The sequence below is a fragment of the Poecilia mexicana genome, unplaced genomic scaffold (assembly GCF_051168715.1).
Source record: "Poecilia mexicana isolate PSO_F unplaced genomic scaffold, ASM5116871v1 scaffold_19, whole genome shotgun sequence".
NCBI lineage: Eukaryota > Metazoa > Chordata > Actinopteri > Cyprinodontiformes > Poeciliidae > Poecilia > Poecilia mexicana.
In genome coordinates this window covers 23,155,031-23,220,799 of record NW_028263388.1, presented here as the reverse complement: position 1 = coordinate 23,220,799, position 65,769 = coordinate 23,155,031, and the positions used below count along the sequence as shown (strand labels likewise).

The following is a 65,769-nucleotide window of genomic DNA, read 5'->3' as shown; positions in this document are numbered from 1 at the left end:
TTTGAGATTTGTGACAGAAACAATATTGTTCCTCCCATATCATTATTCCTCCACCAGCAGGCCAGACTGTTGAGTCAGTGGATGGATCCATTATTTTATTGTTTTCTGTTGGTAGAAAACCCAAAAACTGAAACCAAGTAAGAATATAACTAATTCAATGTGTTTTTACTCAAGTAAAAGTAAAAAGTATTTAGTAAGAAGGTCTATTCAAGTACTGAGTAACTGATCAAATTATCAATCATTTAATATTTAAAAAATACATAAACAGATGGACCAAAATATAAAGTCCAGTGGAATTTTTTGTATTTTAAGGACAAAAATGACAATAATTCATATAAGTAACAAAATAATTTTTTTCCAGATCAGTTTATTTCAGTAAAAACGTCAGAAACTTTAACAGAAACAGCAGCTGTGTGTCCGTCTGGTGAACTTTTGGTTAAAACATGTTTGTTTTTCTCTCAGTGGGTAGAAAATCCTGAAATTTTACTCAAGTAAGAGCAGAAATACTTCAGAATAAAATTACTCAAAAGTACAGAGAAGTAAAAATTATCCTAAAAGTAAACTTTTTCTATAAAAGTTACTCAGGTAAATGTAACTGAGTAAATGTAACTAGTTACTACCCAACTCTGTTCTTTTCAACACGTCCAGATCTCTATTTTTCCCATTTGCTTCCATTTGATTGGTTGATATCCTGTGTGTGTTAACAACTTGAACAAGTTTGTAAGATAAAATGTAAATTTTATGTTTAAACATTTTCTGTCTGCGCTACGTGTTGGTTTAATCCTTTCCAACCGGATTTTAACTGTTTGGGAACCTGTCCTCTGACATTCTCTACTCTTAGTGTTAAATCAGGACTGCTGAAAACAAAAACTAATAAATGGAAATATGCAAAGCCAGTTAAAGTTAAATTGCCTCTGCTTGTGATAGTTGGAGTGAGAGACTACAACAGAAAACTAATTACTCTCACTTAGGTCCAAATGCAGAATCGTGCACATGGAGTCGGGATGATTTTGCATATTTTTCACCCTGGAAGCAACACATGATGTCTAAACTGCTTTAAAAACTTAAGTACAAGTCCAAATATCACAACAAAATCTTACTAAGTATTTTTGGTCTAGTTTCTAGTGCAAATGTCTTTGTGCACTTTAAATAAGACAAAACCAACTTGCAAGCATCTTGTTTTAAGTAAATAATTCCTTCCTTTTGGTGAAAAAGTCCTCGTTCTATTGGCAGATGAATTTACTTTTAACAAGACAATTTCCCCATGTTACAAGTGAAATAATGTGACAATAGAACTAGAACTTTTGCACCAATGTTAAGGAATTATTTCCTTAAAACAAGCTCCTATATTTTGCTGAAAAGTTACTTATAAGATAATTTTGTCTTACTTAAGGTTTACTAATACATTTGCACCAGAAATGAGACAAAAAGTTCTTGGTAAGATTTTATGTTTTTGCAGAGAATGTACAGAGAACGTAGTAAATGTTCTGATTGGCCTGATTAATCTCATTTCTTCATGAGGTTTTTTCCATCAGTGTGTGAAGTCAAAGCAGAGAGATGAAGATGTGGTCGACGTCCGATGATGCATGCTGGGCTGACATTGTTATTTTAAGAGCTCATTTAAAAACTGTTCACACCTTATATGTTGAGGTTTTGTTCTTCCCATTTACACATAGTTTCGCTTTACAGGAAAACGCCACACACCTCCTTCAAATATGTCAGACATGAGTTACAGTAACAAACGTGCAGGCAGGTCAGCTGGGAATGTCTCACAGCTGGAGGTTTCCACAGCCAAACCTGTTGGTGCACGTCTCTGTTAGTTTGGAAATAATAAACAATAAACTTATATGACATTTTTTTAATTAAACAAATGTTTTTGGTGATACTTTGGTTGAAAGGGTTTGCATAAGACTGACATGACACTGAATGAGTCGTCAGAAATGTTTACAGCTGTTGTCGTGAAGTGTTTAAATTTGGTAAAGATTGACACTTTTAATGGACTTTTAACGCAATTTTTAAGGAAAATCTAAATTGAAGTTTCATTATTTACCAAACAATGTAAAGTTGGCATTTTTAATGGACTTTCAATGCAAGTTTTAATGCAACTTTGCATTAAAATGGTCTTTGTTTTCTGAATGAAACTTCATGACGACAGTCGTAAACATTTATGAATTCATGAGTGTCATTTCAGTCTTATACACGCTGCGTTAAATAAAATGTCAAGTCTTTTCTTCTAGGAAATGTATGTGGAATTCATTATAAATCCAAAAATATAAGAGTTTTGCATGTTTTTTCTATTAAAAGAAAGGAAAATTTACTTTTTCCCAGCATTAAAACCACCAGTTGGTAACTTTTTATTTGAAAACACTTGGTGTATTTTCCAAGATTTAATAAAATAATTCTGACATTAAGTAGGGACCGCATAAAGTCAGGACACGGGCCGCAGACGGCCCCCAAGCCACACTTTGAGTCACAGCATTCTTGTGTTTATTTTGCACCTGCAGGCAGAACGAAAGCGGAGCAGCAATGATTTAGCATATTTTACACCCACGGGACATTTGACTCATTCATGCAGCAACATGTTGCAAATATAAATCTACTGTCAGCTGTTGTAGAGATTCGATCATTTAATGGTTCAATCAACAACAGATTTTATAGAAAAAATAAGATTTAACGAGCTGAAATTCTGGCAGCATCACATTTTCAATACAAGGAATCTTTAAGGAAAGACTAAACTGCATCATGTAAAGTTCAAACTGCCTTAAAAAGTTCAGTATTATTCCAGGACAAGAATCAAAACTAAATGTCATTCTGACTGATCTAAATCTGGCATGTAACATTTCTTCATGAGAAAAAATGCGTCCTCACACTCTGTGTGTGCAAAGTGAAAGCCGAGAGAAGAAGATGTCAATCTGTCACATTAAAGCTCGGCTCCCTTATCTGAAGGCGTGATTGGGAACCACATTGTTATTTTATGAGATTAGCGTTTTGTTCATCTAGTTAAAACCTACTTTTGTTTTAAAGAAAACACTACACACCTCATTCAAACATGTTCAACCAGGAAGCAAAGTTCAGGTGAATCAGGTGGGACTGTCTCTCACCTGGTGGTTTCTACATCGTCTTTGAAACATGGCGGCAAAAGGAGCACGTCTGGTAATTTGGTATTAACTCGACTGGCAGGAGTCTGACTACATCAGATCAGATGTAAAGACTCAACATATCGTTTGAGAATCGACTACAAGAGGAACAAATCTAAAATAAAATTATTTAAGTGTATTTAGTCTGAAACAAATAGTTCACACCTTCCAGCAGTCACAGATTAAACTGACGTACGTTTCAGCCGTCCTCATCTAACTTCCCTGATCTTTATTAAATATTCTCGCCCCTCCTGGGTCTGAATATCTCTCACAGACTCTTTCGCTCTGGCACCAGAACCAAAGCAGGGTCTCGAAACAACAACTTGAAAAACTGGGATGTGCAGAAACTGTTTCTTTTAAATCCAGAACAAAAACTTTCCAGTTTATCAAAGATTTCCTGTGATAAACTGGACAGTATTATTTTATCATCTTATGCCTTTATGTTTGTCTTTTTGATCTTTCATCTATTCTTTAATCTCTGATTCTTTCTGGAATGCATCTTGAATAACCTGCTGTGTGGCTGAACCTGCCTGACATTCAGGTGGTAGCCATTGTTGAGAAAATAAATTTAAAATAAGCTAGTTTTAAAACTTAACATGTCTTGATTCAAATGGCCTAATCGTAGTTTTGAAATTACTAATGTATTCTGGCCTATTGACCTTTATTTTACTTGTCGTTACAGCCGATGGTTTGCTAGGATCGTTTGAACTGCCTTTTGTCTGTGGGAAAACAATACAGTGGAAGTTCCAGCTTTTCACACTCATCTGTGAAAGGCCGTAAACACGGTAGGGGTTTAGGCTTCAGATAAGAGGTCGGAGGTAGCTCCTGGTTGGAGGAGCAAAGATACGCCTTATTTGAATAAATAAAAGAAAAGAAGATAAAACTTTCTACACAGAAGTAACAAATCAGATTTTGCTCTTGGAACTCTCCAAAGATGTCTTTGCTTTTCTTTCTTTCCTTCTTTTCCAAGTCTGTCAGGTAAATGAATGTATGTCTCCGTTGTTCTGCAGTTTCTGGTGTAAGTTTATGTATTGTCTTATATTGGATTAAACTCTGTAATTCTGTGACATCAACACGCATTGTTGTTTTCCTTGTGGCTACACGCGGCCCGCCGAGAGGACCTGGGATCCAGAGGAAGAGAGAGCCAAACTTTTTCCAAAGTTAACCAATTTAAAATTTCTTCCTTAACACCATCTTGGTTTTGGTTCTTCTGTTTAAGTTTTTATTAAGTTGGAGTGAGAAACTGTCCTGGATCCAGAGTACCACGGCTGGAACTGTGCTGGAACTGTGCAGTAATATATTACTGCATTATTGCTTAATTTTCTATTATGACAAACATATTAACCTACTTTTGTTCCTTACTGACCTACACGTTTATTTCTTAAATAAAAACGTATCTTAGTTTGTGCACATAACTCTGTATTACTGTTTAAATCCTTCTCTCTCTATTATTTCTTTGGTTTTATTGTGCTGTATTTTCCCACCAGTTTGTATCAGGAGCCTGGATGTATTTTTATCTCTACCTTCACACCACATGACAGCAAAGCTTTTCTTTTCTACCTCACAGTGGCCAACTTTCTACCTTTCCTATGTCAATTGGTACTCTCTCTTTTTACAGTTTTTTTTCTTCTTTTTTAAAATTTTTTCTCTTTTTACAGTTACAACTGTTTAATCAACGTTAACATGACATAACTAATTTTTCCAAGTCGTCTTTAAACAACACGAGCACCTAAGATGCTCCGCCCATTTTAACACCTGTAGGACCTGCTGCTGCTGCTGTTCGGAGCTGCGCAGGTGTGTGTTACAATCATGGCAACAAACCGGCAAGAGACAAAAAAATTTTGCACAGTTTCACCCCCCAAAAAAACTACCAGAGTGAGCTGATTAATGCTGTTGGATGCAGGGAAATGATGACGAGCTAATGCCAACATATCACGTTAAGCTTGCTAGCAAGAATAGGCTATAGTGTTATTCATGTAGAGAAGTGGTAGTACTCATGGTGGTACTGGTTACATTTACTTGAGTACCGTATTTATTGGACTATAAACCGCCACTCCCCCCCCCACCCACCCACGCTGTGAACCATGCGGCTTACAACCCGGTGCAGCTTTTCTGTGGATTTTTTCTTCAACCACCAGGGGGCTCTATAGCAGGAAGTGAATCATTGGAAGTCAAAAATGGAAATCAAAGAAGAAAGAACTAATTTTTATTTAGAACAAGCAGCAGGCACAACGGAGAAATGTTTTCAAACTCATATGATGCAGCTTTTAAGTTGAGGGCTGTCGATCTGGCTGAACATAGAGCCGCTGCACGTAATTTTTATTTTTTAAAAAAAATTGGCTTATAGTATGGTGTGCTCTATAGTCCAGAAAATAACTTTTTGGGAAAAAAGGTACTTAAAAGAGTTTTCCTGCATTCCTTTTGTCTTTCCTTGAGTAATATTATTTCTTCTCTTAAACTGATAGATCTTAGATTGATTTTGCATTTAAAGGAGTAGATTTCAGAGATTGAGCTGATGTTCATGCAAATGTGAGCATAATTACTCAACATTTTAAACATCTTACTGCTTACATCTTTATTGTTTATTTTGTTTTATTAAACATGGTTATTTTATTTCAAAGTTTACATGAGGAATTCTGTATGTATTTACATTAAAGTAAAAGCTCATTTAGTCAGATAGTCCTGCTAAGCTCCTCTGGGTTGGTACAAGGAAATGCAGTGACCAGTCAACCCAGTACAACTGCAAACAACATCACTGGTTTGCAAACAAAAAAATAAATACATAAATATTTTATTTTACTCCAATAAAATAAAAGAACAGCTGAACTGGACTCTGTGTGCTACCATGATGACATGGATTCATATCTCAAAGAAGTGGTGGGTTTGTTTCTTTATCCTTGTTTGCTTTGCATTTCCTCTGCAGGATTCACTGAAGAGATTCACGTCAGCACGCAGTTACCAACAGCTGAGCAGCTACAGGCTGAACTCGCTGCACAGCTTCGAAGTTTTGAGATGTTTTCAACCAAATCAAACAAACAGCAGCAACATGTTTTGCTCTCACGACACTGAAAAACTCAGGTTTGAGTTTCTCCCAGGACTGTGGAAAAAACGCAACAGAAAGTAAAACACTAAAAACAAAAACAACAAAAACAAAAACAACTGTTGTTTTTCTTGACCAAGTAGAATCTTTTTCTTTTAGTTTTACCAGGATGTTGCTGTTTACTTTTTTTATTTAATTTGTCACAAATTTGCATAATGCAAAACAGTTTTTTGATCTGAGCTAAATTTTGCTTTGATACAAATCTCTAAAGCAGCCACCTGGATATGAAGTAAACTTATCTATCATCGCGTGTTTTCTTATCTCATATTCCTGTTTTACTTTAAACTAAAACAATTAAAACATCTCATTTTAATCCTTCACAGCGCAGATAGAAATTGCAATAACTGATTCCTTATTCTTTACTAAAAACAGAATAAAAATATTCCACCTGTTCATGTGCTTCACTGACGTTGCCAGGTTTTCACGCCACTCTTTAATCTGGCATCGCATTTGAGGTGATAATCCTGCTGTCAGATTACAGTTGCATATTTAACTCTGCAGTTTCACTTTTGAAGAAACCAAAACGTTAAACGATTGGGAATCGTTTAACACATCAGGTGTGTTTCAATGAGTCTGCATGTTAATTAGAGAACGTTCTAAATCAAAGGATGAAGTTAAAGGGACTGAAGTTTAACATACCACATTCCCCCGACAGCTACAAAAGCACTGATACATTGCTGTAAAAATCCCTTTCAACTTTTGAATCTACAATAACTTTCGAGTGACTTTATTTGTGTGATTTTAGGTTGTTATTTTTGACCTGCGTCGACTTTTGAGTCTAAAATTTTAACCCATTTGGCAAAAAGTTTGGACACCCCTAGGTTAAACTTTAGAAGTGGGATTAAACTGTGAATAACCGAGGAAACGTTCAGCTTGGACAAGTATTCTGTGATCCTATCATGTCTAGTCTGACCTGAACATTCAGAGCCACATAAACACAGTTATAAAGTCGGTCTTCTATCACCTGATGAACATTTCCAGGATTAGAGGACGAATGTCTCAGCATTAGAGAAACTCATCCATGCATTTATTTATATCTGGTCGCATTGATTACTACTACAGTATCTTCACAGGCTTTCAACCAGAATAAATAAAACACAAACCAACATGTTGATGGATACATAAAAAAAACCATCTCTATTTCACAGTAAAATATCAGCAGCATTGGTTGCCAGAATTTTACCGTATAAATACAGTAAAATCCATATTTATGCCATATAAATAAGGACAAAGGATAAATGCGGTAAAATGCCAGTATTTTACTGTAAAGGTTTTTTTTTTACAGTGTATGATTTTGATGTTTGTTCAATGTTTTCCTTAAAACTTTGTGATTTTGTGTTTTTATTTTCTAAAACACCTTGAACCGCCTTGCTATACAAATAAACCTGATTGATTGGTTGATATCAGGCTCAAACATGTTTTTTGGAAACAGGAACATTTTCAAAACACTTCTGCTTCCACCTGCAATCTAACCTTTGACCTCAGCAGAAGAACCTTAAAGCCCGAAAACGTCCCAACATCTGAAGGAACCTGCTGGAAAACAGACACCAACAGCTGACCAGAAACACGCTACCTGGACTGATGTTCACTGAAAACATGACGCCTGGGCATTTCTATTGATTATCCCAAAAACAGGCGGTACTTCACCAGAACCACCTGGATCCGGTTCTCCAGAACCATCTCCACTCTGCGTATCTGATGTCTGGCATTCGCTCCACAGCTGCGTTTTGGAGTAAACATCTGTTTTATTGCTGCAGATTTAAATCACCACCTATAGTTGCAACATTGATATGTCAGTTTTTATTTAAATATTTAAAGAAAACATAAATGAAAAAACATTTCTTTTACATTAAATGACCAGTTTTAGCCAAGTCATGTTGATTTACTGTTTTGCTTGCAGAGCACTGTCCCTACAGGAAACTTTTCCAGGAAGTAGTCCGGCTTCATGTGTGGAACATTTCCCATGTTAAAATTTATCAAATTATCCAGACGAAGTACTTCGAACTTTAGGGGAGAAACTTTGTGGAGGGAAGAGTTTAAACATTTAAGAACAGTTAAATATTCACTGCATTATGTAACTTTATCTTCCAATTCAAAGTTTCTCTACAATTGTTTTTCCTAGACTTTTACCTGAACAGTTTAAATCACTGACGCATCCTTCTGGCCACGGGTGTCCAAACTTGTTGCCATGTGGCCAAAACTTTAGACTCACAAGTATCAACCTAAAATCAAACAAATATCTATATTTGTTTGATTTTACAATATTTATTGTAGATTCTGAACTTGAAAGGGATTTTTACAACAGTGTATATTAGTGTATTAGTATTACAACAGGGCTTCTGTAGATAGAAAAATAGAAAAAATAAAATTTTGTGATTAATTTCAGGAATTTTCTAAAAAACTTGGAAATTTTCAAAATGAATTTTTCAACGCTTGAAATTCTGAAATTTCCCTGTTTTTTCTGGAAGATTTCTGAGATTTTTGGCAGAATCTTTTTTTACAATGGCCCTAATACACCATAGCTGATTTTGAAAGTTTCTGCCAAAAACTCAGAAATTTTATGATTAATCAGAAATTTCCCAGAAAATGTTACTTTTTTTTTCTAAAATAAATTTTTTTTTCAATGTTTGAAATTCAGAATTTTTTTTTTTTTTTTTCATAGAAAATTTATGAGATTACTCTCAGAGATTTTCTCGGCAGCCTGATCCACTGTAGGCAGCAGATTAACTTATCCTCAGTAATAAGAAAAGTATTTGGGTCACTTTGTTTCAAAACATTTGCTATGAATGAAGTTTAGGAAAGAATAAAAGCTGATCTGGATGCAGCAAGTTGGCTTTTCAACACAAATACTTTGTTTTGTATTTTCCTGTCTAAGAAAATTATGTTGGTAATAATTTTTGCCCCGATTACAAATTAAACGTCTCAGGCAAGATTTGTGCCATTTTTAAATTCCAGTTGGGGGCCGCACAGAATCAGTGCAAGGGCCAGAAATGGCCCCCGGGCCGCAGTTTGGACACCCCTGCTTTAGGTGATTACAATAAATATTGGGCAAAATCTTATTTAACCAAACAAAACATGTTGATCTGTTTAGCATGACAGGTTACTTTTTCTGGTCACATGATTAGCCTGTTTAGCTTAGCGTAGCTTAACCATCTTTACTTTTAGCACCGTGACATTAACTCTAGTCAACCTACTTACAAATTGCAAACAACCTTTTTTCTCCTTTCTGTAGATATAACTTACATTATGCTACTATGCATGGTATGTTTGCACACCTTAATATGAGCTTAATTTTCAGCTGTAAACTCTAAGATACTTTGTGATAATTTAGTTTCTAATAGCAGAGATCACAGATAAACAGGAATAAAAGACCCAGTAATAAACAGGTTCATATTAATGTTTAACCTGAAAGCCATGATGTAATCATGATGACCATATTGTGCTAAAATATGAGGAAGCAGCTTTGTTTCATTCTTTCTTACTGGAAAAGAAAGAATACTTGGGCTTGTGCCAGCTGTCAGTATATAAAGCATTGTTACAGTGCAGATCTGTCACTCGAGATGTTTTTACACCAGAGAGGCACTTAGACAGGTAAAAGCTTCAAATTGATGTTTTTATTTAAGTCTGAGTGAAAAAAAACTGTTTTGACTGGAAATGTTGATCAACATGTATTCAGATGCTGTAATAATCTTTTATTTTTGTATTTTTAAAACAGGTTTGACAAATTTAGAAAAATGGCAGGTAAATTCATCCTGCCTTTACTGCTGCTGTCAGCTACAGGTAAGTAACTACACTGTAAAACTTAAATCAGTTTAATTTACTCAGAGATGTGAAAGATGAGAACTCTAAGAAAAGCTAATTTTTATAAAATGGCTTTATCTTTAAAAGTGACATTTATAATGGTATAAAATATACAACTGAAGTATTATAGCCTGAACAGCTATAAATATATTATATTCTCTTTCTTAAAACAACAAAATGAAAAAACATACTAAATACATGAGAGAAAAAAACTAAATGAAAGCTTGTATTAATAGGTAATAAATTATAGAACAATCATATCCTAATTTTATATTATGCTTTAACTGATAATTAAGTTCACCTGTAATTATATTCCAATCCTGCCTCACAAACCCAAAAGATTTTTATTTATTGACATTTTTAATTTTATGTTAAATGATATTTGTTTTACAGCTGCAGTGACAACGCAAACGACGACAGGTAAGCTGAAAGTTTGTCTATCTGTGCATAAATATATATAATATCTGACTTTACCACTAGATATTATTACATAATTAGGTTTCCAAACTAAGCAGGGATTTTTATTGCTATTACACAGATTTTTCCTTATCTGAACAGCCGTTAAAAAAAATAACAAAAACTCCTAAATACATCAGAGAAAAACAAAAAGAGAGTTTGTATTAATAAGTCTAAAGTCATAAATTGTAGAACAATCATGTCCTAATATTCATAAAGTTTTATGTTATACTTTGTTAACTGATAATTAAGTTAACCTGTAATTACATTCCAATCCTGCCACACAAACCAAGAAGGTTTTATTTATTGACATTTTTAATTTTATGTTAAATTATATTTGTTTTACAGCTGCAGTGACATCGCAAACAACTACAGGTAAGCTGAAAGTTTCTATCTGTTCATAAATACATATATAATCTGACTTTACCTCCAGATATTGTTGCATAATGAGCAGCAATTCTTATTGCAATTACACAGATTTTTCCTTATTTCAGCAGCTGTTAAAAAACAACAAAAACTCCTAAATACATGAGGAAAAACAAAAAGAGAGCTTGTGTTAATAAGAGTCTAAAGTCATAAATGATAGAGCAGTCATGTCCTAATATAAAATGTTTAAATTACACTTTGTTAATTCATAATTAAGTGCACCTGTAATTAATTGCATTAGAAAAATATTTGTCATTCCAATATAAGTAATGGTCTAAACCAGGGGTCCCCAAGCTACGGCCCGCGGGCCGGATCTGGCCCGCCTCCTCATTTGGTCCGGCCCCCTGAACAATACCAGAGAGCATTCAGTGTTTTTTTTCATATATATGTGGATTTTTCTTCAACCACCAGGGGGCTCTTGAGCAGATACAAAACTTAGTTTCCCTCAGTGGAATATATACTAGTCAGTACCAGTCACCGTTTCGCTCACGTTTTTTTTCCATTTGCATTCTGGGTAAAAATCTATCTACATATGCGAATATGTCGTCGGCAGTAATCCAATACCCCCCCCCCTCCCCCGTCCAAGGTTTCGCTCTCCCTGCACCCCCCCCCCCACCCCAGTCAACAAAACTTTTCTAAGGTTTCTTTCTCTTAAGACCGGCCCCCGACCAGAAAAAGTAACAGTCATGTGACCCTCGCAGGAAAAAGTTTGGGGACCCCTGGTCTAAACTTTGCCACACATATCAATAAGGTTTTTACTGACATTTTCAATTTTATGTTAAATATTTGTTGTTGTTTTTTAGCTGCAGTGACAACACAAACAACTACAGGTAAGCTGAAAGTTTCTATCTGTTCATAAATACATATATAATCTGACTTTACCTCCAGATATTGTTGCATAATGAGCAGCAATTCTTATTGCAATTACACAGATTTTTCCTTATTTCAGCAGCTGTTAAAAAACAACAAAAACTCCTAAATACATGAGGAAAAACAAAAAGAGAGCTTGTGTTAATAAGAGTCTAAAGTCATAAATGATAGAGCAGTCATGTCGTAATATAAAATGTTTAAATTACACTTTGTTAATTCATAATTAAGTGCACCTGTAATTAATTGCATTAGAAACATATTTGTCATTCCAATATAAGTAATGGTCTAAACTTTGCCACACAAAAAGGTTTTTAATTTTATGTTAAATATTTGTTGTTTTTTTTAGCTGGAGTGACAACGCAAACAACTACAGGTAAGCTGAACATTTCTGTCTGTCTGTATATAAATATATATAATATTTGACTTTATCTCTAGATATTATTATATGATTACATCTCCAAGCAGAGCAGAGACTCCTGTTGTAATTATACAGATTTTTCTGTTTTTGTTAACAACTCTGTAGAAGCAATGCAGTGGAGCAGAAACTCTGTTGTAATTTATTTAACCAGATAACCCTAACCTAGAATTAGGCTAATTTTATGAGTTTAGATAGCAGTTTTCCAGGGTGTTATTTTAAATTCACTTAATGTGGATTTTTATACGTCCATCTGTGTCTGATTTAAGTCTAGAAACCGTCCAGGTGCTTAAAAAACAAAAACAAAGCAGTTTTCTGGCAGTTAGTTAAAGGGTTTTTTGTGTCTGGAAAACAAGCCGGAATTATTTGAACTTTCAGAATTCTTCGCCGGAGTGTTATCTCAGAATCAAAATAGGTTAAATATTTTAGACAATCTGTCTGTGTTGTCCATCCATCTGATCTTTTAATTGTCTCAGAATACTGCAGGAATGTTTTAACAGAAAGCAAAAGATTGTCTAAACATAACAATATTTTACTCTAATATTCTATTTTCCGAAACACAAAGTAATAAAATAACCTCCGACATCGTTTTTGCATCAGTTTTTAATCAAGCTGTGACCGGGGACCATTAGTGGTCCATGCGCGCCCTCTGGTGGTCGGCGCGGTACTCCATGTAAACGACGGTTTATTTGCTGTGTCTTGAGCTCAAAGTGCGACGCTACAGTTAGCAAACCATAGGATTGTGGTTAAAAATAATAATGGATAAGATAACACCTGGTCACTAAAAAGAAAACTCTCAGGAGGAGTTGCAGAACTTGTGTTTGTCAACATTATTATGATACATAACATGCAGGAGGCTTACAGATCTAGTTTGCTCTGCTGGATGCCAGTGAGCAGCGCTGCACCCCACGCTGACTAACTGCATCTTAACACCTAAAATAGATCCTCAGCCTGAAAATGTTTGAGAAACACTGATGTACATATTATTATTATTATACATATTATTTTTTAGTTATTTTTATTAGTTAGTTGAGGAATAAGTATACCTGAATATTACATTCGAAACATAAGAAAAAGTAAGCAATGGTTTACATCTTCCCACACAAGACACATTCCTTTTTTTTACTGACACAAGTTATCCTAATTTAATGTTCAATGTTATCTGTGTTTTTACAGCTGCAGAGACAACTCAGCATCAAGGTAATATGAAAGCTTAGACCTATCCTCTTATTTCTAGATATTTATTGCTTTAATTAAATAACTAATTAATTAATCCATTAGTAGACTTGTATATTGGAATAACATGTTAGTCATTCTAATAAAAGTAATGGCTTAAATCTTAGACCTGAGGTTGCTAGACTGACATTAGTTATCCTAATTAATGTTCATCTGTGTGTATACAGCTGCAGAGACAACTCAGCATGCAGGTGACATGAAAGCTCAGACCTATCCTCTTACTTTTAGATCATTTTTTTCTTTATAACTTTAATTAAGTAACTAGTTTAATTAAACTAATTAGTTATATATAGACTTGTATACTGGAATAACATGTTAGTCCTTCTAATAAAAGTAATGGCTTAAACCTTAGACCTGAGGTTGCTAGACAAAAGTTACTTTTACTGACATTAATTTAATGTTCAATGATATCTCTGTGTTTTTACAGCTGCAGAGACAACTCAGCATCAAGGTAACTCCATCCATCCATAACAATTATATGTTACACTGTTTTAATTTCTAAAACACAAAGTAATAAAATAACCTTCAAATTTACCTCTAATTATTATTATTAATTAAATAATAAATTCTGTCTTAATCAATCATATCTGTATATTACGCTGGATCATTTTAATTAAGATGCCACCCACATTTTTTTTTATTTACTTAAATTATCTTAATTTTATCTTTGTGTTTCTATAGCCGGAGTGACCGCTCATAATCAAAGTAAGCTCAATGTTTCTTTCAAAAGTTTGTTTTAATACAATAGTATGTTTTAATTTCTAAAACACATTACAAAATAACATTAGACTTTACTTTTAAATATTTTTTATTACGCTTTTTCTCAGTCGCTTTCATGCATTTCTAGGACAGAAGTGAAATCCTCAAACCTGCTTGTTCAATATTCAAATCATTGTCACTTCTGCACTTCAAAAAGCAGCAAATGCTTTTGTACATCATGCAAGAGAGAGAATGTACATTTTCTACATTTTAACTGGTTTTATCATGTTGATCAAAGCATGAATAAGTTGTCATATGTCGAGCATACTTTTAAACATTAGACGTTTTATCTAAATCTGTGCTCAACTGGTGAATTTTGCCCAGATAAATGCTAAGTTTCTCCAGAGTACATATATTTGTGAACCAGTTTTCTTTGAGAAGTAAACTGGCTTTTGCAGATAACTCATGGTGTTTTGCTCTTTGCATGAATTGCTTTGAGAAATGCATTTACCGTTTTGCAAATGTCAGGGAGGATTGGAGAAATGCACCAAAACAACTTAGCAAAATGTCTGTTTCATTAAAAAAATTGAAGTTAGTCCAATAAAACTAATGATTTAAAACTGTCAGATCCTATAAATTGATATTATTAATCTTAATTTAATATTAAATGATATCTATGTGTTTTTATAGCTGGAATGTCAACTCAGCATCAAGGTGAGCTGAAGGTTTAGACCTATCTTTCAAGAAATTATTCTATTTTCATTATTATTATTACATATATAATGGTAGATAATCATAAATTCATATTTTACTTGAAAAATGTTAGCCATATCAATGAAGGTAGTGGTTTAAGCTTTGCTACATAAAATAAGTCATTTTTAATTGGTAGTAACATTAAAATTAATTTAATGTAAAATGCTATCTGTGTTTTAAAAGGTGGAATAACAACTCAACACCAAGGTGAGCTGAAAATTTAGACCTATCTTTAAAGAACTTATTCTATTTTTATATTTCCTATTAATATATAATGATAAATACATATTAATGTAATACTGTATATTACAATGAAAATTTTTTTTGTCATACCAATGAATGTAGTGGCTTCCTACACAAAAAAATTGTCCTTTTTATTATTGACATTAATTAATTTAACATTCAATGCTATATCTTCTTACTTCAAGATATTATTATTATTATTATTATTATTATTATCATTTATTCATTATTCTTATGACACACATAATGATAAATAATCATAACTGCATATTACATTTAAAAATGAGAGCCATTCCAGTAGTGGTTTAAATGTTATTTACAGAAAACAGGTCATTTTTTTTTATTTACTTATTTTTTTTCTGGGTAAAAGTAGAAAGTGGCTCCATATGTTTATTCTTTCACAATACATGCTGAAGTAAAGCCTTTGAATGAGACAATCTGCACTAAAAATATAGTGTAAACACACTGATAATAACCGAGGGCTCCAATAAAGATCAACAACAAAACACTAAATCCAGGTCCAGATTACCATCTGCTTAAAAGAAACAAACCCTTCTGACTTATACTGAGTGTGCCTGAGTGGAGCACAGCTCAGACTTGAAGAGGGAAGATAATGTAGCACATGAAATCAATTAAGATCCAGTAAACTCTTTTACTGGATCTTTTACTCAGTCCTACTCTGATCAATTTAAATATTAGTTTCTGTACACAAACTGAGGCAGAAAAAGAATCTTTTTGGTTGAAGCTACTTTTACAGAAAGCAGCATGTTTCCACTTTTATGCCAAAAGGTTTTCTGATGAAGAACAATCTGCCCTTTCACCTTGGTGGCTCGCCTGCTGTACAACACATAGTGACGAGTTTTACCAGGTATCCCTTCCAAAGAGAAACTTAAGTACAATTTTAATCAACAGACACAAATAAACTCAGTGCTAGAATTTATATCTTCTAAATATCCAGCATAACGTTTTAGTACCTGTACTCTTTTTTTTTTTTTCCAATTTTTAACAAAACAATGAGCACCATACATAGATATTCAAGTTATACTTGAGACAATACTTTGGAGAATAAGCATAAACTAATAAATAACAAGACAAGAACCAAAAATAAAACAAGACATACACAAACAAAAATCCAGCAGTTAATTTCATAAACACATGGATAAAAAGTAGATAATTCAAAAATAAACAAGCAGAAAATAAAATATAAATTCAACAGAAAACAACTAAAATGGGGCACTTAAAGGGCTTAATGTATTCTGTGCTACTAAAATTGTTATAAAACTTGGATACAGGGTGTATGTCATTACAACTGGTAAGTAAGGGGAGCACCACTCATGGGGTCACATCGAGTGTCAAAGACCTAACATGGTCCAGAAACGGTGACCAGATTCTTGAAAATGTGATTTCAGAGCCTTTGACAGTATGTCTAATTTTTTCCAGTTTCATGAACGAAAGGGCATCTTTTATCCAATGAGAATGTGAGGGTGGGAGAGGATTCTTCCAGTGCATCAGTATGATACGTCTAGCCAGTAGCGTGAGGAAGGCCACAAGGTCAGCATGATGCGGTGGCAGTGACTGGTTTTTGGGGAGAACCCCGAATAAAGCAGTGAGTGGAGCAGGCTGTAGTGTGGTCGAGGTGATTACAGAAAGTGAGTCAAAAGCAGATTCCCAAAATTGAAATAGGGAGGAACAGCTCCAAAACATATGACTGAGAGTGGCTGGGCCCACACCACACTTCACACAGCTTGAATCCACATCTGGAAAGATTTGAGCCAGTTTGCTTTTGGACCAGTGTGCTCTGTGGACAACTTTACACTGAATAATTCTATGTCGGGCAAAAATTGATGAAGTGTGAATGCGTTCTAGAATAGTTTGCCACATTTCATTATCAATCTCTGTGTTAAGATCATCAGACCAAGTAGCTTGAAGTTGGCCAGGCCCAGGAGTCACATTGGACGTTAAGAGGTTGTATATTTTCGATATAGTACCCTTTGGAGAGGGACTAATTTCTAGTAGTTGATCAACCATATTGGGGGCAGGAATTATTGGAAAACCTGGGAAACGATGACGAATAAAGTCCCTAACTTGTAGAAATCTAAAAAAATGGACAGTTGGCAAGTTAAAATTTGAAGATAATTGAGCAAATGAGGCAAAAGTACCGTCCAAGTATAGATCTTTCAGAGAAGAAAGCCCATGGCTTTTCCAAACTGAAAAAGTTTTATCAATGAGTGAAGGTGGAAATAGAGGATTAGAGTTTAGTGGTGATAAAAGAGGTATTCTCTGGATCCCAAGATGTTGCCTAATCTGAGCCCATATTCTAAGGCAGTTCCTAACAATTATATTGTTAGTGTAAGTTATGGGAGATGTTGCACAGGGAAGGCATAAAAGAGAGTACAAGGAAGCAGAGCTACATGAGGCCTCTTCTATTGGTAACCATTTGGGAGTCTCGCAGTTCGCATTGCACCAAAATAACATTGTACGAATATTAACAGACCAATAATAGCATAAGAAATTTGGTGTGGCAAGCCCTCCCATTTCCTTACTTTTCTGTAGGATACTCTTTCGTATTCTAGGAGGTTTTCTGTTCCATATGAACTGAAAAACTGAAGCATCAAGTGTCCTAAAAAATTTTTTGGGGATAAATACTGGTAAACACTGGAAGAGGTACAAGAATTTCGGCAAAACATTCATCTTGATACAGCTGATCCTGCCTGCTAAAGAAAGTGGCAGCATGGACCAGCGCTGAAAGTCCTGGGTCAGCTGGTCAAGTAAGGGAGTAGAATTAACTTTAAAAAGTTGTGAATAATTCTTAGTTACGTGGATTCCCAGGTACTTGAATGCTTGCAGAGAGATCTTGAATGGTAAGCTAGTGAGTGGGTAGGCCGTAGCTGCATCATTAATTGGAAATAGTTCACTTTTATTAAAGTTCAATTTATATCCAGATATTCTTCCAAACTTTTCAAGCAGGTCTAATACTGGAGGCATTGAGGTCTCTGGGTCTGAGAGAAAGAGTAACAAGTCATCAGCATATAAAGAGACTTGATGGTTCAGACCACCTCTTGTGATGCCGTGCATTGGACTGGATCTAATGGCTGCAGCTAGAGGCTCTATAGCAATTGGAAACAAAAGAGGGGAGAGTGGACAGCCCTGACGGGTTCCACAGCCAAGGTGAAAATATTCTGAGTGGTCATTGTTTGTGCGAACTCTGGCTAACGGAGAAGTATATAACAGTTTGATCCAGGAAACAAAGGAACAGCCAAAACCAAAACGTCGTAAGGTGTAAAACAAATAGGGCCACTCTACTCGATCAAAAGCTTTTTCGGCATCCATTGAGATAATCACTTCTGGGGTATCAGCTGATGTAGGTGAATATATTATATTTAGCAACCGCCTAATATTATGAAAGGAGTGTCTGTTTTTAATAAAGCCTGTCTGGTCAGGGTTGATGATTTTGGTCATGATTACCTCCAGACGTTTTGCCAACATTTTTGCCAAAATCTTGACATCTGTACAGAGCAATGAAATTGGCCGGTAGTTGTTGCAGACTCGTGGATCTTTATCTTTCTTTAGGATAAGGGAGATAGTAGCTTGTCGCATTGTGAGAGGGAGAACACCAAATTCATATGCTTCTTTAAGCATGTTAAGCAGAAGGGGAGATAGTTTGTCTGAGAAGACCTTATAGAATTCCGATGGAAAGCCATCAGGTCCAGGGCATTTTCCACTCTGCAATGATAATATAGCACTCTTGACCTCAGCGAGCGTAAAGGGTTTGTCTAAGTCAGAGGCTGTTTCTGGATCAATTGTAGGGATAGAAAAATTATCAAAGAAACTTTCATAGTGAGCTTGATCGGGTGAACACTCTGAAGTGTATAAAGTGGAGTAGAAGTCTCTAAACTGATTGTTAATAGTTTGTGGATTAATAGAGGTCCCGTTGGGGATGTTAATTTCAGCGATGTGCTGGTTTGAAGCTCTCTGCCGAATCTGATGAGCAAGAATTTTGCTGGGCTTCTCACCAAACTCATAATAACTGTAACGGTTTTTTAGTAATAGTGCTGCAGCTGCGTCAGAGGCTAGAGTGTCAAATTCAGCCTTTTTTATCAACAAACTTTTTATAAGGTCTGGAGCAGGGGACTCTGCACATTTTGTTTGCAGGTCAGATATATCACTAGATAGAATAAGACTTTTTTGTGTGGTTGTTTTTCTAAGATATGCTGAGTAAGCTATTATCTCCCCCCGTAAATATGCCTTACATGTCTCCCAAACTGTTGCTGCAGATACCTCTGGAGTAACATTAGAGGAGACAAACAGGTCTAAACGGTCATTCAAAGTTTTGACAAAAACAGGATCACTGAGTAAGACTGAATTAAAACGCCACGGAGGCCGCGAAGCAGGTCTACCCGGGAGAGAGAGATCCAAGATGACAGGAGAATGGTCTGAGATTACGATGGGATTATAGCAACATGACCTAACTGAGGAGAGCAGTTTGTTATCCAGAAGAAAGAAGTCAATTCTAGAGAAAGTAGAATGCACTGGGGAGAAAAAGGAAAATTTTCTGGTGTTAGGGTTGAAATAACGCCAAACGTCTGAGACGGCATATTGCTGCATAAATGTATGTAAAACTTTGGAAGACTTAGAGACTGAATATGACTTGCTTGAGGAACGGTCAAGCAAAGGGTCAAGGCAGCAGTTAAAGTCACCTCCAAGAATGAGCTGGCTACTATTTAGATCAGGAAGTGAGAAGAAAATGTTTCTGAAAAAATCCTCATCATCCCAATTCGGACCATATATGTTTACTAATGCCAAATTGCTACTGCTAATTCTTCCCAGGACAATAATATAACGGCCGTTAGGGTCGGATATGACTTTGGTCACAGAGAGTGGAACAGATTTATGTATTAGAATAGCAACCCCACGTGCCTTGCTATTAAATGATGAATGATGCACCTGGCCAACCCACCCACCACGAAGCCTCAGCTGGTCTGACAGTTTTAAATGTGTTTCCTGTAGGAACGCAATTCTTGTGTTTAAGTGTTTTAGATGATTAAATACTTTTTTACGCTTTATAGGAGAGTTCAACCCTTTAACATTCCAACTGACAAATCTTAACGAATCCCCTGGTGCCAATGGGGCGTCAGTAGTTGGCATAGTACCCTAAGTGTGATAGGTATGAAAATGACAGTGAGCTTTGAACTGTAGCACGTATGTAATGAGTAGCACTAATACATGCAAATAAGGAAGACCCGCAAAACACACATATAAAAAGAGGAAAGAAAAAACAATGAAAATAAAAATGGGAAAAAAATGGTGTCGCAAAAGGCAGGCACCAGGACTCTGATAAACCTATCAGCATATTTTAAAACTTCCTTTTTCCTAAATCCCAACTCCCTGCAACTGCATTGTGGAAAAACGGATAGATTAGAACCCCACTCCTTATAACTTAGAGTGATCAAGCTGTGTATATGTAACGTAAATACAGTATTATTCACTAACAAATGGGCCGAACAAGCCGCACTGAATTAGGGAAATAATTCAACGCAATTGAATAAAGAAACCAATATTAGATTTTCAAGGCAACAAAGAATGTGGATTTTTTTTTTTTTTTTTTTTTAATCCTGACCCAAATCCTGGACGAATTTAGCCGCATCAGCGGCCGACGGGAGCCACTTCTTATCTCCGTTCGGGAGTGTGATGCGCAACTTCGCAGGAAATAGCAACGCCGGCTTATATCCTCGCTTGTACAGTTCAGTCATGGCACCACTGTATTCGCCGCGCTGTTTCACAACCTCTGGACTATAGTCATCATAGAAGCGGATCCCATGCCCCTGATAAGACAGTGCGCCCCTCTTGCGGGCTTCACGGATAATCAGGTCTTTCTCTTGGAACCTATGGAAGCGCAGGATGACAGGGCGAGGACGGGATCCCGGGGCGGGCTTGGGGGCGAGGGTGCGGTGCGCTCGATCTATCTCAGGAAGGGAAGGGAGCGTATCTTTACCGAAGACTTCAGTCAAAAGCTTTGAGAAGAACGAGGATGGCCGGGGACGTTCTATATCTTCTGGTAAGCCGACAATGCGAATGTTTTGGCGCCTGCTGCGCCCCTCCAGATCCGCCACCTTAGCTCTCAGTGTCTCATTTTCTTTTTGAAGATTAGCATACACCTTCTCCACCTGCAGTAAGCGCGCGTCAGAGGCAGTTGCATTATCTTCCAAAGAGCAAATACGCTGACCGTGATCTGTCATAGTAGAGTTGATGCTGTCCAGTGTGGAGTTCAGAGACTCAAAAGACAACTTGAACTCCGCAGACAGGGCCTCTTTATGACTGCTAAGGAGCGAGCTAATGTCCGCGAATGTTATGCTAGCAGTAGCCGGCGGCGCATCTCTTTCTCATTCAGAGGATTTTCCTTTGGCCTTCGACATGACGAGGTAAGTTTGAAAGAAATGTTAACAACAGCAACAAAAGATAATTTAATCTTTACAAAGGAGATGGGGTTCTGAAGAGGTATAAAAAGCACAGATGTAGCAGCAGTCCAAGTGTCCGTCTACTCCTCACGCATTCCACCCGGAAGTCCCAGGTCATTTTTAATTGACAATAATTACCGTATTTTCCGGACTATAAGGCACATGCTAAAACATACGTCAAAAAAAAAGGTAACGGAAACAAAACGGTAAGTTTAGTTTAACTTTATTTGACTACGTAACAATACACTCACGTTAGTTTTTATTCTTCTTCCACAAATCCAAGTCCTCCTCTTCTGTATCTGAATTGAACAGCAGGGCAATTTCGCCATCAAACATGCCAGGTTCCCTCTCATCATTATCGGAGTCAGTCTCGTTGCCATGTGGCGGTTCAGCAATGATGCCGGCTCGGACAACAGTTAAGGCAGATAGATCAGCCCAGGCATCCACAATCCATCCACACATGGCGGCGTAACTCGCCCGGCGCTGCCTCCCCGTCTTAGTAAACGTGTTTGCCATCTGTCATCCATTGTTCCCATGCCGCTAGCAGCTTCTTTTTGAACGCCCTGTTTACATCAATGTCCAGCGGTTGGAGTTATTTTGTTAATCCTCCCGGAATGACAGCAAACTCCGAAATAGTTTGCTTCACTTCCTTTTTCACAGTAACAGTGAGATGGGCGCGCATGGAGTCGCAGATGAACAGGGACGATAATGCGTACCGGAGGCGTATTCTACAGAACTAGAACAATTCTCTGATTGGTTTATTGCTGCTGGCGTATTACGTAATGTCCTCTGATTGGTTTATCACTGCCAGCATACGTACTTTACGTATTACGTAATGTCCTCCGATTGGTTTATCGATGCCAGCATATGTACAGTACACTTTACATCTCTGTGTCAGGGACAGATTTTGGAATCCGGTGCACACATAAGGCGCACCGGATCATAAGGCGCACTGCTGATTTTTGAGAAAATTTAAGGCTTTTAGGTGCGCCTTATAGTCCGGAAAATATGGTATCTTAATTTAATGTTCAATGATTCTCTGTTGTTATAGCTGCAGTGACAACTCAACATCAAGGTGAGCTGAAAGTTTATATCTGCCCTCTTACTTCAAGATATTATTGTTATTCATTTTTCATTATTATTACTATGGGATAATAATCATAACTGCATATCATATTTGAAAATGTTAGCCATTCCAGTCGTGGTTTAAATCTTCTACACGGGTATTCTTTTATTGACTCGAATTATCATCATTTAATTATATCTGTGTGTTTTTATAGCTGGAATAACAACTCAACATCAAGGTGAGGTGAAAGTTTACACCTATCTTATTTTTATGTTAGCAATTCCAATGAAAGTAGTGGTTTAAGCCTCACTACACAAAATAAGTCATTTTTAATTGGTATTATAAATAGTTAATTTAATGTTTAATGCTATGTGTGTGTTTTTAAAGGTGGATTGACAACTCAACACCAAGGTGAACTGAAAATTTAGACCTATCTTTAAAGAACTTATTCTATTTTTATGATTCTTATTAATAGATAACGGTAAATAACAATTACTGTATATTGCAGTGGAAAAATGTTAGTCATACCAATGAATGTAGTGGTTAAAATCTTCCTACACCAAAAACAAGTCTTTTGTTACATAATTAATTTAATGTTCAATGATGTCTCTGTTTTATAGCTGGAATGACAACTCAACACCAAGGTGAGTTGAAAGTTTAGACCTATCCACTTTTCCCAAGATATTTTTATTTTCAAAATTATTATTAATAAATAATGGAAAACAATCAAAATTGCATGTTACATTGAAAAAATATCAATAATACCAATGAATGTAGTGGTTTAAATCTATACAAAAAAACATATTTTATTGTTGACAAATTAATGTGAATAAAATTAATGTTAAATGATATCTGTGTGTTTTTATAGCTGGAATGACAACTCAACGTCAAGGTGAGCTGAAAGTTATGGACTAAGCTCTTTTTCAAGAAATTATTATATTAAAATTTTGTCCACTTTCACTTGGGTTTTTCTTTCATTAACCGAGTGGAACCAACAAATTTTTAATCAATCTGCCTTTCGGCCGGTCTGTTGTGGAGAATTATCCTTTCTCCATGCCAAGTTCTTGTTGTTTGAGGTTAAAGAAGAGTCAGTGAGTTGAATTCATTTATTAATACCAAAATACAGCTGGTCCATTTCTCATGCTATCTTTAGGAGCTTAGCAGGACAAAATGGCATCAAGCAAAAGTTTGTCGTTGTTAGCCTCTATCTAAGCAATGACCTAAAGAGGGCGTTCCCCAATGCCTCATTTACTTTAACCTTAGCTTTGAAGGTGTTTCCTAACAGGTGATTTAGCTAGCAACTAGCTAAAAGATATAAAGAAAACAGAATTACTTATTCTCAACACTGTCTGTCTAGAAATGATATAATGATGCTTTCTGCATGATGTTGTTATCCAGAAAAAGAGTCTAATTTAATCAAATGATGTCTCTTGTATTTTCTAGGACCCCTCTACCCAATTTCTGGAACAATAAGCTCTCGATCAGACGATGGAAGCTCACCTGCAATTTCACTCCTACGATCCTTTAACTATTTCGGACACTCGTACTCTCAGATTTACGTATGTTACCTGACGTCTTGTACTTCCAGTCATTTCCCTTTTTACTGTAATCATGAAGACAAAATGAAAACATTTACAAAAAGTGTATTAATAGTCATACCTAACTTAGAGATCTTTTTCTTAGGTGAACCACAACGGACATCTGACCTTTGATTATCCATGGTCAAGTTTTTCTCCTCAACAATTTCCGATGTATGGAACCAGAGACATCATTGCTCCATTCTGGACTGATTTAGACAACAGAGGCAATGGTGATATCTACTATGTTCAGTACACCAGTGGCTCTCTTCTCCAACAAGTTACACAGGACATCAACACGTACTTCCCAGCACTTAACTTTCAGGCCAACTGGATCTTTATAGCAACATGGCATGAGGTTGCTTATTTTCCAACAACTGGAACAGTAAGTGATCTGTTTTTAACTGATTAAGTCTATTAAAGCAGTGTGCTGATAAAATAAACTTTGTTTAATCTTTAACTTAATTCTCAATAATTACACTTATTTTTCCCAGCGAACAACCTTTCAGGCAGTCTTGACTACCAATGGCCAATATTCATTTGTGCTGATGAATTATGGATCAATAGCCTCCACATCAAGATCTATACAGGTTAGATATTCAAATAAATGCTTGCTATAAATATATGTTTTATTTGCCTTGTCTTGGTCACAGCAAATGATCTGAATTATCTGAAAAATAAACAAATTGTATTTATATGTGCACATTTAATTTCTAGGCTGGATATGATACAATCAGTTCCTCTCACCACTTCACCATCCCTGGATCATTCTCTAGTAACGCCACTGGACCTAACTCAGCCTTTAGTCTTGGCAGTAATGCCAACATACCCGGTCGCTGGGCCTTCCGTGTCGATCATGGATCATTAGTCTGTCATTTTAATGGTAAGAGAACAGTCACTGAGATTATTTTTTTGTAAAACTGAGCCCATGTATCATGGAAATAGGTGAAAAACTTCAATCTGTCTCCTGGTCGAACAATAAGGTTATTCACTTTACTTCTTTCTCTAACCTCTTTGTTTTCATCCATTTTCTTTACACCCTTGTCCCAAGTGGGATCGGGAGGGGTGCTGGTGCATATCTCCAGTGAACAGGCAAGAGTCGGGGTACAACCTGGACAGGTCGCCAGTCTGTCGCAGGGCAACACAGAGACAGACAGGACACACAACCATGCACACACACACCTAGGGAGAAATTAGAGAAACCAATTAACATAACAGTCATGTTTTTGGACTGTGAGAGGAAGCCGGAGAGAACCCACCATGCACAGGGAGAACATGCAAACTCCGTGGAGAAAGACCCCAGGCCGGGATTCAAACCCAGGACCTTCATGCTGCAAAGCACCAGTGCTAACTACTGCGCCACTGTGCAGCCCTCTTTGTTTGAAACACTGCAAACTAATTTATCATTGAAGTAGCCTTAAAATGACCTACTCTTTGTTTTGTTTTTTTGCTTAAAGGTCAGCCTGTTCAACTTGGTGACTCTTTCTGGAGTGACAGCACATGTGCACAGAAGTGCACCTGCACCAGAGCAGGGCTGCAATGCTCCAGCAATCCCTGCTCCTTTTCCCAAATCTGTCGGCCAGCTGCCTTTCAGTACTCCTGCCAGACAGTGCAAAGACAAACCTGCACCATCAGCGGAGATCCACATTACTACACCTTTGACAACTCAGTGTTTCACTTTCAAGGCACATGCACTTACGTTTTGTCAGAGCAGTGTCAGAACGGACTGCCGTATTACAGAGTGGAGGGGAAGAACGAGCATCGCGGCAGCACTCATGTTTCATGGACGCGGCTAGTCAAAGTCTTTGTTCATGATGAAACTATTGAGCTTGTTAAAGGACGTTATGGAGAGGCCAAGGTAACAAGAGTCTCTTAGTTACATAACATATACCATGTCTTTTTTTCCTTTGTTCATATTTGTAATTACTTTATTGTTGTCATGCCTACAGGTCAATGGAAGCTTTGCAACAGCTCCGTTTTCCCTCAGAAACGGTTCTATCCAGGTTTATCAGTCAGGTTTCTCTGTGATCGTCAGCACTGACTTTGGCCTGATGGTGTCTTATGACATGTATTCATATGTCCGGATCAGTGTGCCCTACACTTACCAAAATAGCACATGTGGACTCTGTGGAAACTTCGATAATCACCCGGGAAATGACTTTCGAACCCGCCAAGGTCAAGTGGTAAGCTCTGATGTGGATTTTGCCAACAGCTGGAAAGCACCTGGTGATGATGAGCCTGGCTGTGAGGTTCAGTGTTCAGGTCTGGCCTGTGCCGGCTGCACAGCAGCTCAGACAGCACTGTACAGAAACTCTGCTCACTGTGGTATTCTGGAGAACAGCACAGGACCATTTGCTGGATGCCATCAACAACTCGCTCCAGGATCTTTTGTAGATAGCTGTGTGTATGATCTCTGTGTCGGCGGAGGGTATCAGCCCATTCTGTGCCAAGCCCTAAATGTCTACTCAAGTCAGTGTCAACAAAATGGGATCCAGCCACAAAGCTGGAGGCGTCCTGGCTTCTGTGGTATGTCTGCCAGTCAGTTGCAATAATTTTACAATGTAAGTGTTGTCAGATATTTAAATTTGAGAATAAATGTTTCTTGTGTTTAGAAATCCCCTGCCCAGCCAATAGCCACTATGAGGCCCAGGGTACAGGATGTCCATCTACATGTGTCAACCCCAATGCCACCTACAACTGCCCCCTGCCTAATCAAGAGAGCTGTGTCTGCAATTCAGGCTACCTCCTGAGTGGAGGGGTCTGTGTCCCTCATGCTGACTGTGGCTGCAGCTTTGAGGGTCACTACTACCGCTCAGGAGAAACTGTCATACTGGATGCAGACTGTGGGAGGCGCTGTACATGCAGCTATGGCTCCATGACTTGCAGCTCTCACAGCTGTGGTCAACATGAGTCCTGCAGGGTGGAGGATGGAGTAAGAGGGTGCACACCAAACAGCTTTGCAACATGTTGGATCAGAGGCCCAGGATCGTATCATACATTTGATGGAGTGATGTACCAGTACCCAGGAGCATGTCGCTTGACCCTTGCCAAAGTTATGGGATCCTCTGATCACTCACACTTCATGATTACTGTGGAAAAGGTTCCACAGGGGCCACAGGGTTTCTCCAATGTGCTAAAGTTTGAGGCAGAGGGAACACAAGTTGCTATTGAGATGGCAAGTACTAGCACTGTTAAGGTGAGTGATAGAAATCATTTTCTACAAATTAAACAAATATATCACATACAATGAAGTGTAACAACAGATTTGTTTGAAGACTATTACAACAAACTAATGTTTCATAAAATTTCAAATGAACAAATGTCATAAAAAAATATAACGTTTAGAGTTAGTCTGCAATGCATTATAACCAGGACTTGGGGTTATTACAATTATCATAATTTCCACAACTTTTATGCATAATTGAGATCAATTGTATTCTACTTCATTCAGATTCAAAATTTTGCTTCATAGTTCAAGTTTCAGATATTGGTACCAATATTTAGAGAAAGCATTTGATCCTGACTGGAATATACGCAGACAGAGATGATGGTCAGCCTGTGCAAGAGGAGTGTATGAAAAGACAAACTAATAAAGAAGAGTGAATTAGATCCTTGATGTAACTATGTTAACAAGACCTCTTGATCAAACTTAGTGTACATATTGCATATTGCGAGGTGACCCTTAGTGGACTGATCTTGAGCCTCTGTTTAATCAAAACAACCCAAATATGTGTTAAAAGTAAGAAGGACAATTAGCAAAAATTTTATCAGCTCTGCTACCCTTTAACTGTTGTTGAAAATGAGCTACAAATAATGAATACATTGAAAAAAAATGTTATGACTAAGAATTATTTTTGGAAGCTTTGTCTAATGAGAAACAATGCAAAATTTGATTTCTCCATGGATTTGTAATATTTTGAACATCTACCCTAAAAACTTTTCAAAAGTTTTTTTTTAATGTGTTATAGGTTGATGGACAGCTGATCAGACTGCCGTTTAGCTCTGGATCCAACAGAATCCGCATCTTCCAAAGCAGCACTCACAGTGTCATCCTTCGCACAGACTTTGGTGTAACTCTGCAGACTGTCTGGCCTCACTTTGTCCGTGTCACTGCACCAGGTGTCTATAGTGGTTTATTAGGTGGACTTTGTGGAAACTACAATGCTGACCAGCATGATGATTTCCGTACACCCAATGGCACTCTGGTCAGTGACTCCCAGGTGTTTGGGGACAGTTGGAGAGATGGCTCCCTGGCAGATCACTGTGTGGAAAACAGACCTCGCTCCTCTGCAACCAATTTCAGTTCCACTGAGTACTGTGGAGTTCTTACTTCACCCACTGGACCATTTACATCATGCTGGGCTGCAGTGAACCCATGGCAGCAGGTAGATGCATGTGTAGGAATCCTCCAGAGCTCCAGAGATCCAGCATCAACACTATGTGAGGTCCTACGAGATTATGCACTGATGTGTCAATATAACAGTGTATCCCTGGGACAGTGGAGGAATGCAACAGGCTGTGGTAAGTTCTAGAACTACATTTGATAGAGATGCCTTTGAAATGAGCACATTCATAATTTCTTTTTATTGAATTTCTTTCATTCCCCAACAGAACTAACCTGTCCATCAAACAGTCATTATGAACTCTGTGGAAGTTCATGTCCGTCTTCCTGCCCCAGTCTCTCCTTCCCCTTCACCTGTGACACTCAATGCCAGGAGGGGTGCCAGTGTAATGATGGGTTTGTCCTCAATGGTAACCAGTGTGTGCCTCCAACATCCTGTGGATGCTTTCATGATGGACGCTATCGACAAGCTGGTGAACAGTTCTGGGATGGGGAAGAATGTCAGAGCTTTTGCACCTGTAATGGTGTAACTGGTATAGCCCAGTGTTCCCCAAATGCATGTGGACCTCAGGAGTCCTGCCATGTTGTAGGGGGTGAGTTTGGCTGCCATCCCAACCCACATGGCACCTGCTCTGCCTCTGGAGACCCTCACTACCTGACCTTTGATGGCAAGGCCTACGACTTCCAGGGAACCTGCCGCTATGTTCTGGCAACAGTTTGCAATGACACTGTGGACCTTCACCAGTTTTCTGTGAAAGCAAAGAATGAACCGTGGTTTGGATTGCCAGTTTCCATCACGGCTGAAGTTTATGTTGATGTCTTGGGCTATGAAGTGCGTATGTCAAGAGGAAACTGGGGTACCGTGGAGGTAAGTCAAGCTGTCTCTGATGGAAGATTGTAGAATATATTTAAAGTTGTCTAAAGTAGATTGGAAATTAGTTTTAAAAGCCAAAACATTTCTTCTTGGTATATTACCAAAGTACTGTTCGTTCTTACATCAGTAACAGTCCAGACATTTCAGTTGTGCATCCTCCATCCTTTCTTCTTTCTTATCAGGTGAATGGAATCACAAGAAACCTGCCCATTGTATTCAATGGAAGCCTGTCAATTTTTGGAAGTGGATCTCAAACATTTGTCAATGCAGAGTTTGGACTGAGTGTCATGTACGATGGAAGTAGCACAGTGTCCATTTCTGTCCCCCCAAGCTACAGGTAACCTATATACTCTTCAACACAGCTTTAATTTAAATATAATTTTTCTTCAATTCTATAGTTATCGAATTAATGCCTTTTTAGAACTTTAAAAACAGCATATCATCATTGTCTGTTTCATTGTCATTAAGTGTTCAAAATGATCTTATCTTCATCAGAGAAAACATGTGTGGACTTTGTGGAAACTTCAATGGAAATCCAAATGATGACTTCCACACTCCAAGTGGAGCATTGTCCAACTCAGCAGATGCTTTTGGAGCAGCTTGGAAGGTTCCTGGGAACTACACTTGTAGTGACGGCTGTGGCTCTTCATGTGCACAATGCAATGATGACCGATCGGCCAGGGCTCAGTGTGAGGTGATTCAGGCAGCTGACGGCCCCTTCAGCTTCTGCCACGAGGAGGTGGATCCAGCACCGTATTTCAGTGACTGTGTCTTTGATGTCTGCGTGTCGGGAAATCGAGGCAGTGATCTTCTGTGCAGGGCTCTAGAGACGTACGTCAGTGCCTGTCAGTCTGCTAATGTCCGAGTCTACCCTTGGAGGCAAAACACCACTTGCAGTGAGTATGGAAGGCAGTGTGCTATTAAAGTAATCAATCAAACAAGCATCTTCCTCAAAAGTCTCAAAGTATGGTTGAACTTCTTGTAACCACCTTGTCACCCTTTTTTCCTCAGGAATTGAGTGCCCAGCCAACAGTCATTATGAGCTGTGTGGAACAGACTGTGGCCACACCTGTGCCAGCAGCATCGATGCTGCCTGTGACCATGTTTGCTCTGAGGGATGTTTCTGTGATGAAGGTTATTCCAGGAGTGGAACCAGCTGTGTCCCTGTGGAAAGCTGTGGCTGCCAATATGATGGCTTCTATTTCAACGTAGGTCATTTTGATTCACTTTATTCTTGATTATTTAGCTGAGAATCAAGACATTGCTGAATGGCTTTAAAGAATGAAACATCATTGAGGTGTTGCATTTCAAGAAAACAACTCACAAATAATGCCTCCTTGGGTGCGTTCACACTGCAGCCTGAAGTAACCCAATTACGATTTTTTTGACGTAATGCAACCTGTATCCAACCTTTTCATGGCAGTGTGAACAGCACAGGTCGGATTCTTTTTCGAATGTGACCCATATCCGATACGTATCCGATTCAAATGTGACCTAACGTCCAGGTCGCCTTCATCCGAACTATATGTCACTGTTTCTCAACAAATCTCACTATTCTGCGTCCTGATACGTGCAAGCGGGAAGAAAAACAACAACCATGATGGACAATATGAGGATTAAGTTGTTAATATGCTGCTCCGGCCGGCCAACAGCTTCAAATATGTAAGCTATGCTCCACCGTTAACCTCCATGTTTACTTCCACAAATACTGAGCACTTCTTCTTTTATGGCGGTTGGCAGAACACTGAGAACGCTGACGCTATTGCGCCCTCTGCTGTGCATGCGGGACACTTTCAGGTCGTTTGCCCGTTCACACTGCAGAACACATACAGGTCGCTTTTACTGGCAGTGTGAACGGCCCCGGCAAAAAAGCGGAATTGCTAAAAAATCGGAATTGGGTCACTTCAGGCTGCAGTGTGAACGCACCCCTTATGTGACATTACAGCAAAACCAAAAGACAACATTTCAAAAGGAGAGATTAGTGGACCTTCACAAATCTCCTTGGGTGTGCTTTAAGGCACACAGATAAAAAGCAGCCATGAGTCCAAAATTAGCCTTACGGACAGAATAGTTTTCAAATGCAACCCAACACAGGAAAGCAAATGAGAAATGACAAGTGCCCTTCACCAAATAAAATGGTGTGGTGTGGAATTAACATATATTTTCAGACATCGACCAGAAGATTTTAAGGTTGTGGGTTCAATTCTAGCTTCCATCTTTTACATGTCAATGCTCTCCTGGATCGTTAGTTGTTTACCAATCTTCGAATTGGTGCATGAATGTATGCACATTAGTGTGATTGGGTGAATGTAGCTATAGCGCAAAGTTTTTTGAGTGTTCCCTATGACCAGAAAAACACTAAAATTCAGTCCTTTTCTATATACCTTTTGAACTATTCATAGATTTGCAGAAATTAGCATTAGAACACTTACTTTAATTGCCCTGTAGCTATATTGGGTGGTACATGCTTTCAAGTCAAAACTCAAGTATGAGGACAGGCTATATATATATCGTCTCAATCTTCTGTTTGGCATCCACTTTGGAAATTCTTCCAGTGATTAACAAAAGCCTTAACTGACAGGAAGGAGTGGAAACTTGGCAAAGGTAAATTGGGAATCAGGTTCTGCATGTTGCAGTTTTCCAACTATGATTTCAGATGGAGAAGAAGCATTGCTGTAGAGCATTCCTTATTACCTCAAGGTTCATATATTCTTAATGTCGTCACACAACCTAATATTTTCACTTGTTTCTCATCTTGCAGGCTGGTGAGTCCTTCTGGACAAACGGTTGCTCCCAACGGTGTGAATGTCAAGCGCCCAATGTCCTGATCTGCAGTCCCTCATCATGCACTCCTGCACAAGAGTGCACCATCAGAGATGGCCATCTAGGCTGTTACGACGCCATGTCTACCTGTACTGTATGGGGTGACCCACATTACGTCACCTTTGATGGAGCCCTGACTCATTTTCAGGGATCATGTTCTTACGTCATCACTGAAACCTTGAGACACAGCAACAACGAAACTCAGTATAAAGTCGTGGCCACCAACAAACACAGAGGAAACAACCTTGTGTCTTTCGTGTCATCAGCTGATATATACCTCTCAAATCCTCCAGAGAGTGTTCATGTCAGGCTTGGACCTAACAAGAGAGTGAAGGTGAACTTTATTTTAAATTCAGGATAAAAAAACCAAGTTTTTAGTTTTAAAACCTTTGGTCTTACTCTCTCAACTCTCATCATAACAGGTAAACGGAGCTGAGGTTTCTCTTCCCACCACGGCAGGAACGTTTGGTCAGGTGATGAGGCAGGGAAGTTACATAGTGTTTGATGCTGTTAATGTCGTAGTCCAGTTTGATGGCTCCAGTACTTTACTGGTCAGGATGGGCCGCAACTATCAGAACAGAGTCAGTGGAATGTGTGGGAACTTCAATGGTGATCCCACTGATGACAAAGTTTTGCCCAATGGTACTTTAGCCCAAAACGACAACCAGTTTGGCCACAGCTGGAAATCAGAGACAAGCCAAGCAGGGTGAGCTCATGCTCCACTTATTTGCCTTTACCTGATAAAATTTCAACTTTTGATAACATTTGTGCATATATCTGCTGTCTCTAAAATCTTTTAAATGTCTAATGACTTTTCTAGATGTGGATCCACTGATGAGAGAAGTGGTGACGGACTAAGTGACTGCCGCTTCATAGAAGAATACACAGAACTGTGCAGAGTCATCACCAACACCAGCGGCCCATTCAGTTCTTGTCACCTGCATTCTGACCCTCAACCATTTTTCACTTCCTGTGTTTACGATCTCTGTCTCTATACGCCAGCCAATGGCATGCTATGTTCAGCCATCTCTGCTTATGAGAAAACCTGCACCAATTTGGGTCTAAACATCCCTGACTGGCGTTCTCCTTTGCGTTGTGGTATGTTTGCTTGGCTCAATACATTGTCAGAACAATGAGTTACTGATTGATTTTATGCAATGTTTGTTTTGAAACTTTCTTGGCCTTTTCTGATATATTTAATTCAGCTGAGACGGACCCTTGTGAGCAGCTGAACTGTGCAGAGCATGAGTGGTGTGGTAAGAAAAATGGTGTGTACGGCTGCTTCTGTGACGAGCACCATCATCGACCCAACAATCAGAGCTATGGTAAGTGAAACACCTTTTAAATCTTCTGTTTTTCAAATGAAGAACTGTAGTTATAGTCATGTTCCATGATTTGTTTGTTGGTGCTTTATTGTCGATGTTCAAGTTTGAAGCATCATCTTTGCTTTTCTGCATCAGTTTGTGTAGTTTATCACGAAATCTCAAAGCGTTTTTCTCCCTCTGGTGAGCAGACTCAAACATTGAATGCTCCAGCAGTTCTGGTACCATGTCAGTATCTCGCTGCCAGCTGTTTGAAGCGGGCTTCCACTCCAGTGCTCTCCATCTCCAAGACAGCTCCTGCAACGGGACTCTTCAGGACGGACGACTCGTCTTCCACTTTGACAATGATGACCATCTGTGTGGGACAGCTCTTAGGGTAAAGTTCATGAACTGGAACATCTTCTTTAAAGCTTCCAATATGTTACTTAACTTAATTGATAGCATTCTGTCATTTCACTGTTTAGAGCAATGGAACTCACTTCATGTATGAGAACACTATTCAGGGGAATGTGGATCCTCACGGAGGTTTGATCAGCCGTCAGAGGAATCTTCATCTGCGTTTCTGCTGTGTTTACCCTCTGGCTCAAGCTCTCTCAATGGCTGTGGGCATCAACCCTGTGGAGAGGTGATGATACCAATTTCTCCCTGTGGTTCCTTTGACCATTATGTCTATAACCAGTTATTGGTTGTGTTTTCTTTACAATGGAATCCTCTAGAGATTATCAGATGCATTCAAGTAGTTGGTCACATAAATGTTTATTTTGCAGTGTTCTGAGGAAGAAGCTTCCTGCTGGCACTGGATCGTATCGTGTGAGGATGATCCCCTATGAGGATGAAGGCTTCCACTTCCCCTTCAGCACTAATGGAAACATAGAACTGGAAGTTGATCAGATGTTTTACGTGGAGGTGCGAACAGAAGGGGTGGATCAGCGCCAATTTGCCACAGTTCTGGACTCTTGCTGGGCCACACCAGTCAACCAAGCAAGCTACCCTGTCCGCTGGGATCTCATTACTGCACAGTAAATGAGACCATCTTGTCATTCTTTATAATTTATTTCAGTGTCTTCTTGTTGACAGTCTAACTGATGCGTCTGCTTCTGCTTCACAGGTGTCCTAATCCAGAAGATGGAACTGTAGAGGTGATTCAGAACGGTGCCTCCACTGTGTCTCGTTTCTCCTTCAGGATGTTCACCTTCACCAACCACACAGAGATTTACTTGCACTGCAATGTCCACTTGTGTCTGTTGAGCAGCAACAACTGCAGAGCTGTAAGTTTTATTGTGTGCTTTTTGTGGCTATATTGTATGTACTGAAGTTGCACACCTTTAATGTTGCTGTTTTCCCTTTTTTTTTTTCCCCAGCATTGCTACCCGGGTCACCACACTCTATTCAAGAGGGACGTATCTTACCATGACTCTGCAGCTCTGTCAATTGGACCACTGGTACTCGGGGCACAACCAAACACTGGTAAATTTCTATCACATCTTTATTATTTTTGTAATTACTAAGATTATATTCCAATTAATTGACAAAATCTATGCATCTCTTTTTTTCATAGGTGGACTAATCCAAAGAAATGGGGTTAATCCAAAGATGTTGACGTCAGATGGTACAGGCCATCTGGCATCAATTGTTACCCTGATTGTCAGTTTGCTGATGACCAGAATTCTGGTCAATTGAGATCAAAGAATAATCACAGTTTAAAATCCAATAAATTTTGTTACTTATGATTCATGTTAGTAAGAGGTGTTTTCGGGGTTTTGGTTTGTACTCGTAATTAGGCGAGAAACAAAAGTAATTTTGTTTTTCTAACATCTGGCACTTTTGTGTTTTAGATCATTTGTGGAATTAATATGTTCTGTTTTTTAGTGGTATGTTTTTTAATAGTTTATTTTTGGTAATATCACAGGATATGAAATATTAACTCTGTTGGACATAAGGTTACATATAAGTATATAAAGCTATTGTTTGAAGGAATGATCTTGAAGTGTCAAACTGAATGAAATGAAGTATGATTTTTGTCATTGTCTAATTTTTGTTTTTATGTGGAGGGAGATATATGTACTCTGTTATGAAAGGGATTAATAAAAAAATTCAAATGAATTTTATTGTGTAGTTTTCATGTTTTTTTCTGATAATATTCTTAAGTTGTCCATTTTGTGTATGACATGTTCTGTATTAGATGTTCCCCAGTTTAGGATCTTAACAGTTTGTTTTTATGGTATGGCTTTCAACCTCAGCAGTTGTAAAAGTGGGTAAATAAATACCAATAATATCCTTGGAGCTTTTTAAAAGATCGGTAATCAGCCAGAAAACTGCAATCGGTGCACCCCTAGTGTGCGACCAATGTGAGTTTGGTCCGATCTCTATGCTGCTCAATGCTCCAGTCAGTGCTGGTTGGTTGCGATAGCAGTTCACTATTCACACAAAACACCACTGCAATTCAGTTGTGGATAGAGATCTCGTAGACGTTAGCATGAGCTCTATTTTGCCTTGTCTTGAGTCATCCTATTCTAAATTAAAACAGTATTTTTTTTCATTAATGATATTGACATATTAGTACAATGGTAATATTGACAAATTCTTGTGATTGTATGGTTGATGGTTGTTCCTGCTACCATGAATAATATCTGTAAATGGAAATCTGTGACACTTTTATGTTATTAATTTGATGCTGACCTGGTTGTTTTGTTTAGAGAATGTGTGTGTGTGTGTGTGTGTGGGGGTGTGTGTGTGTGTGTGTGTGTGTGTGTGTGTGTGTGTGAGGGGGGGGTTCTGTATGTGTTCTGAAAAAATATCTTTAATAACAAAACAAAATACAAAAGTCTACAAAATTATTTTAAAAAATAAACCAAAAAATTCTATTTTTGTCATTTTTATAGTTTTTTTACATTTCAAATTATGTGCAGCAAACATGTGAACAAAAGAATAAAACTTTATAAAAATGACCACATTACATTTGCATAACATCCCAAATTGTACACAGTAACATATCTGCACAAAATACCAGCAATTCAGTCGTTTTGATACAGATAGAGATCAAAATGGAGCAAATAGCATGCGCTCCATTTTGATCTGAATCAGTACTACAGTTAGCTGCTAGCTTAGCCGAATGCTTGGATATAAAATTGCGCCATATTCAATAAAATACAACAGTTAAGTAACAGCAAAGCATGACTAAAACAGACCAAGAAGATAATATAAGAAGACCAACAACATAATATAACTGGCTTTTGGTCCTGAAGTACTCTGACATGATTCAAATATTATATTTTACCTGGTTTCTAGCGTCCTGTGCAACAGAACAGACCCACAGTTCCCATGACTGCTATACGGTACCAGCGACAGCAGATGGCGCCGTTTCACTCCCAATTTAAACACGAGCATCGGGAGAGTTTGAAAGAGATTCTTTACATCTAGCAAAACACAGGCCAGTGTTGCAGCCGACAGAAATTAGACTTACAATTTCTCATTTCTGTGTTGAAATATCGACAACAGATTTTAACATCAACCTCTGTTTCACCTTAAAGTAATGCCAAATGTGTTAACTACACATTTGGCATTACTTTATTATTACAAACACATTTTGCATTGTGTTTGTAATAAACAGTTTGTAACTGTATTAAAAATCTACTTAATATATTTACATTTAAAATGAGGAGGAGACCAACAACAAGTAATAAAATTGTGCCATCTTGTGGCCATAAGAAAAAATGCGAGCTGAGTTCAGACTGCACAGTTGTACCCACTGCTTTACTGCTTTAAATAAAGTCTCACCAGTTTTTTATTTAATATTTTTTGTTTGTAGGAAAGGGATGTGTTCGTCATTACAAATCCAAAACTATAGGAGTTTTGCATGGTTTCCCTAACAAAAAAAGGCTTTGAAAGAAGACTGAAAGCAATATTTAGTCTTTTCCCAGCATTAAAAACAGCTATTTGGTAATTTTTTATTTGAAAACACTTGCTGTATTTTCCTGATATCAGCCCTGTGACAAACTGGCGACTTGTCCAGTTCGCTGGAGATAGACACCCGCACACCTCCTGACTCCACTAGAGACAAGGGTGTTAGAAAATGGATGGATGGATTCTGATATCAAGTAGAGTTGCAGCCAGGGACCGCACAAAGTCAGGACACGGGCCACAGACGGCCCCCAAGCCACACTTTGAGTCACAGCATTCTTGTGTTAATTTTTCACCTGCAGGCAGAACAAAAACAGAGCAGCAATGATTTAGCATATTTTACACCCACGGGACATTTGACTCATTTGTCAAAAGTCAAATGTCAAATGTATATTTAGATGTCAAATATACATCTAAATATACATATATTTAGATCTAAATATACATATATTTAGATCTAAATATACATATATTTAGATGTATATTTGCATCTAAATACAAATAGATGCATGTATATTTGCATCTATTTGCATGTAGATGCAACTATAAATCTATTGTCAGCTGTTGTAGAGATTTGATCATTTAATAATGGTTCAATCAACAACAAATCTTTAGATTAGAAGAATAAGATTTGAAGTTTCAATGCAAACACAATGAGAAACCTTAAAGTACACCATGTAAGGTCCAAACTGCATTGAAAAGTTCAGTATTATTCACAAAGACGAGTCAATTCTGATCAATATCAAATGGTAAAAAAAATCTAAACTTCATTCTGACTGATCTATGACTGAAACTGTGTGAGTGCAAAGAGAAAGAGAGATGTCAGTCTGTCACATTGAGACATCTGGATACTGTATGCGTGATTGAAAATCACATTGTTATTTTAAATGGAATTTACGTTTTGTTCATCTGGTTAACACATACTTTCGCTTTAAAGGGAACACTACACACCTTGTTCAAATATGTTCAACCAGGAAGCAAAGTTCAGGTGAATCAGGTGGGGCCTGATGGTAAGAGACAGTCTTTGAAACATGGCGGCAAATGGAGCATGTCTCTGTTATTTTGGTATTAAATGTTTTTCCTTAACTCTGATTGGCAGGAGTCTGTCTACATGAAATCAGATGTGGTGGCTCTAAAGTCTGAACATATAGTTTGAGAATCAACTATAAAGCAAAAACTATTAAATCACAACAAAAGTCAACAACAACTTGGTAGTATAAGTGCATTTATTTTAAAACAAATAGTGCGTTCAATCAGCCTTAGATTGATTTGAGTAACTAGTGGAGGGTACTGTACTGCTTAAAAACAGAGTTGGGAAGTAACTAGTTACATTTACTCAGTTACATCAACTTGAGTAAGTTTTTTGAAATTTTAAGAGTATTTTTATTATGCTTTTATTTGACTTTACTATGATGTATTGCTGCTTTTACTTGAGTAAAATTTCTGGATTGAAAAACAAAAATGTTTTAACAAAAAAATCACCAGACACAGACACAGACCTGCAGTTTTTGTTAAAGTTTTATAAACTTTATATTGAAAGAAACTGATTTGGAAACATTTTCTTCTGCCTGATTTTATTATTTTTTGTTACTTATATGAATTATTGTAATTTTTGTCCTTAAAATACCAAATTTCCACCTGACTTTATATTTCCGTCTGTCACATGATGTATTTTTTATAATTAAATGATTGATGACTTGATCAGTTACTTGGTACTTGAGTAAACGTTTTACCAAACACTTTCGTAGTCTTGAGTAATTTCTACTACTTTTTACTTTTACTTGAGTACAATTTTTGGGTACTCTACCCACCTCTGGTTGAGAAATAAGATTGATTGTAATGAACTTATCTTACCTTCTGTTGTTAGCTAACTTGTTTTTTTTAATTTTTTTTTGTCTGAGGTCTGCCTTGTTTGTGTGACTCTAAAAGTCTCCATCTGCATCTGCATTCAAGATATATATGTATAGCTTTGCATTGCCTCTGCAGGATTAATTGAAGAGATTCATGTCAGCACGTAGTTACCAACAGCTGGTTGAACTCGCTGCACAGCTTTGAAGTTTTGAGATTTGAACCAAATAAAACAGCAGCAACATTTTTTGCTCTCACGACACTGAAAAACTCATGTTTGAGTTTCTCCCATGACTGTAGAAAAATACAACCGAAAGCATAACTTTTTAAAAAATGTTCCTCTCATCTCTCCGATAAGTTAAGCTTATCTGATGAATTTCAAAGTTTTTAGTTTTAACAGGATGTTGTGTATTTTTGACTTTCTTTGTCACAAATTTGCATGCATGTACCAATTTTTTAAAATTTGAACTAATTATTATTTTATGATACAAATCTTTAAAGTAGCTACCCAGTGTAGCAGAAATAGTTTTTTGCTTAAGTAAAAAACTAACATGCTCTAAGATTTATCTCTTATCACATCTTTTCTTATTTCCCATTTCTTATTTTTCTTCACAGCAGAGTTATATTATTTTAAACTAAAACAAATAAAATATTGTATTTTAATTCTTGTAAACATAGATTGAAACTGCAATAACAGATTCCTTATTCTTTATGGCACAAACAAAGTATTTCTACCTGGTTATGTGTTTTGCCGCCAGAGCTGTAAAGTCTGACACTGTCAGGTTGTCACGGCACCCAGGTGACAAGGCCGCTTGGATGGTTCAGCCTGTTTACTTCATGATGAACCTACTTTCTTTTTTAAAGAAACAAAAGACTAAATGCCTTTCCAATGAGTCGGCATATTAATTAGAGGACGTTATGAACCAAAAGTTGAACTTAAAGGGAAACAGGTTTATGATTTCAAGGTTTCCCCCAGAAAACTTGCTAAGCCTGGTGGTTGGGTGCCAGGCCATCCATCCAGCGCCCCGTCGTGTTTTTGAGTTAAAAAGTATTTAAAGTTGACATGAAATTTGAAAATATCACTTGATAATTATGATTTATTGAAAATTTGGAAGAATAATACTTGAGCAACAACTATAAAGTTTTAAAAAATGCAAACATTTTAAAAAGACTTAAATAAATAAGAAATGCTAAGTCTGGTGGGGGCACAAGTAAAGCCTGGTGGCCCGCCAGGCTTATAATACACAGGGGAAAACCCTGGATTTGAATCTGGAAGTTTAATATATCACACTTTTATACAGCAATATAAATTTATTTCATGTACACTTTCTGCTGCCTTTGCACCTGTTATTCTTATGTAAACTCTTCCTTGTGAGAAAATCGAAACTTTTAAAATGCTTTCCCACGTGAAAAGTTTAAAATCTTTATTTCTGCTATGTTGGTGCAGATTTGTTCATTAATATTTAGTAGCATGACGACTGTTTCACTCAGGCACACCTTTGTTTCTGTTTATAAAGAGACAAGAACTGGGGAGTGGTTTAAAGAAATGTTCCAGCTGTGTGTCACGTTATCACCACCCTGCTTCCACTGAACTTTAAAATCTGAACATTACCAAAACTAACAAAGCAACCTCAAATTGAAGAATTATCTTCCACCAAGTCACTTAAACTGTCTCTGCCAAATATAAGATCATTAACATCAGAAGGACTTTTAGTTTTTGACTTAATCACTGAAAATTATATTGATGTTATGTTTCCAACAGAAACATGGCTGGATGAAAACAATGAAGCACCTGCACTAATTGAATCAGTGCCTCCTAATAGAATTGAAAACATAAGAGAGGGAAGGAGTTGCTACAATATCACATGATTCATTAAACTGTAAACAGATTTTCTGGGAAAATTTGGATCTTTTGAATATTTGGAATTTGAGGCGAAAGGCAATTACTGAGCTGACATTAACTTTATGTGAGAATTTTTTTAATGACTTCAAAATGCATTGATTATAACTGTTTAATAATTGTGAGAGACTTAAACACCCATGTTGATGAATCCCAAAACATAGTGATCAGAAAACTGTGTGATGATTCAACATGGTAAACAGACAATCAAATATACTGTGGACTTCATTAAGCAAAGGTGTAAATATTTCCAAGTTCTCTGTAACTCATGTCACCCTGTCTGATCATTTCTCTGTTATCTGTGAAAGGAGACTCTGTTAACTCACTTAGCAAAACAAATAGTACAAACCGTTAATTTACAGACAACACAGCTGAAACATTTAACTAAATGTACTTTCAACCTCACCTAAAGCAAAGATCGTGTCTGGTAAGAAGGAATTTCTGCGTAAAAATGCCCCAGTAGAAAGAAGTGAAAGAAGCCTCTGTCAAATAGCTGAATGCAAATTGAATAAAATTTGATGTTGACCCTGCAAAGCTACTGTCCAACATTAAAACACCCAAGGGAAATATTCTCACGGAAATCATAAACAAGAACATCAACAATGCTTGTGCTTTGTTTGGCACAGTTGACAGGTTGACAAATCCTCCAGTGACCGTAGCAACAGATCGTCACTCAACAAGGACCTGCAATGAATGTGCCAACTTTTTAAAAGAGAGAGAAAAAAAAAAAGAAAAACAATAGAGGGTTAATCTGCACATCAACACCTTTTGATATTGTTGACTACAATGTATGGTTCACTACTAAACTGATTTGAACTATACCTTGACTGACGTTTTGGTGCCAACAGAGAATTTCTCACCAGAACAGGGAGAATCATATGTGGGGTACCACAAGGTTCAGTCCTGGGACTCCTCACTCCTAATATCTACACTATTCTGCTAACTCAAGTTTTAACAGGAAAAGCAATTAGCTACCAGAACCACCCTGTCACGATGTCACCAGGTGTTGCCAGGTAACTGTCAGAAACTCTTGAACCATAATATATAACACAGAATACAACACACGTCCTCAGACATTACAGAGAAACAGACAAGTCTAATTAACTTGAACTTGACCTTGCAGATGTATTGTGATGATATATGTATGTGATTTCAGTACCACAAACCAGAAAAACGAGAATATTGGACTTGTGCCAGCTGTTGCAGTACAAAGCCTTGTTGCCGCCCAGTTCTGTCACTCGAGATGTTTCCAAAACAGAGAGGCAACTAGACAAGGTAGGTCTGTTTATTGCCAATAAGAACAATACTATTTAAACTTTTGGTTGAGCAAAAAGGAGATAAATTGCTATCAGTAATATTTTACTTTATATAAATCTGTGGGTAAGAAAAAACATTGTTTTGACTGGAAATTTTGATGCATATCTTGATCTATATGTTTTCAAATGTTGTAATAGTTTATTCTTACATTTTTAAACCAGGTTTGACATTTGAAAAATGGCAGGCCAAGTCATACTGCCAGTCCTGCTGCTGTCAGCTATCGGTAAGTAACTACTTCTATTGAATGAAAGGAAGAAAAAAAAACATTTATTTGGACTATTGAACGTAAATTAGACTTAATTTTTCAGTTTTATGGTTACTCTGAATTTTGGATGTGACATTTTCTTTGTTTTTTAAAAGAATAATAATTATAATAATAGTGGTTTGTTTATATTAACTTCTGGATAAATTGTTGCCACTTCTTTCTTAGGATTTCTTTTGGATTTAACTTCTTCCAGTTTCTTTTTAAAGTCTATTTGGCTGTGAACACAACAGTTTGACCTCAATCATGCGAAATAAATCTAGATTTTGCTATAATTGGTCTTTTTTTGGGGGGGGGGAGGGATTTGGTCAAACTCAAATCAATGCATCTATGTTAATTTATCCAGAGATGTGAAACACAAAACCTCTGAGCATAAATACCAGCATTGCAGTGTTTGGATATTGTTATTACTTTTACATTTAAGGAGTAAACATAAAAATATACATTTGAACTATTATCGTCTCAGCAGCAATAAATATATCATTTTCGTTCTGTTAGAGCATTTTCCTCACTAAGACTAATTATGTATGTTTTTAGAAAGACCACAAAATTCCCCCAAAAAGTTGCTTGATGTTATGTCTACATATACAGCAGAAAAAAAGTAAGGAAAATACATAATAAAAATCTACTAAATACAGTAGAGAACAACAAGGAGCAAACATGTATTAATGAAAAACATCTAAGGAAGCAATTTTTAGAACAATCATATCCTAATACTCATAAAAAGTGAAACAGTCGAAATAAATCTCTTAGATGTTTTTAAACATTTAAAATAATATAATACATTGTTATTTGTATTATTATGAAAATAAAACACATAGTTAATTGATAAATGTTTGCGTATATTATATTTCAAAAATGTTATTTACTCCAATGCAAGTAGTCGTCTGAACATTGCCACACAAAGGGAAAAAAAGTCTTATTTATTGATATTAGTTATTTTAATTTTCAAAGCCAGTTTAAGTAAAACTTCATTTGGTATTTTAAAAAGAGGTATTTTAGTGACGTTATGTATCTTAAATTTATGTCCAACTATGTCTGTGTGTTTTTATAGCTGGAGTGGCAGCTCAGAACCAAAGTGAGTTAACAGTCTGTCCGTCTGTCTATCTTTTTTTAAAAAGGCAGGTTTTCTGTTGCCTTAATAACTTTTTTATCATTAATAATGAGTAAATTATTTGTTAAACAGTTATAATGCTGAAAAATTGCTCAAAATTTAAATTTAAATGATACCTTATAAGGTAAGGTGTTGTTAACCGGTCTTGTTATTGACATTCATTATTTTAGGTAAAGTTTAATGATACCTGTGTTTTTACAGCTGGAGGGACAACAACTCAGAACCTGGGTAAGATGAACCTATCCGTACTTCACGTATTATACTATATGTACTTCGTGCTATATATATATATATATATATATATATATATATATATATATATATATACACACACACATTTGTTTTTTTACATCTTGGCACATGTAAAAACATTGGTTTTGGTAAAAAGTTATCTTAATTTGGTGTTCACTGATGTCTGTGTATTATAGCTGGGACAACAACTCAGAATTTGGGTAAGATGAAAGTTAATATTTATTTATATCTCCGTGTGTATGCTCTTTTAATCGTCTCATAACACTATGAATTTTAACAGAAGGCAAAAAATTGTTTAAACACAACATGTTGCCCATATATAACACAACGTAATACAATAACCTCTGACTTTACCTCCAGATTACATTTTTTTTCTTCTTTTCTTTTAAATTATTTCATTGATGAATAAGTATGTCTGTATATTACATTAGAAACATCTGAGTCAGTAATGGCACACAAATGAATAACTAATGTCTAATTTATTGACATTAGTTAATTTTAAGTTAATGATTATTTTTATTTCTGTGTTTTTATAGCTGGAGTGACAACTCAGAGTCAATGTAAGCTACAGGTCTACACTCATCTACCAATCTATACATCTATATATCTGCTCAAAGGATTGTTTAAAGACTACAATATATTATATTAATGCTTTCAAGTTTAAAATATAAAGTGGTCAAATAACCTCTGACTTAATCTTTAAATATTATTATACTTGTTATTGTTATTATTAATTAATTCATTCATTGTTAGAAGACACCTGTGTATTACATTAGAAAAAATACTGATTGATAAATATTGTTTATTTATTGCTTTTATTAATATACAGAGGTATACTTGTATATTATAATGTAATTCCTACAGTCTACTTATATTTTAACAGAAAAGATTGTTTATACCAATGTTTTAATAAGGTGATAAAATAACCGCTGAATTTACATCTGAATATTATTTTCTTATTCTTACTTACAATTAATTCCTTAATTGTAAAAATGATACCTGTATATTAGACTGTAAAACACAAAGGCTAAGTCACTTCACTGAAAGTAATGGTTTCAACCTTGTCACACAAAAAACCTTGTCACACAAAAAAACATAATAAATTATGTCATAATTTATTGACATAAATTATGTCAATAAATTATTGACATAATTTATCTTAATTTAATGTTCAAGTTGTCTTAATTATACTTCAATGATGTCTGTTTGTTCTTATAGTTGAAGTAACCACTCAGAATCAAGGTAAGCTGAAGGTTTAGACCAACACTTTGCCTCTAGATATTATTGTTTTTTCTTTATTGCTTTTATTAATTAATTAATGGATACATAAATACACTTGTATATTACAATGGACAATGAACATTATCTAAGCATTGCCTCACAAAACTATGGATTTTTTATTTATTTACAATAATTATTAAATTAATTGATTTCTGTGTGTTTTCACAGTTTGGGCGACAGCTCTGGGTGAGTTAGATTCACCTTTCTGTCTATTTGTTCTGTAGGAATCTTTTAATTAGGTAAACCTCTATTTTACATTAGAAGCATAGTTATTGCAATGAGAGTAATACATTAAACTTTGTCACAAAAACCGGTCTTTTTTTACTGATATTAGTGTCTTAATTTAATGTCCAATGGTATTTGTGTATTTTTACAGCTGGAGAGGCAACTCAGCCTTAACAGTTTAGACTCATTTATCTGTCTACTAATTGTTTAAAAACACGGTGCAAATTGTTTAACAGAAGATTATTTAAACATAAAGTTATTACTATAATGTTTTCATTTCTAAAACACAAAGTAACCAAATAACATCTGACTTTACCTCTAGATTTAGTTTTTTCCCCTTTGCTTTCTTTATGTAATTAATTGATATACAAGTATACCTGTACTTCACAATAGAAACATGTGAGTCATTATAGTGAATGTAATGTTTTAAACCACACCAAAAACACAGGCCTTTTTTTATTGACAATCATCTAAATTTTGTGTGTTTTTATAGCTGGAGAGACAACTCAGAACCAAGGTCATTTAGACCGACACTCTGACTTTTCCTCTGGATATTGTCTTTTTTCTTTATTGCTTTGATACATAAGTATAGTTATAGACTACAGTGGAAAAATTTTAGTGATTCCAATGAAAGTAATGATTTAAACATTGCCACATAAAAAAAACTATTTATTGATACTAATTATGTAAATTTTATGTTCATTCATATCTGTGTTTTCACAGCTGACATGACAACCCAGAATCTGAGTGAGTTGGATTTGTCTTTCTAAAGTTGAGGGTAGGCTACCAAGACAGCAGGAGGATGAGTCTGACTGATATATAATGTTTCCTTTCATCTTTCATAGTTGTGTTGTTTAAATTTAACCTTTTTCTCTGCATTTATTATGCTTGGGCATGACATTTGGGAATTAGATTTTGTGTTGATGTTCAGTTTAACCATCTTATTATTATTTTTTTTCTCTGCAAAGAAGTTGGAAAATTTATTGCAGGCCTTGGTAGAGTGGAGTTCACATGGTACAGTCAGGATTGTTATTATCTCAATTAATTTAATCAGGTGCTCTCTCTTGTATTTTGCAGGACCCCTCTACCCACTTGAAGGAACAATAAGCTCTCGATCAGACGATGGAAGCTCACCTATAATTTCACTCCTACGAACCTTCAAATTTTTTGGGCAGTCTTACTCTCAGATTTATGTATGTTACAAGATTGCATGTACTTTCATTCACTGTTCATTTTATTGTAATCCTCAAGACAAAATGTAAACATTTACAAAAAGTATAAATAACGATACCTAACTTATAGCTCTTATTCTTAGGTGAACCACAACGGACATCTGACCTTTGATTATCCATGGTCAAGTTTTTCTCCTCAGCAATTTCCGATGTATGGAAGCACAGACATCATTGCTCCGTTCTGGACTGATTTAGACAACACACGCAATGGTGATATCTACTATGTTCAATACACCAATGGCTCTCTTCTCCAGAAAGTTACACAAGACATCAATGCGTACTTCCCAGATCTTAACTTTCAGGCCAACTGGATCTTTATAGCAACATGGCATGAAGTTGCCTATTTTCCAACAACTGGAACAGTAAGTGATCTATATTTAACTTCTGAAATGTATTAGATGTACAAATACAAAAAGATAGCCTTTGGTTAATCTGCAAATTAATTCTCAATAAATACATGTATTTTTCCCAGCAAACAACCTTTCAGGCAGTCTTGACTACTGATGGCCATTATTCATTTGTGCTGATGAATTATGGGTCAATAGCCTCCACACCAATGTCTGTACAGGTTAGACACATTCTAATGAATACATATATATGTTTTATTTTCCTTCTCTTTGTCCCAGTAAATATGCATTTCTATGAAACATGAAAAAAATTACTTAAGCATATGTATTTTGCAGGCTGGATATGATACGATCAATTCCACTCACCACTTCACCATCCCTGGATCATTCTCTAGTAACGCCACTGGACCTAATTCAGCCTTTAGTCTCAACAGCAACGTCAACGTACCCGGTCGCTGGGCATTTCGAGTAGATCATGGTTCAAGAGGCTGCACTTTTAATGGTAGGAGCACAAATTCACCAAGAGTACTGCTTCATAACAATAAGCACATGTATCATGGAAATAAGGGAAAACTCCAATCCGTGCCTCTTGGTAGAACAACATTGCTATTAAAATAAGAGTACTGAACCCAAAACAGTTCTTAAGTTAGTTTAATTCTTCCTCTATAAATACAGAGGTCAAACTTCAGGCCTCGAGGGCTGGTGTCCTGCAACTTTTAGATGTGTCTTGACACAATTCAATAAAATAATTAGATAATTAGCAGGACTCTGGAGAACTTTTGGCACCTATGTTTTAGGTCACAGGTGTCAAACTCCAGTCCTCGAGGGCCGCTGTCCTGCAACTTTTAGATGTGCCTCTGCTGCACCACACCTGAATAGAATAATTAGGTCATTAGCAGGACTCTGGTGAACTTACCTACACAAGGAGGAGGTAATTAAGCCATTTCATTCCAGTGTTTTGTACCTGTGGTACATCTAAAAACTGCAGGACACCGGCCCTCGAGGACTGGAGTTTGACACCCCTGTTTTAGGTCATTCTAACTGTGATGTCAGAAACACCACAAACTAATTCGCCATTAAAGCAGCCTTGAAATGACTTTTGTTCTTTCCTTGTTTAAAGGTCAGCCTGTTCAACTTGGTGACTTTTTCTGGAGTGACAGCACCTGTGCACAGAAGTGCACCTGCACCAGAGCAGGGCTGCAATGCTCCAGCAATCCCTGCTCCTTCTCCCAAATCTGTCGGCCAGCTGCCTTTCAGTACTCCTGCCAGACAGTGCAAAGACGAACCTGCACCGTCAGTGGAGATCCACATTACTACACCTTTGACAACTCAGTGTTTCACTTTCAAGGCACATGCACTTACGTTCTGTCAGAGCAGTGTCAGAACGGACTGCCCTATTACAGAGTGGAGGGGAAGAACGGGCATCAGGGCAGCAGGCATGTTTCATGGACACAACTGGTCAAAGTCTTTGTCCATGATGAAACTATTGAGCTTGTTAAAAGAGATCAGAGTCAGGCCAAGGTAACAGGACACTTTTATGTTCTGTAATATAGACCCTGCATTTTGTGTTTTGTCTATATTTGTAACTATTTTTGTTGTCATCCCTACAGGTCAATGGAAGCTTTGTAACAGTTCCGTTTTCCCTCAGAAACGGCTCTATCCAGGTTTATCAGTCAGGTTTCTCTGTGATCGTCAGCACTGACTTTGGCCTGATGGTGTCATATGACAGAAGTTTATATGTCCGGATCAGTTTGCCCTACACTTACCAAAATAGCACATGTGGGTTCTGTGGAAACTTCAACAATCGCCCTGAAGATGACTTTAGAACCCCTCAAGGTGAAGTGGTGAGCTCTGATGTGGTTTTTGCCAACAGCTGGAAAGCATCTGGTGATGATGAGCCTGGTTGTGACCCTCAGTGTGAAGGTCTGGCCTGTGCCGGCTGCACAGAATCTGAGGCAACACTATACAGAAATTCTGCCCACTGTGGTATTCTGGAGAACAGCACAGGACCATTTGCTGCATGCCATCAACAACTCCCTCCAGGATTTTTTGTGGATAGCTGTGTGTATGATCTCTGCGTTGGCAGAGGGTATCAGCCCATTCTGTGCCAAGCCCTAAATGTCTACTCAAGTCAGTGTCAACAAAATAGGATCCAGCCACAAAGCTGGCGGCGTCCTGGCTTCTGTGGTATGTCTGCCAGTCTCAATTTTAAAATTAAGGCTGTTAAATATTCAAAGTTTGAGAATAAATGTTTCTTGTGTTTAGAAATCCCCTGCCCAGCCAATAGCCACTATGAGGCCCAGGGTACAGGATGTCCATCTACATGTGTCAACCCCAATTCCACTGACAACTGCCCCCTGCCTAATCAAGAGAGCTGTGTCTGCAATTCAGGCTACCTCCTGAGTGGAGGGGTCTGTGTCCCTCATGCTGACTGTGGCTGCAGCTTTGAGGGTCACTACTACCGCTCAGGAGAAACTGTCATACTGGATGCAGACTGTGGGAGGCGCTGTACATGCAGCTATGGCTCCATGACTTGCAGCTCTCACAGCTGTGGTCAACATGAGTCCTGCAGGGTGGAGAATGGAGAAAGAGGATGCACGCCAAACAGCTTTGCAACATGTTGGATCAGAGGCCCAGGATCATATCATACATTTGATGGAGTGATGTACCAGTACCCAGGAGCATGTCGCTTGACCCTTGCCAAAGTTATGGGATCCTCTGATCACTCACACTTCATGATTACTGTGGAAAAGGTTCCACAGGGGCCACAGGGTTTCTCCAATGTGCTAAAGTTTGAGGCAGAGGGAAGACAAGTTGCTATTGAGATGGCAAGTAGTAGCACTGTTAAGGTGAGTGATAGAAATCATTTTCTACAAATTAAACAAATATATAACATACAATGAAGTATAATAACAGATTTGTTTAAAGACTATTACAACAAACTAATGTTTCATAAAATTTCAAACACTAAGCAAATGTCATAAAAAATATAACATTTAGAGTTAGTCTGCAATGCATTATAACCAGGACTTCGGGTTATTATAATTATCATAATTTCCACAACTTTTATGCATAATTAAGATCAATTGTATTCTACTTCAGCCAGATTCAAAATTTTGCTTCATAGTGTAAGTTTCAGATTTTGCTACCAATTTTTAGAGAAAGCATTTGATCCTGACTGGAATATTCACAGACAATGATGATGGTCAGCCTGTACAAGAGGAATATCTGAAAAGAAAAACTAATAAAGAAGAGTGAATAATATCCTTGATGTAACTATGCTAACAAAACCACTTGATCAAACTTAGTGTACATATTGCATATCCTGTGTTGACCCTTAGTGGACTGATCTTGAGCCTCTGTTTAATCAAAACAACCCAAATATGTGTTAAAAGTAAGAAGTAAAATTAGCAAGATTTTATCAGCTCTGCTACCCTTTTACTGTTGTGCAAAATGAGCTACATACAATTAATACATTGAAAACATTTTTTTTATGAGTAAGAATTATTTTTGGAAGCTTTGTCTAATGAGAAAATGCAAAATTTGATTTCTTCACGCATTTGTAATATTTTGAACATCTACCCCAAAAACTTTTCTAAAGTTTTTTTTAATGTGTTATAGGTTGATGGACAGCTGATCAGACTGCCATTCAGCACTGGGTCCAACAGAATCCGCATCTTCCAAAGCAGCACTCACAGTGTCATCCTTCGCACAGACTTTGGTGTAACTCTGCAGACTGTCTGGCCTCACTTTGTCCGTGTCACTGCACCAGGTGTCTACAGTGGTTTACTAGGTGGACTTTGTGGAAACTACAATGGTGACCAGAATGATGATTTCCGTACACCCAACGGCACTCTGGTCAGTGACTCCCAGGTGTTTGGGGACAGTTGGCGAGATGGCTCCCTGGCAGATCACTGCGTGGAAAACAGACCTCGTAACGCTGCAACCAATTTCAGTTCCACTGAGTACTGTGGAGTTCTTACTTCACCCACTGGACCATTTACATCATGCTGGGCTGCAGTGAACCCATGGCAGCAGGTAGATGCATGTGTAGAAATCCTCCAGGGCTCCAGTGATCCAACATCAACACTATGTGAGGTCCTAAGAGATTATGCATTGATGTGTCAACATAACGGCGTATCCCTGGGACAGTGGAGGAATGCAACTGGCTGTGGTAAGTTCTAGAACTACATTTGATAGAGATGCCTTTGAAATGTACATATTCATCACTTTTTACTTCTTTCACTTTGTGCCCCCCAACAGAACTAACCTGTCCATCAAACAGCCATTATGAACTCTGTGGAAGTTCATGTCCGTCTTCCTGCCCCAGCCTCTCTTTCCCCTTCACTTGTGACACTCAGTGCCAAGAGGGATGCCAGTGTAATGATGGGTTTGTCCTCAATGGTAACCAGTGTGTGCCTCCAACATCCTGTGGATGCTTTCATGATGGACGCTATCGGCAAGCTGGTGAACAGTTCTGGGATGGGGAAGAATGTCAGAGCTTTTGCACTTGTAATGGTGTAACTGGTATAGCCCAGTGTTCCCCAAATGCATGTGGACCTCAGGAGTCTTGCAGTGTTGTGGATGGTGAGTTTGGCTGCCATCCCAACCCTCATGGTACCTGCTCTGCCTCTGGAGACCCTCACTACCTGACCTTTGATGGCAAGGCCTACGACTTCCAGGGAACCTGCCGCTATGTTCTGGCAACAGTTTGCAATGACACTGTGGACCTTCATCAATTTTCTGTGAAAGCAAAGAATGAACCGTGGTTTGGACTGCCAGTTTCTATCACGGCGGAAGTTTATGTAGATATCTTGGGCTATGAAGTGCACATGTCAAGAGGCAACAGGGGTACTGTGGAGGTAAGTCAGGCTGTCTCTGATGGAAGATATTTAAAGATAGTTAAAGTAGATTGGAAATTAGTTTTTCAAAGTCAAAAACATTTTTTCTTAGTACATTACCAAAGAACTGTTCAGTTCTTTATTATGCACATCAGTAATAGTCCAGAAATATCAGTTGTGTGTCTGCCATAACATTTTTTTCTTCACAGGTGAATGGAATCACAAGAAACCTGCCCATTGTCTTCAATGGAAGCCTGTCAATTTTTGGAAGTGGATCTCAAACATTTGTCAACACAGAGTTTGGACTGAGCGTCATGTACGATGGAAGTAGCACGGTGTCCATTTCTGTACCCCCAAGCTACAGGTAGCCTATGTACTCTTCAGCACAGCTTTAATTTAAGTTTCATTTTCTTCAATCCTATAGTTATTGAATTAATACCTTTTTAGGAATGTAAAAAGAGTAAATCATCATTGTCTGTTTCATTGTCATTTAAGTGTTCAACATTTTGATTCAGTCTTTCTTATCTTGATCAGAGGAAACATGTGTGGACTTTGTGGAAACTTTAATGGAAATCCAAATGATGACTTCCACACCCCAAGTGGAGCATTGTCCAACTCAGCAGATGCTTTTGGAGCAGCTTGGAAGGTTCCTGGGAACTACACCTGTAGTGATGGCTGTGGCTCTTCATGTGCACAATGCAATGATGATCGATTCGCCAGGGCTCAGTGTGAGGTGATTCAGGCAGCTGACGGCCCCTTCAGCTTCTGCCACGAGGAGGTGGATCCAGCACCATATTTCAGTGACTGCGTCTTTGATGTCTGCGTGTCGGGAAATCGAGGCAGTGATCTTCTGTGCAGGGCTCTAGAGACGTACGTCAGTGCCTGTCAGTCTGCTAATGTCCGAGTCTACCCTTGGAGGCAAAACACCACTTGCAGTGAGTATGGAAGGCTGTGTGCTACTAAAGTATTCAATAAAACAGGCATCTTCCTCAAAAGTCTCTCAAAATATGCCATCTCCTATGTTTGAACTTGTTTGAAACACCACTTGCAGTGAGTATGGAAGGCTGTGTGCTACTAAAGTATTCAATAAAACAGGCATCTTCCTCAAAAGTCTCTCAAAATATGCCATCTCCTATGTTTGAACTTGTTTTGAGCAACTTGCCGCCCTTTTTTTCCTCAGGAATTGAGTGCCCAGCCAACAGCCATTATGAGCTGTGTGGAACAGACTGTGGCCACACCTGTGCCAGCAGCATCAATGCTGCCTGTGACCATGTTTGCTCTGAGGGATGTTTCTGTGATGAAGGTTTTTCCAGGAGTGGATCAAGCTGTGTCCCTGTGGAAAGTTGTGGCTGCCAATATGATGGATTCTACTTCAATGTAGGTCATTTCAGTTCACTTTATTCTTGATAAACTAGCTGAGAATCTGCACGTAAGACCTAAAGTAATACTTGCTCAATGGCTTTGAAAAACTAAACATCATGGAGGTGTTGCATTTCAAGGCAACAAATCAAACATAATGCCTCCTTGTGTGACATCACAGCAAAATCAATAAGACATTATTTCAAAAAGGTTGATTAGCGGCCATTCAGAAATCTCTTTGGGTAAAATTTCTTGGTATGTGAAAGTGTCATTTTCACCTGTTCTGACAATTACAAGCAAGGATGGTTCTGTCTCACAAAGACAAAAGAAGAGGCTGGCTGACACTGGGCTTAAAGGCACATAGATAAGAAGCAGCCATTAGTCCAAAATTAGCCAAAAGGACAGAATAGTTTTCAAATGCAAACCAAAAAAATACAACAAACGAGAATAAACAGGTATCTTTCACCAAATAAAATGGTCTCGTGTGGAATTAACTTATATATTCAGACATCAGCCAGAAGGTTTTAATGCTGATTCTAGCTGTCTACCAATCTGCAAATTGATTTATGAATGTATGTTTGTAAGTGAGTGTGATTGGGTGAATGTGGCAATAGTGTGAAATTCTTTGAGTGCTCCTATGACTACAAAAGCACTAAAATTCTGTCCATGTCTTATTACCTTTTTAAGATTTTATAAATCTGCCAATATTAGCATTAGCACATTTATTTTAATTACCATGTAATTATTTGGGTGGTACGTGCTTTCAAGTCAAAACTCAAGTATGAGGATAGGCTATATACATCATCTCAGACTTTTGTTTGACACTCACTTTGAAAACTTTTCCATTAAGTGGGAACTTGACAAGGGTGAATAATGAATCAGGTTCTGCATGATGCAGTTTTACAACTATGATTTCAGTCAGAGAAGCATTGCAATGGTGCATTCCTTATTACCTCAAGGCTCATATATTCTTAATGTTGTCACACAACCTAGTATTTTCACTTGTTTCTCATCTTGCAGGCCGGTGAGTCCTTCTGGACAGACGGTTGCTCCCAACGATGTGAATGTCGTGCACCCAATGTCCTGATCTGCAGTCCCTCATCATGCACTCCTGCACAAGAGTGCACCATCAGAGATGGCCATCTGGGCTGTTATGATGCCATGTCTACCTGTACTGTATGGGGTGATCCACATTACATCACCTTTGATGGAGCCTTGGCTCATTTTCAGGGATCATGCTCTTACATCATCACTGAAAGTTTGAGACACAGCAGCAATGAAACTCAGTACAAAGTCGTGGCCACCAACAAGCACAGAGGAAACAACCTTGTGTCTTTCGTGTCAACAGTTGATATATACCTCTCAAATCCTCCAGAGAGTGTTCATGTCAGGCTCGGATCTAACAAGAGAGTCAAGGTAAACTTTATTTTAAGTTCAGAAAAAAAAAAAGTTTTTGTTTTAGAACCTTTGGTCTTACTCTCTGAACTCTCATCATAACAGGTAAATGGGACAGAGGTTTCTCTTCCCACGACTGCAGGAACGTTTGGTCAGGTGACGAGGCAGGGAAGTTACATAGTGTTTGATGCTGTCGATGTTGTAGTCCAGTTTGATGGCTCCAGTACTTTACTGGTCAGGATGGGCCGCAACTATCAGAACAGAGTCAGTGGAATGTGTGGGAACTTCAATGGTGATCCCACTGATGACAAAGCTTTGCCCAACGGTACTTTGGCGGAAAACGACAACCAGTTTGGCCACAGCTGGAGATCAGAGACAAGCCAAGCAGGGTGAGCTCATGCTCCACTTATTTGCCTTTACCTGATAAAATGTCAACAATTGCAAACATTTGTGCATATGTCTGCTGTCTCTAAAATCTTTTAAATGTCTAACGACTTTTCTAGATGTGGATCCACTGATGAGAGAAGTGGTGATGGACTAAGTGACTGCCGCTTCATAGAAGAATACACAGATCTCTGCAGAGTCATCACCAACACCAGCGGCCCATTCAGTTCTTGTCACCTGCATTCTGACCCCCAACCATTTTTCACTTCCTGTGTTTACGATCTCTGTCTCTATACGCCAGCCAATGGCATGCTATGTTCAGCTGTCTCTGCTTATGAGAAAACTTGCACCAATTTGGGTCTAAGCATTCCTGACTGGCGCTCTCCTTTGCGTTGTGGTATGCTAGTTTTGCTCAATAAATTATCACAACAATGCGTTATTGATTGCTTTTATGCAATGTTTGTTTTGAAACTTTCTTGGCCTTTTCTGCTATATTTGACTCAGCTGAGACGGACCCCTGTGAACAGCTGGACTGCGCAGAGTATGAGTGGTGTGGTAAGAAAAATGGTGTGTACGGCTGCTTCTGTGACGAGCACCATCATCGACCCAACAATGAGAGCTACGGTAAGTGCAACACCTTTTAAACCTTCTGTTTTTCATGTGAAGAACTGTAATTATAGTCATGTTCCAAACATGATTTGTTCACCGGTGCTTTACTGTCGACGTTCAAGTTTGAAGCATAATCTTTGCTTCTCTGCATCAGTTTGTGTAGTTGGTCTCTAAACTTCAATATGTTTCTCCCTCTGGTGAGCAGACTCAAACATAGAATGCACCAGCAGTTCTGGTACCATGTCAGTATCTCGCTGCCAGCTGTTTGAAGCGGGCTTCCACTCCAGTGCTCTCCATCTCCAAGACATCTCCTGCAACGGGACTCTCCAGGACGGACGACTCGTCTTCCACTTTGACAATGACAACCATCTGTGTGGGACAGCTCTTAGGGTAAAGTTCATGAACTGGAACATCTCCTTTAAATCTTCAGTTATGTTACTTAACTTGACTGATAGCATTCTGTCATTTCACTGTTTAGAGCAATGGAACTCACTTCATGTATGAGAACACTATTCAGGGGAATGTGGATCCTCATGGAGGTTTGATCAGCCGTCAGAGGAATCTTCATCTGCGTTTCTGCTGTGTTTACCCTCTGGCTCAAGCTCTCTCAATGGCTGTGGGCATCAACCCTGTGGAGAGGTGATCATACCAGTTTCTCCCTGTGGTTCCTTTGACCATTATGTCTATAACCAGTTATTGGTTTTGTTTTCTTTACAATGGAATCCTCTAGAGATTATCAGATGCATTCAAGTGGTCGGTCACATAAATGTTTATTTTGCAGCGTTCTGAGGAAGAAGCTTCCTGGCACTGGATCGTATCGTGTGAGGATGATCCCCTATGAGGATGAAGGCTTCCACTTCCCCTTCAGCACTAACAGAAACATAGAACTGGAAGTTGATCAGATGTTTTACGTGGAGGTGCGAACAGAAGGGGTGGATCAGCGCCAATTTGCCACAGTTCTGGACTCTTGCTGGGCCACACCAGTCAACCAAGCAAGCTACCCTGTCCGCTGGGATCTCATTACTTCACAGTAATTGAGACTATCTTGTCATTCTTTATAATTTATTTCAGTGTCTTCTTGTTGGCAGTCTAACTGATGCATCTGCTTCTGCTTCACAGGTGTCCTAATCCAGAAGATGGAACCGTGGAGGTGATTCAGAACGGTGTCTCCACTGTGTCTCGTTTCTCCTTCAGGATGTTCACCTTCACCAACCACACACAGATTTACTTGCACTGCAGTGTCCACTTGTGTCTGTTGAGCAGCAACAACTGCAGGGCTGTAAGTTTTATTGTGTGCTTTTTGTGGCTATATTGTATGTACTGAAGTTGCACACCTTTAATGTTGCTGTTTTTCTTTTTTTCCCCCCCCAGCATTGCTACCCGGGTCATCACACTCTATTCAAGAGGGACATATCTTACCATGACTCTGCAGCTCTGTCAATTGGACCACTGGTACTCGGGGCACAACCAAATACTGGTGAAGTTCTATCATATCTTTATTATTTTGTAATTACAAAAATTATATTCCAATTAATTGACAAAATCTATGCATCTCTTTTTTCATAGGTGGACTAATCCAAAGAAATGGTGTTAATCCAAAGATGATGACGTCAGATGGTACAGGCCATTTGGCATCAGTTGTTACCCTGACTGTCAGTTTGCTGATGACCAGAATTCTGGTCAATTGAGATCAAAGAATAATCACAGTTTAAAATCCAATAAATTGTGTTACTTATGATTCATGTTAGTAAGAGGTGTTTTCTGGGTTTTGGTTTGTACTCATAATTAGGCAAGAAATAGAAGTAATTTTGCTTTTTTAACATCTGGTGCACCATTGTGTTTATGACATTTATGGGATTAATACAATGTTCAGTTATTTTGTGGGATTCTTAAAAATAATTTGTTTTTTGGTAATATCACAGGATATGAAATATTAACTCTGTTGGATATAAGGTTACATATATGTATATAAAGTTAATATTTGAAGGAATGATCTTGAAACTGAATTAAATGAAGTATAATTTTGTCATAAATTTTTGTTTTACATGGTGGGAGAGGTGGTGTTATGAAAGGGATTAATAAAAAAAATTCTAATGAATTTTATTGTGTAGTTTTTATGCTTTTTTTCCCCCTGATGATAAAAGCCTTAATTTGTCCATTTTATGCATCTGTATTATATTTTCCTCAGTTTAGGATCTTAACTTTTTTTTATGGTACAGCATTCAACCTCAGCAGTTGTAAAAATGGGTTAGTAAATATTCACTAATATCCTAATAATAATAAAAAAAATAATAATAATCACTAATAATAATATCCGTGGAAAATAAAATTTACTTTGAAGGTCAAGGATCAGGAATCATGACCAGACAGGTAGCTATACTTGGGCCGTTCTCAATACTCAAGAACGCAAGTACGTTCTTGTGTTCTTAGCAAGTACGTTCTTGTGTTCTTAGCAAGTACGTTCTTGGCAAGTACGGCTGGAAGACCGTCCTACCAAGTACGGGAGTACGAGGACGGCAATTGGAACAGATACGAACTCCGTTACGTCATAGCAGCAAGAAACTATTTATTTTAAAATGACCTAATAAATAAAATAAATAAAAATAAAAAGCACTTTCCCCTTAATAATTACACACTATTTCATTTTTATAGTTATATATGAAACAATGTAATTTTTTTTTTTTTTAATGAATAAAGGTTTAAAATGTTTTACGGTTAATAAACCGTTTGTTTACAAATTTCGGTTGTAAGCAAACGGCTTAAAACTGGCTTTGTAAGGGTAAATCATTATCAGTACTCAAAATGGACCGAGTAATCTTAGCTACACTGGCTGGAATGATGTGCTATGAAGCTGAAGAAAGAGTCGCGGAGATTAGGCGGCGGATACGAGCAAGAGAAGCCAAAATACAGAGGAAGAGGAGGCGTTACCTCTTGGCTTGCCTTACCGTGTTGGTACGTCCTACTCTAAACTAATAACGCATAATGCAACCAACAGAAAAGTGTTTTTTTTTTTTTCAGACACTAAAACAAGAAATGTTTTTGTTCTCCAGCTTCCAGTTTATAAAGCTGATTTATGTATACATTATAAATTTTTGAACATTAATCTGTTTAGTCAATATATGTTTCACTTAATATCTTGAAATGTGTCTATACATTCATATCTTTATAAGAGGCGTTACTTCTTGGTTTGCCTTACATCGTTTATATATGTATATACACAGAGAACAACGTGACAGATTTTTTTTAATGAATCATAAAAATGACATGACTGTACTTTATCAATCCTCACCATCACCATCTTAAACATTTTGGTAACACTTTATTTGAAGGGGTGTGAATAGGACTGACATGACACTGTCACAAACAACATCTGTCATGAACATGAAGTCTTTATGAATGTTTATGACAGTTGTCATGAAGTGTCATTCTAATGACACTTGTAATGCAAAGTCGCTCTAAAATTTGCTTTAAAAGTTCATTAAAAATGCCAACTTTGCATGATTTTGTAAGTTATGATAATTTAATGCAAAGTTGGCATTTTTAATGAACTTTTAATGCAACTTTTAGAGCAACTTTGCATTAAAAGTGTCATTATTTACCGAGTGACAACTGTCATGAACATTTATAAAGACTTCATGTTTTTATAAAAACATGAAGTTTTTATAAAAACTTCATGTTTTTATAGGGGTGTGCATGTCATTCTTATGCACACCCCTTCAAATAAAGTGTTACCAACATTTTATTACAATTTCTCTGGATTTAGATTAAAAAGTTGTGGTAGTAAGAAAAAAAAGACAATTTTGAAATCAAAACCAATTATATTTGTGAGATTTTCATCATATAAATGAACTTTCTTGAAAATATAATATGATGTTGGTCATACATGCTCTTATTTTTTTTTTTCACAGGGACAAAGAAAAGCCCATCAGTATGCCGTGGTAAATAATACGCCGGCATTAGAATTATTTTTTTTTGATGCCGATTTAAAACCAGCATTCAGGCTGTCTAGGACCAGCATTAACCATCTTATTAATCTATTACCCCGTAAAAAAGATCACGGATGGAGCCATGAAATAGAAATACTTTTTACATTTATTGGCTAGCCTGTGGAGCATCATACAGGGTGACTGCCAGCATCTTCTCGATGCCAACATCAACTGTTTGCACAACTGTGCACAATGTAGATGAGGAAATGATGACCATCCTCCACCAGATCATTCATTTCCCAAAAGAGGAAGAATTAGAAAACATTGGAGCCGGTTTTGCAGGCCTTGGTGGACATGAGGTGTTCCGTTTAGCTGCTGGTGCAATCGATGGATGCCACATCAGGATCCTTCCTCCTGCCGAACCACAGAAAAAGTCCTATATAAATAGGAAACTTTTTCCATCCATTGTCTTGCAAGGAATCTGTGATGGAAAGGGTAACTTTCTTGATGTGTACATAGGCAACAGTGGTTCAGTACATGATGCAATGGTCCTGCGAAGGTCCCCAATGTTCAAGCAAGCGCTTTACCCACCAGCTGGTTTCTTTCTTTTGGGAGATGGAGGATACCCCTGTCTGCAGCATCCAGTCTGCATTATGACTCCATATCGACAGCCTGTGGACAGTAAGTATATGTTGTTTGTTTTCCGTTTTTAAAATCAAAAACCTCACAGCTAACTGAATTATAAAGTCCTGTGGCTTTGGTCTTTTTATTTCTGTTTCTATTCAGGCAGAGTGGAACAGCGATATAACAGGCACCATGCAAAGGCCAGAACCATCATAGAACGTACCTTTGGAATGCTGAAGACACGGTGGCACTCCATCTTTCTTCGGGCACTTGAGATCCGGCCTCTCTTTGCTCCCAAAGTTGTTGCTGCATGCTGCATTCTACACAACATTTGTGTAGCAGCAGATGACATTCTGGCTGAAAATGATGTGGAAGAAGGTTCAGAAGATGATGGTGGAGAGGAAGTCATTCATACAAATGCAGAAGAATTGTCTGGAAGCCGCTTTCGAGCCAGACTTGCAGCTCAACTCTCTGCTCCTGCAGCACAGCCTGCTTTTCTCAATGAACATGATTACATTTAAGCCTTTTCTGTTTCACAACACTGTATGATACTGTATATAGTTCAAATATTAAATCTATCCGATTTTGATTGTCAGAGGAATTTAAAGACAAGCTTTATGAAAAATTTAACATAAACAAATGTACCAAATACAAATCCTGTGTGTAGTGATTTTTATTTAAAATTTGTTAATTAGCTTCTCAAACAATGCAAGATATTTCTCAGCCCTTGCTGTAGCTGCCCTCTGTCTTTCTTCTTCTCTTGCGACTGCCTCTTTATGTTTCTCCTCGTCTCTCTCTGCCTGCTCTTTCAAAAATTCAAGGACAGCCTCAGGGGACCTGGTTCTTTTCTTTCCCTCCACTTTTCCTGCACTACTGTGACCAGGGTCAGAGGCCTGGTTAGTAACTGTGCCACCTGAAGTGGGAGTCAGGTTTGCAGCCACTGTTAGAGGTGGACTGACTGAGTGCTGCCCCAGCAGTGCTGCATCCATAAGACTGTACCACTGCCAGGTGGCAGCAGTTGCAGTACCAGACTCTACCCCTTTTCCAGTAGGGGGGTCTCTAAGATCCTAAAAAACATAAGAACAAAATCAAAGTAATAAAGTATTTTGTGTTTGTAAAACACATGCAAACATGCTTACATGTTGGGAGATAAATCCCAAAAGAATATAAAGAATTATTAAAATGTAGATTTTTTCAACATCTCAAACTAGGCAAAAGGTCAGATTAAATTAAGTTTGAAACAAGATGTATTTTTTTTAAATAACAAAAAATATCAAACACAGAACAAAGTGCAGCAAATTGCACAAAAAATAAAACTCAGGAAGATATTTCACAGCCTACTAGGTACCCTACCTTGTATTTCTCCTTCAAATTATTCCATTTTTTTTTTCGCTTGCTTTGGGGATATATTAAATCCCAGTTTTGCGACACAAACTCTGCGTAAAACAAAACCATAAAACACAACATAGAGAAATCAGTTGTTTTTATTTTTTCCCCTTAATATTTAAAAATAAAAGCTACGAAAACTCACTCCCATCCACTTTTTGAGGCATTTCTTTTCCCAGTAAAAAGGGACTCGTTGGCCGCACGCCACTCAATTAGTGCCTGGGTTTCCTCGTTTGTCCCTTACATAATAATAAAAAAGAATACATTTTAATTGTATATATTGTTATACATTTTCCAACGTTTCAGCGTTGAAACTCAATGAGGTATTTGTTTTTTCCTAACACACTAATACAATATCAACAGTCCCGAAATGGACTGAAGAAGTAACGGCTGAGGAAACGGTAGGTTTAGCATTTTGCTAAAGTGAAAAGTCGCTCAAGCACTGTAAACACTAAAGACACTCAAGAAAGACAAATACAAATACACACAGCAAATTCTCACGAGTTACGCACAATTTTAAACAACCGTATTGAGAATTATTATTTTAATTTTAAATACAAAAACACTTACAGTTATGCACTTTCTCCTCTGCCATTCCGTCGTTTGTGGCGCAATGCATTCTGGGATATCTTGCTGGCTCAAGTCCACAGAAGAATGCATCGATGCATCCTTGATGAAATGGGCGGAGCAAGAACACATCCGGGTACTTTGAGCGTTCTTGCCTGGATGTGTACTTTGAATTGGAACAGTACTTGGGCTGCTGTCGATGACGTTTCATGAGGACGCGAGAACACAAGTACAGACAAGAACGCATATTGAGAAACGGCCTTGGACATTCCCTCATAAGTTTTCCACTTGGTGGAATATGAGTAGATCTTAACTGGGGTCTGTCATAACCAGTGATGAAAATTAGCACCTGCTAATGGCCAAATGTGGGTAAAAATACGAAATGGCGTGTTAATTTGAGCAATGCACCCGCTACCATGGCAGGTTGGCAATTTGAACACAAAAAATGAATTCAGAATGAATTCCTGTCCAGGGGAGGAGTGGCCTACTGGTGCATATATACGGGGCGACCCAAAGCTATCATAATTTAACTAAAAAGTAATAGCAAAAATTTATTTTTATAATTTTTACAGCCCATTGGTTGATTTTATTGATAGATATTGGGCTTATTCAATGAAATCCCTCCGTCCACATTGGCCCGCCCCTGGCTGTTAATGCAGTGGGAGCAGACATGTCCGAAAATGTGCGAGCAATATTGCAATTAGGTGATGTATTGATGAGCCAAGCAGATATTTGAGACTTACACAGCCACATTCTCGCCTAAAAACATTGGGGGAAAAAATCATGTTGTTGCACTTAAAGTATTTTTTGTTTGTAGTTAAGGGATGTGTAAGTAATTATAAATAAAAAAGAGTTTTGCATGTTTTCTCTATTAAAAGACAGACTTTGAGAAAAAACTTTTCTCAGCATTAAAAATTCGGTAACTTTTTATTTAAAAACGCTTGCTGTATTTTTCCAATATTTAATAAAATAATTCTGATATTAAGTAGAGTTGCAGCCAGGGACTGCACAAAGTCAGGCCACGGGCTGCAAACGGCCCTCCTGCCACACTTTGAATCACAGCATTCTTGTGTTTAATTTTCTCAGATGCACCTGCAGGCAGAATGAAGGTGGAGCAGCAATAATTTAGCATATTTTAAATGCTAAATGAAAGCACAGAGATGAGATGTCACTCTGTCACAGCATCTGGGTAAGGTTGGTCTAATTACGAATCACATTGGTATTTTAAGTGGGATAGTTTTGGATTTGCATTTTGTTCGTCTGGTTACATACTTTCGCATCAAAGGAAACATAACACGCCTTGTTCTAAGTTCCAGGAACAAAAGTCCAGGTGAATCAGCTGGGACAGTCCCTTTCCTGGAGGTTTCTAAATCTTCTTAGAAATCAAACATGGCGCCAAATGGAGCATGTCTCTGTTATTTTGGCATTACTGCAAATGTTTTTCCTTTAGTCTTATTGGCATGGAGTGTGACTAAATCAGATCACATGGTATGTGATTTCTCTAAAGACTGAAAATATAGCTTGAGAATCAATTATAAAGCAAAACAATATTAAATGAAAATTAAAAAGTCAGCAAAAACATGGCTCTGTAGGTGTATTTAGTCTAAAAAATGTACTTTTAAGGGTATTTTTTTCTATGCTGTCCTTTTTACTTTTACTTGAGTGATTTTATTATGAAGTATTTCTACTCTTACTTGAGTAAAATTTCTGGATTCTCTACCCACCGAGTGAAAAACAAACATGTTTTAACCAAAAACTCACCAGACACAGACACACATCAACAGTTTTTGTTAAAGTTTCATGCATTTTTTTATTGAAAAACTGATTTGGAAACATTTTGTTTTGCCTGATTTTGTTATTTTTTGTTACTCATATGAATTATTATCTTTTCCCCCTTCTAAAATGCCAACATTTCCACTAAACTTTCTACTTTGGTTCGACTGACTATGTAGTTATCAATTATTAAATGACTGATAATTTGATCAGTTACTCAGTACTTGAGTAGACTTTTTACCAAATACTTTTTTACTCTTACTTGAGAAATTTCTAGGACGGCTACTTTTTACTTTTAAAAATATGTTGAAGTAGTATTACTCTTACTTGAGTACAATTTTTGGATATTCCACTATCTTCTGCTTGAGAACTAGGATAATTTACAATGCATGTGTGATTGAATTAAAAAAATTTTTAAAAGTGCTTTCAAACTGCAAATAAACTGAATTGAATTCTAGAATGAAAATTTTCCAGTTTTTCACAGATTATACCTAAAAGGCCAAAGATTTCCTTTAGCATCTTTGGTTTTACTGTGTTGTATTTTTCCACCAGTTTGTGTCAGGAGCCTGGATCTATTTAATGATTCTGAACTCTACCTTCATACACCATATGCCAGCAAAGCTGCATTCTGCATCGCAGTGTCACAGGTTACCATTGTGCACTGGACAATTCAAGGAAGTGCAACAACCGGTTAACCCAGAACAACTGCAAATCACATTACTGGCAAAATATATAACTGAAAAGTGGCATTTCTATTAAAAAATATCAAATACTTGCACCAACAAAGCTATTATTACTATTGTTTCAGCTAAGTATAGATTTTGCTATGACTTCTTTTTTTAGTTTACTATACTTAGCATAAGTATAGAATCATAGCAAAATTACTCATGAAACATTGTGTATGACTAAATTTGTCTAAAATACATGTTTAAATGTAAGACTTGCAAAGAAAACACAGAGCTGATCCTAACAGTTACAGACGGCAACCTGTCAGTTACTGGTTGCTATGGTAACCACCAACCGTCAAGGGCAACCTAACAAAACTGGTGAAGCCTTAACAGGTCTGCAATTCCCATTTTCGGTGCAAAAACTGCCCATATTTCAAAAATAAAAGGTATTAGTACCTCCTCTACCTAGCCCGCCTGCTGATCTGCCTAAAAATAGCGCCCCAACCGACAACCGTAGACGGAGGAGAACGTTCTGGACTGTGATTTGAATTGGAGGAGGTGACCAATCCGGATCGTTAAACTGGCCAGACACGAACAATGTGGGGGAAAGATCACAACTCACAGTGACTGTATGGCTGCGTAGGTTATATTAAATTTATTCAGCTTTTTTTTTTTTTAGCATGAAAGTCCCACTGAATAAACATTATATTTTCTGCCCGGGACTCGGCACTGAGCTAGCTGCTAACAACGTTAGCACTCTGGGGACTACCAAGCTCGGGCCTAAAAATAATGTCTTTTTAAGTAACTGTCCAATAAAATATCTTAAAATACAATAAAAACGATGCAATCCTTACCTGTTAGAAAGTGGGCGCTGCGATCTCTGGCATTGTTAGTTTCCACACCTCCTGTTTTTAGCTGATTGTTGATCCACTTTTTTCCTCTTTTTTCGGTACGTTTTTTTTTT

At 37.5% G+C, this 65,769-nt stretch overlaps 2 protein-coding genes across 2 annotated transcripts; both read left to right on the top strand.

Annotated features, from left to right (window-relative positions):
* Positions 1-9,783: 9,783 nt before the first annotated feature.
* On the top strand, positions 9,784-35,698 carry LOC106925983 (alpha-tectorin-like). Its single transcript, XM_088000943.1, has 39 exons — positions 9,784-9,828; positions 9,953-10,017; positions 10,432-10,458; positions 10,843-10,869; positions 11,724-11,750; positions 12,137-12,163; positions 13,382-13,405; positions 13,609-13,632; positions 13,869-13,892; positions 14,123-14,146; positions 14,831-14,854; positions 15,077-15,100; positions 22,643-22,666; positions 22,872-22,895; positions 23,045-23,068; positions 23,278-23,301; positions 23,526-23,549; positions 24,101-24,216; positions 24,341-24,619; positions 24,729-24,824; positions 24,952-25,117; positions 25,692-26,092; positions 26,184-26,760; positions 26,847-27,430; positions 28,203-28,755; positions 28,846-29,444; positions 29,633-29,787; positions 29,946-30,346; positions 30,462-30,658; positions 32,212-32,607; positions 32,696-32,979; positions 33,094-33,371; positions 33,479-33,598; positions 33,787-33,971; positions 34,060-34,220; positions 34,363-34,614; positions 34,704-34,863; positions 34,957-35,062; positions 35,154-35,698. Exons 2-39 carry the CDS (start codon positions 9,972-9,974, stop codon positions 35,273-35,275), a joined length of 6,606 nt encoding a protein of 2,201 aa, XP_087857069.1. The 5' UTR covers positions 9,784-9,828; positions 9,953-9,971; the 3' UTR covers positions 35,276-35,698.
* A 7,023-nt stretch (positions 35,699-42,721) lies between these two features.
* Positions 42,722-57,959, top strand: LOC106912764 (alpha-tectorin-like). The gene is made up of 30 exons (XM_088000944.1): positions 42,722-42,783; positions 43,877-43,900; positions 44,138-44,164; positions 44,365-44,388; positions 44,725-44,748; positions 45,407-45,430; positions 45,638-45,655; positions 46,418-46,441; positions 46,772-46,887; positions 47,010-47,288; positions 47,399-47,494; positions 47,610-47,775; positions 48,394-48,794; positions 48,884-49,460; positions 49,539-50,122; positions 50,895-51,447; positions 51,537-52,135; positions 52,324-52,478; positions 52,649-53,049; positions 53,295-53,491; positions 54,494-54,889; positions 54,974-55,257; positions 55,372-55,649; positions 55,757-55,876; positions 56,067-56,251; positions 56,340-56,500; positions 56,643-56,891; positions 56,981-57,140; positions 57,233-57,338; positions 57,428-57,959. The coding sequence occupies exons 1-30, from the start codon at positions 42,738-42,740 to the stop codon at positions 57,547-57,549; spliced, it is 6,396 nt and encodes a 2,131-aa protein (XP_087857070.1). The 5' UTR covers positions 42,722-42,737; the 3' UTR covers positions 57,550-57,959.
* Positions 57,960-65,769: the final 7,810 nt, after the last annotated feature.

Coding starts and splice junctions, on each gene's coding strand:
- LOC106925983 (XM_088000943.1), top strand. CDS start 9,972: ATGGCAGGTAAATTCATCCTGCCTTTACTGCTGCTGTCAGCTACAG. Junction 23,302..23,525: donor AATGACAACTCAACACCAAG/GTGAGTTGAAAG, acceptor GTGTTTTTATAG/CTGGAATGACAACTCAACGT. Junction 34,221..34,362: donor GGCATCAACCCTGTGGAGAG/GTGATGATACCA, acceptor TTTATTTTGCAG/TGTTCTGAGGAAGAAGCTTC.
- LOC106912764 (XM_088000944.1), top strand. CDS start 42,738: ATGGCAGGCCAAGTCATACTGCCAGTCCTGCTGCTGTCAGCTATCG. Junction 43,901..44,137: donor AGTGGCAGCTCAGAACCAAA/GTGAGTTAACAG, acceptor GTGTTTTTACAG/CTGGAGGGACAACAACTCAG. Junction 54,890..54,973: donor GATCTAACAAGAGAGTCAAG/GTAAACTTTATT, acceptor TCATCATAACAG/GTAAATGGGACAGAGGTTTC.